Below are 72,089 nucleotides of genomic sequence, written 5' to 3' on the forward strand. Positions count from 1 at the left end.
CTACAATTCAAGATACTAAGTCAGCTGTAAGCATAACTTTACCATTGAATTTCTATGTGGACTGTCGTGGTATTCTTACCCATAAAAAATTATACAACCTATTTGCTGTTGTTGATATTTTTATTTCATCAAGAAAATTTATTGTGAAAATGTATTCAAATATTTGTCAACGAAGGGCATGTGTTTTTTTTGCATGTCCACAATATCAATGTATTCCTAATAAAAAAAAAAAAAAGGTTTGAAATTTAGGCTGGTTCATAATATATTTTATTTTTGGCCTACAAATTATGTCTATTAAAGATGTAATTATGGAGATATGACTCAGCAGTTAAGAGCACTTACTGTTTTCCCAAAGGACCTAAGTTCATTTTCCAGCTCCCATGTCAGGTGGCTCATAAACACCTGACATGAGTTCCAGAGGAACCAACGCCTTCTTCTGACCTCTAACACCTACATACATATATCATGAACTCACTTAGACACACATACACGTAAGTTAAACTATATTTTTAAATTATATGTTGCTTTAATAGCAGCTTCTTTACTTTTTTGGTATATGTACATACATGTGTTTCATAGATATCTGAATGGTAGATCTGTATCATAGTTACATGTAAGACTTACCTCAAAGTATAGTATTTCTTTAGAAGCATCCATTTCTTCTCATTAACCTTTGATTTGGGATAGTTTGAGAGTGTAGTGAACAAATGGAGAAGAAAAAAGCAAGACTAACAAGATAAAAATTATTAACAAATTTCTGGAAATAAGATTCAAATGTAAGGACAGCAAAAGAGAACCATAAATAGAAGATTTAAATAGGAGCAAAACAAATACATCAAATTGAGTCTTCTGCTTTTTGTAGTAATAATTTTATTGAAGTATAATCTGCATACCATAAAACTCACCCTGTTATACTCAGAAGAGTAAAAGCATGAATAATTTCAGAATGCTTACCACATCCCCCATATAAATCCTATAACCATTAGCTGTCACTTCATTCTTTATCTTCACCTATGCTTCCGTGGAAATTGCCATTTTTGAGCATTTCCTGTACATTGGCATTATAGAGTATATTTCCTTTTGTAATTGTTTTACACTTGGTCAAATATATGCAAGATTTATTTATATTATAACATGCATTGTTTTTTATTACTCAACAATATTCCATTGTATGGAATCTCAGTATCCGGAAGATTTGTTCTCAAATACAACAAGGATATCAAAATTCATATATGCCTAAATCTTATACATAAAATGATGTATATGTAGCTCACCACAAACTCTTCTGTGTCTTTTAAATATTTCTAGATAAATTACTTAATATAGGTTGTTGAATTGTTTTGTTTAGAACATAAGAAAAAGTCTTAATGCAGACATTTCCAACATTTTAACATAGTTGATTGTAGAACTTATAGATTAAAATGAACTAGTTCTTGTTTATTTATCCATCAGATGTCCACATTTGGATTATTTTCATCATGGAATACTAAAACTATGGATGCGTACAAGCTTTTCTGTGAACCTAAGTTTTCATTTTCTTGAGTATGTGTAAGTTTTCATTTTCTTGAGTATTTTCTTAGTTGTGTAAGTTCTGAGCCACAGCAGTAACTGTTCAGCATTTTGAGGACCTACCAATTTCTTCTGGCTGAGTTTTATTCTTCCTACTCAAATATAAACAGGTCTTGTCAAGGCCACCAGTAACATTTTTATCTATTCTGGAGTCAACTGTCAGTCTTTAAAACCAGCAAAATTTAATTTAGTGACTCATTTTGTCCTTTAATTGATATTTTCACATATTTTATTAAAGACACAATGCATATAGGTTGTGGAAAATACAGCAATTCACTCCCATTGAGAGTTCACCACAAACCTTAATCTTTTTTGCTTCCCCCCCATATATGCATGTTTTTACATGAATAGTGTCCTTGTGTATGTGTGTATGTACTTTTTTTTTATTTTTGTCTTTTTTTTTTCTATACAGGGATTCTCTGTGTAGCCTTGGCTGCCCTGGAGCTTGCTCTGTAAGCCAAGCTTGCCTCCAACTCACAATGATCCACCTGCCTCTGCCTCCCAAGTGCTGGGATTAAAGGCAGCACCACCACTGCTTGGCTATATCATGTTTTTGATGTGAAGCTTTGTGTTTATTTTTTTGAGACAGGGTATTACTATGTAATTCAGCTCTCAAACTTGAGGTACTTCTGCCTCTGGGTCCCAAATGCTATGCATCTACCACTGTGCTTGAGAATTTTCAGATTTTCAGTAAATTCTAGTGAATATGCCAAACTCAATTCTTTGGCCCTAGTCAAAGAGTATCAGATCTAGGACTGTGCATTTCATCTTGCTTTTAAACCCTATAGTATTTTAATTCAGTATATATTTTGATTTGGTACAAAGATAGACCAATTCTGGCCTTTTTTTCCTTTAAATTATAATACATATTTCACCTCTAGAAGACAATACTTCTGCCTCAGTATATGACTGATTCTCTTTTCTCGCAAATTCCTTCTCTTCCTAATCTAATACTGTATGTGTCCCAGGCCTTAGTTTCTTTGCTTCTTTGCTACTGCCTACTCATTTTCTTGTTGACTTCATTCAAGTTCAAATATCTGTTCACACCAGATAGGAAACTGATGGCAGACCAAAATATGAATACCACTAACGTCCAACTTGATGAAACAATGAATTTTATTGGTGGTATTAGCAAGAATATATATGGGAGATTACTTAGAAGAACAGAAATACCTCAAAGCAGTATCACCGACTCCACCCCATCATGGATGACATCATTAAAACAGGCAAACTTCAGGTAGCCCAATAGGTTATAGATCTTTTCCAGGTAGCTCAGGTAATCCGTGCTTATTCTATGCATCTGGGCTGGGCTCTGCTTCTTCCAAGCTGTTTAGCTGCTCTTTACTTCTGGGCAGCAGAAGAGCTTTCAACTTACTCATGCTAGAGGAGGGAAGGGACTAGTGAGTCAGGTCATTTTCAGGGACTTCTGAAATTATTTTTAATTTATGTTTCAAACTGAGCTTACCCACAGTATGGAAAGTTCACTTCCCTTTAAAACATCTTTGTCCTAAAGTATTTCCCTCAAAGATAGATTCATACTGAGAATAATGCTACACAACAGCCTGACACAATTGTACTATTCTGTATGTTAAATAAATGCAACAAAAATCATGGTAGACCACAGTTTTTCTTCTGTCTTGGTGCCCTCTGTCCTTTTCCCCCCTCCCTAACTCTCCTCACATCAGGTCACCAATCTCATTTTCCTGAGTTCTCCCTCTCCTATCCTGTTTCCTCTGTCACTATTTACCGTTCTCAGTGAGATTCATGCATCCTCCCTTGGGCCCTTGCTACTTAGCGTCTTTGGGTCTGTGAATTGTAGCATGGATATCCTACACTAGATGATTAATATCCACTTATAAGTAAATACATAGCTTGTGTGTCTTTCTGAGTCTGGATTACCACACTTAGGGTGGTCTTTTTTAATTCATCTATGTGTCTGCAAATTTCATGATTTCCTTGTTTTTAATAGCTGAGTAGTATTCCATTGTATAAATCGACCACAGATTTTTAAAAATTCATTTATTAACTATTACAATTTATTTATTTTGTAACCTAGTTGTAGCCCCCTCCCTCATCTCCTTCCAGTCCCAACCTTCCTCCCTCTTCTCTATGCCCCTCCCCTAGCCCACTGATAGGGGAGGTCCTCCTACCCTTTTATCTGACCCTAGCCTATCAGGTCTCATCAGGACTGGCTGCATTGTCTTCCTTTGTGGCCTGGCAAGGCTGCACCCCCTGGGGGGGAGCAAGGACTGTCTCTGAAATGACCATAGATTCTTTATCCATTCTTCGGTTGAGAGACATCTAGGTTTTTCAGATTCTGGCTATGATGAATACAGCTACTATGAACATAATTGAGCAAATGTCTTTGTTGTATGGTTGAGTATCTTTTGGGTATATACCAAGGAGTTGTATAGCTGGATCTTGATGTAGAACTATTCCCAGTTTTCTGAGAAACTTTCAGATTGATTTTTATAGTGATGTAAGTTTTCACTTCTACCAGCAATGAAGGAGTGTCCCCCTTTATCCACATCCTCTACAGCATGTGTTGTTACTTGAATTTTTGATCTTAGCCATTCTGACAGGTGTAAGATGAAATCTTTCATGCAGAGAGAAGAGAAACTGGCCTGAGGGCATCTCTGAGACAGGCTGGGGAGTCCAGAATCAGGAAGATTTCTAGACCAATAGGATCCCATCTCAAAGGAATGAAAGCATTTCTGGGGATCATTCCACGGTTATCTTCTGGACTCCATTCAATGTGTTATACACATTGCCAGCAACAACAAAAATATTCACAGTATTATGTTTCTGGCCTCAAACTACAGCACTCTCAACTGAAATCCTATTAAGATTTCATCATAACACAAAAGCAGTCTAAAGCAGTCCATTTTCAGCAGTGATCGTATTGCTCAATGTGATGGCTATTTAGTCTTCCTCATTTTCTTAACCTATCAGCAATATTTGACACATTCAATCATTTAAAAATTTTAAATTTAAAAAGTATGTTTATTAATCAACAGTGATAGAGTTATTTTATTTTTATTTGGTTATTCACTTTACATCTCAGTCGTTGCCCGCTCCCTCTTCTCACACTCCTTCCCATCTGTTCCTCCCTCATCCCCCCTACCTTCCTCCTCTGCCCCTCAGAAAAGGGGGGAACCCTCTTTCCACAAACCCACCCCAGCATGTCCACTCTCATAAGGACTGTGTTCTTTCTCTTTCACAGTATCCTAGCAAGGCAGCCATGCCAGACAGAAGTGATCAAAAAGCATGCTCAGAGATCATGTCAGATACAGCCCTGATCCTTTTTCTAGGGAATGCACATGGAGGCTATGATCCACATATGAGAGACAGTATGTTTTTGCATTTTTTTGTCTTTCTGACATTTGTGTGACCTTGCTTAATATTATACATTCTAAGTTCATCCATTTTCCTGAAATTTTTGTCATTTCAATGGTTCATTTATAAATAAACACACACACACATATATCATATATCATATATATATATATGAACCAGCTTTTTGTTACCCAGTCATGTGTTGTTAAAAACTAGGATGGTTTCTTCACTGATTTAGTGAATGGAACTGCAATAAATATGGGCCTGGGGAGATTGCACAGAATTCTTTTTTATTTATTCATGATTTTTTTTATGTTTTATATTAATTACAGTTTATTTACTTTCTATCCCAACTGTAGACCCCTCACTCATTCTCTCCCAATCCCACCTTTGCTATCTCATCTCCTATGCCCCTCTCCAAGTCCACTGATAAGGGAGGACCTCCTCTCCTTCCATCTGAGCCTAGCTTATCAGGTCTCATCAGGACTGACTGAATTGTCCTCCTCCATGGCCTGGCAAGGCTGCTTCCCTCTCAGGGGGAGGTGATAAAAGAGCCAGCCACTGAGGTCATGTCAGAGATGGACCCTGTTCCCTTACTAGAGTACTCATTTGGAGACTGAGCTGCTATGGGCTACATCTGAGCAGGGGTTCTAGGTTATTATCATGCATGTTCCTTGGTTGGAGTATCAGTCTCAGAAAACACCCCTGTGCTCAGATTTTTTGGTTTTGTTGCTCTCCTGTGGAGCTCCTGTCCTCTCCAGGTCTTACTATCTCTCCCTTCTTTCCTAAGATTCCCTGCATTCTCTCCAAAGTTTGGTTATGAGTCTCAGCATCTGCTTTGATACACTGCTAGGTAGTTTTTCAGAGGCCCTCTTTGGTAGGCTCCTGTCCTGTTTCCTGTTTTCTACTTCTTTCAATGTCCATCCCATTTGTCTTTCCAAGTGAGGATTGATCATCTTACCCAGGGTTTTCCTTCTTTCTTAGCTTTTTTACGTGTAAAGATTTTAGTATGTTTATCCTATATTATATGTCTAATATACACTTATAAGAGATTATATACCATGTGTGTCTTTCTGTTTCTGGGATAACTCACTCAGGATGATCTTTTCTAGATCCCACCAGTTGCCTGCAAACTTCATGATTTTCTTGTTTTTAATTGCTGAGTACTATTCCATTGTGTAAATGTACCACATTTTCTGTATCCATTCTTCCATTGAGGGACATCTGGGTTGTTTCTAGTTTCTGGCTATTATGAATAAAGCTGCTATGAACATGGTTGAGCAAATGTCCTTGCATTGAAAGACACTGTCAGCTCAAAACCATTTGTAACTCCAGTCCCAGATGATCTCATACCCTCTTCTGGCCTTCTTGGGCATCACCCTTGTGTCTGGCACACAGACATACATGGAGGCAAAAATACCCATACAAATAAAAAATAATTTTTTTAAGTTACAGTTGAAACTGAAACTGATGTTAAAACTGATTTCATAGCCATAACTACCTTCAACTATTCATCCTGTATTTCCTGTTTCTTCAACAAGCAGCTCAGGAGATCATATACCCTCAGATTTGCTTTTTTGTTTAAAAGGGAGTAGGAACAATGGATCTTGTTTTTGGTTTTAATGGAATTGTGTTGAGTTTTGTTTTTTTTTTTTTTTTTTTACCATGTAGGATAATGTTTAATGTCATATATTGCCTTATGCTATTTTGTTCCAAGTACTACTTTCTATAAAACTTTTATCATAAAGCATGTTGGATTTTGTCAAAGGCTTTTTCTGCATCTAAGGAGATAATAGCTGAGTTGTATTTCATTGTGTAAATGGACCACATTTTCTTTATTCATTTATTTATTTCTCTAGTCGAGGGACATATAGGTTGTTTCCAGTTTCTTGATACTAGGAATAAAGCTGCTCTGAACATAGTTCAGCATGTGTCCCTGTCGTATGGTGAAAAATCTTTTGGATATATGCCCAGGAGTGATATAGCTAAGTTTTGAGATAGAACTATTCCCAATTTCGGGAAAATACACCAGATTGATTTCCAAAGTGGTTATACAAGTTTGTACTCCCACCAGCAGTGGAGCAGTGTTCCTCCTGCCTCACCAGCATGTGCTATCACTTGAGTTTTTGATCTTAGCCATTCTGACTGTTGTAAGAAAGAATCTCAGAGTCGTTTTGATTTACATTTCGTCAATGGCTAAGGATGTTGAGCCTTGAAGTGCTTCTTAGCCATTTGAGATTCCTCTCTTGAGAATTCTTGGTTAGCTCTGTACCCCATTTTTAAATTGGATTATTTGGTTTGTTGGTGTTTAATTTCTTGAGTTCTTTATATATTTTGGATATTAAGTTACAGTTGAAACTGAAACTGATGTTAAAACTGATTTCATAGCTGTAACTACCTTCAACTATTCATCCTGTATTTCCTGTTTCTTCAGCAAGCAGCTCAGGAGATCATATACCCTCAGATTTGCTTTTTTGTTTGATGTAGGATTGGTGAAGATCTTTTCCCAAGCTGTAGACTGCCATTTTATTCTATTGACAGTGTCCTTTGCTTTACAGAAGCTTTTCAGTTTCACAAGGTCCCATTTATTTATTGTTGCTCTTAGATCCTGACCTGTTGGTGTTCTGTTCAGGAAATTGTCTTTCCTGTACCAATGAATTCAAAGCTATTCCCCACTTTTTCTTCTGTTAGATTTAGTGTATCCAGTTTTACGTTGTGGTCTTTGATCCACTTGGACTTGAGTTTTGTGTAGTGTGATAAATAGACCAGCACCATTTATTGAATATGCTTTACTCTCAGAGATTGAGTAAATGGCCAAACAATGACTGGCCCAACTTGAGGCCCTTCCCATGGGAGAGAGCCAACCACTGACACTATTAATGATTCTTTGCTATGGTTGCAGACAGGAACCTAACATAACCCAGCAGTGGATTGAAACGGATGCTGAGACCTACGATGAAACATTAGATAGAGCTTGGGAAGTCTTATGGAAGAGTTGGGGGAAGGATAGAGGAACCTGGAGGAGACAGGAACACTACAGGAAGACCAATAGAGTCAACTAACCTTTGTCCATGGGGGTTCAAAGAGACTGAACCATTAACCAAATAGCATGCATGAACTGGACCTACATCCCCTACACATATGTAGCTGATGAGCAGCTTGGTCTTTATAAGGGTAACCTAGCAATTGAAGTGGAGGCTGTCTCTGACATGGATTGTGTTGCTTGATCTTATATCACTTTCTCCTAACTGAGCTACCTTGTCTGGCCTCAGTGGAGGAGGATGCAGTTTGTCCTGATATGACTAGATGTACTGGGCAGCTTGTTACGGAGTATGTGGGTAGAAGAGAGTGGAAGGGTGGTCCTGGGAGGAGTGGAGGGAAGGGGTTGTGATCAGGATATACAGTGAATAAATAAATTAATTAATGGGGGAAAAAAAGAAAGTCTGATAGAATTCTGCTGTGCATTCATCTAGGCCTGGACTTTTAGAGTTGGAGGCGTTTCATATGTTTTATAGGCCTAAGGTTTTGATCTCTTCTTGGTTTAACTTTGATAATTTAAGTGAACCAAGAAATTCATCCATTTATGTTAACTTTCAGTGTAATAGAGAATGGGTCCTTTAAGTATTCCCTGATAAGATTTGAATTTTTTTATGTCTTTTAATATTTGGTGTTGTTTATTTCTGATTCTGTTCATTTGGACCATCTCTTTCTTTCTTTGGTTGATTAAGCCAAGGGTCTGTCAATATTGTTCATCTTTTTCAAGAACCAGCTCTTAGATCTGTTGAATATTGGCATTGTTTTCTTTGTTCCTCTTTCACTGATTTCCGATCAGATTTTTATTATTTCTTTCTGTCCATTGGATTTGGTTTGGGTTTGTTCTTCTTCTTCCAAAATCTTGAGTTTTATCATTAGGTCATTTCTTTGGGTTTTTTCTGATTTTTTTGTTTGTTTGTTTTTTGCTTTTAATGTAGACCCTTGGGGTTATAAAATGTCCCTAAAAGGAATACTTTGAATGTGTTCTAGGTATATTGTTGTATTTGGGTTTGTTTCCATCTAGTTCCATGAATTTTCTATTTATCTCTTCTTTGATCCATTCACCATTTAGTAATGGGTTGTTTAATTACCATGAATTTGTGTACTTACTAGAGATGTGTTTGCCATTGACTTTAATTTTAATTTTTTTAAATTTAATTTATTTTTTTCAAACTTTGTCTTACTTATACAATATATCTCATCTACAGTTTCCTCTCCCTCCACTCCCTGTCTCCTTCCAGTTCCTTTTTTTTTTTTCTTCCATTTCCTCTTCAGAAAAGAGCAAGTCTCCAAGAGACAACAGCCAGACAGGACAAAAAAAGATACAATATGAAAAAGTAAAAATCATCATATCAAGGCCAGACAAGGAAATTTAATAGGATGAAAATAAGTCTTAGGAGTAGGCAAAAGAGTCAGAAATGCACCTACTCCCACTGGTAGGAGTCTCAAAAGGACACTAAGCTAGCAGCTGTAAAGAGGACTTGGAGCACACCAATGCAGGCCTATGCTTGCTGCTTCAGTCTATATGAGCCCTGCAGAATTCAGTGGGCTATGTACTCCTGATGTCTCCTCTGACTCTACATTCTTTTCTTCCCCGGTTCTGCCGAGTTTCCTTATCTCAGAGGGGGAGGGACCCAGTGGAAACCTTCAATTTAGACTCTTTCTCCACATAATGTCTACCTATGTGTCTCTGTACCCACTCCCTTATGCCCCATTTTTAATTGAATTATTTGGTTTGTTGCTGTGTAATTCTTTTAGTTCTTCATATATTTTAGACATTAGCCCTTTGTCAGATGGGTTCTGACAAAACCCATCTGACAAAAGATCTGACAAAAGATCTTTGGTGAAGATCTTTTCCCAATCTGAAGGCTGCTGTTTGTTCTATTTTTTTAATTTTAATTTTATTTTACTTTTAATTACATTTTATTTACTCTGTATTCCCCCTCTAGTTCCCTCCCCCCTCCCCTCCCAGTCCCTCCTTTCCTCCTCATCCTCCTCCACACATACCCCTCCCCCAATCCTCTGGTAGGGGAGGGTTTCTTTTTCTTCCTTCGGATCCTAGTCTGTTAGGTCTTATCAGGAGTGGCTGCATTGTCTTCCTCTGTGGCTTGGTAAGGATGCTCCCTCCTCAGGGGTAGGTGATCAAAGAGCAGGCCAATCAGTTCATGTCAGAAGCAGTCCCTGTTCCCATTACTTTGGAACCCATTTGGACATTGAACTGCCATGGGCAACATCTGTGCAGGAGTTCTAGGTTATATCCATGTATGGTACTTGGATGGAGTATGAGTCTCAGGAAAGACCCCTGTATTCAAATTTTTTGGTTCTGTTGCTCACCTTGTGGACCTTCTGTCCTGTCCAGATCTTACTATTTTCCATTTCTTTCATAAGAGGGACTGCCTCTGACATAATCTGATGGGCCTGCTCTTTGTTCACCTCCCTCTGAGGGGGGAGCAGCCTTACCAGGCCACAGAAGATGACAATTCAGCCACTCCTGATGAGATCTGATAGACTAAAATCAGAAGGAAGGAGAGGAGGACCTCCCCTATCAGTGGACTTGGGGAGGGGCATGCATGAAGAAGGGAGAGAGAGGATGGATTGGGAGGAGAGGAGGGAGAGGCTTATGGGGGAATACAAAGTGAATAAAATGTAATTAATTTTAAAAAGAGTATGAATTAGTGAAAAATAAAAGATTTCCTGCATTCTGCCCAAAGTTTGGCGGTAAGTCTCAACATCTGCTTTGATAGTCTGCAGGGCAGAGCCTTTGAGAGGCCCTCTGTGGGAGGCTCCTAACTTGTTTCCTAACTTGTTTTCTTCTTCAGATGTCCATCCTCTTTGCCTTTCGCAATGGGGATTGAGCATTTTAGCCAGAGTCCTCCCTCTAGATTAGTTTCTTTAGGTATACAGATTGTAGTAGATTTATCCTATATTATATGTCTATATGAGTGAGTATATACCGTGTGTGTCTTTCTGCTTCTGGGATTTTGTTCTATTGACAGTGTCCTTTACCTTACAGACACTTTTCAATTTCTTTCTTTTTACATAAAGTATTTATTTATTTATTTTTAATGTATATTGCTGTTCTGTCTACATGTATGTCTGTGTGAAGGTGTTAGATCTCATGGAACTAGAATTACAGATAGGTGTGAGCTGCCAAATTGCTGGGAATTGAAACTAGAGTCAGAAAGCTGGGGATAACTTTTTTAACATGTCACCACCAAATCTTCTCTCATTAACTTTCTCTCCCTTACCTACACTTTTCTTTCTCAGTCCAAATATTAATTTGGCAGCAGAAAACAAAAACTACTTTCTCTTTTATGAGGACTATTTTTTTCTCTCAACAATTCCTGATAATGCATTGAATCCGCTCTATAGTTAATAGTTTTTTTATAGTTAATTTATATTTTTATCTCCTTTTTTATTTGATCAAGATGATAATAAAAACAAAAATAAATAATAAAAATGTGATTATATGTCATTAATGAGGACACATGCATGTAATCTTAGCCTTTGGGAGGATAAAGTAGGATAATCACTACTGAAGTATAAGGCAGCCTTAGCTACGTACTGAGTTTAAAGCTAAGATAGGCTACATACTAAGTTAGGGCCAACTTTGACAATTTTGAGTTCAAGGCCAGCCTGGACTACAAAATGAGTTCAAGGCGAGTCTGGGCTACACAGTAGGAATGTGTCTTTTTAAAAGGTGATAATGTCTACCAAGATAAGACTTAGAGATGTAATAATGACTGAACTTTTTATGAGTATGTTATGTAAGTACATTTCAGAAAAATCTTGTCAAAATTAACATGTCTGCGTTCTGCTGTGTTCTTATTTTTAAAAAATGATTCAAATGTTCAGCTCCCAATTCTAGGAAAGTAGCACAGCTACAGAACATTGAGTCAGCATTAGGAGGCTCTGGATTTAGTTGTTGCCAACAAAAACAAAGTTTAGCTCTCACTCAAATAAAACAGATAAGGGTGGTAGCTCATAACTGCAAAGACTTAGTAATCATAAACCTTGAGAGATTAGAGAAATCTTTACATGAAGGGAAGAAGTTATTCAAACAAAGGGAACTGTTAAAAATGTAACTGGTCTAATAAAGTCTAATAAAAGTTAATAAACATCATTGTAACAAAATCAGAATATAAGAGTAAAACTGTCAGGAGGTGAAGTCTGAGGTTAAGAATGGTACATTTTTTGTAGGATGTGACAGGTAAAGTATCTGAATTTTATTTTCAAAACAAGTTAATGAAGAGTTTCATTTATAAAAATGTGTGATTAGATTTATGCTTTAGAGATATAATTTGAGCTTCTGTGTAGGAAATAGTGAAGATGTGGCCATTTATGGCTACTAAGACTACAAAATAAATGGACTATTGAAAGAATGTGGCAAGGACTGAGATATATGATGTTGGTAATAGTTGGTAGTTGAATCCTTATAGCTTCATGACAGGTTATTTGGAGTGAAGAACAAAATAAAGGTAAGAACAAAGCTCAGGTACTAGGTAGAAAAACTCAACAGGTGACAGCACCACTAAGAGTTTGAACAAAGAAGAGGAATACCTGTCTCTTCTTTGTATGCCTCAGAAAATGCAACAGATATTTTCCCTATAGAACCCCACTAAAATAACCAATTTTTTAAAGTCAGGTGAGAGATCCTACAGAAAATTAGCAAAAGAAAAACCATTTTTTTCTATTCTTATGAGTTCTGTACGTTAAGTAGTATGTATTATATATGTTCTAATTTTCTACTTTATAGTTATATAAACAAGTATACAATCTTCTTTTCTTGACACAACAAACATGAGGAGATGGTTAGCTATCTCTCATATGGCCAACAGCTATCTCAGCTTCCTAGTAGTCATAACCTTTTGCAATCTTCTCCTGAATGGAAATTGAACTTTTGAACCAGATCTAAGAATAACTGTTGGTAGCACTTCTGGTTGAGCTATACAAGTTCTGTGGCTTCTATTTTTGGATGTTACATCTCATTTTATGTCTTAACTGCCTCATTATTCAGGAACTATCCATGTAAACATTTGGGGGGGGGGCATGATATGAGGCATGTTACAACCATATGAGAATATGACAGTGGATTCCTTTTCCACTGAGACTTGAGATGACTAAAGACATGGCTGACCACTTAAGCACCATAAGCCCATCAGATAATAAATGTTTGTCCTGAGTAAACATAGTGACATATACTTGTAATTTTAATATTCAGAAGGTAGAAGCAGGATGATCATGAGTTTAGTTCCAATTTGGGCTATTTAGCAAGTTCCAAGACTTGGGCTACATAGCAAATTCCTCTCTTTAAATCAATCAGTAAGTAAAACAAATGTATATAGGTCCTTAGCTACTACATGTTGAACTAATTTGTTAACACAGAAATAGCTATCTAATATATTTGGCTTTCTAACAAATATCAGAATTGAGTCAATGGTTTGATGAATAGTCATAAACTATTGTTTATTCACAGACTAAAATAGTACATTAAAAGAACCTTATTTGATAGTGAAATAACAACATAAACATGAAAATATCAGAAATGTGTCAAAGGCTTGATGAATAGTCATAAACTATTTTGTTTATTCACAAATTAAAATAGTACATTAAAAGAACCTTAATAGTGAAATAAAAAAACATGAATATGATTATTAGCTAACACACTGGAGCTATTAGTACTTCTGGGTTCTACGACTATGTTAAGTTTTAAGACTGGCTGAATAAGGATAGGAATAATTAATTAGTCTTTGATAGATGGATGGATGGATGGATTGATGATTGGATGTAACAAAGTCAATAAGACATTTTAACAAAAAATTGAAATATTTCCCTTCGATGAAATATCACTGTATCATTCCTATTACCAAGGCCTGTGTTCGAAAGAAAACAGGGTATGTCAATTATCCAATGAGTCTGACTCTTGAATTTTCTTCATCTTGTCTCCTATGTGAAAATAGCATGATTTGAGGCTAAGGGTTGATTTGACAATTGTTAACAATATAACATTTAAACTTGTACCTATCTTTTGAGAACTCACAGCTAACCTCAGGGGCTGGGCCAATACTCTGATCTCAGGTCACTGGTACTGCAGATTTTCTTTGTCCCTCGTGTTAAAACACACACACACACACACACACACACACGTAGGTTTCACTATCTTTAAGGGATATTGTTACTGCTATCAGTTGGTGAATGACTGTCTTCTGCTTGAGATGGGAAGTGTGTGAAAACTATTCTCTTCTCTAGATGTGTATAAAACAGAGACCCAATCAAGGAAGACATAAGAGGAAGCCAAAATGCCAGTCAGGCAGGTAATTGTTTAGGGCCTCATGCTATGGGTGCTTTGGATTTTCAGAGTGAAATACGTCTCTTAAGCAGACAGCAGTTGCAGGTCACAGCCCTAAGGCCTGACTGGTTTTGTCAATCTGGCAATTCAGTGTCAATGCAAAGGACATCCCCAGCACCTGAGAAGAGAATTGAGAAAATGTGAAGTCTTCGTATGAGAAAACATTTCTCCCACATTTCCGGAGATTGGTAACACAGAAAAGCAAGATTTCCATCATATTGTGACAGTCTCTAAGCATCATTCCCACCTAAGGAATGTCTCTCTTTAAGCTTAAGGATAGCATTAGAGAGGAAATAGGGATAATAATAATATAAAAGAAAATTAGAAGCTCTTAAAAATGTTTTTATATTCTTAAGTCACAGACACTTAGTTAATGTAGTCATGTTGTCCTTATTGAACAGTATAAGAAAAAGAAGTCAACTCTACCCAAGCCTTTTGTTTCCTTTGCTTTCTTCTTCCTTTTATTTTTTGACTAACTCTTAAGTAATGTATAATATGCCCAATACTTGGGTAGAAAATAGTATGAATATCACAGCCACATATAAGCACAAAGCAAAAATAATTATAATTTTCATCATCCTTCCCTTATTAACATAAAAGCTCAATTTTTCAAGTGAACTGTCTTATCATTACTTCCAGACCACCTAAGTTAGTGACTAAAGTGGGATTCTGCTTAACACTTTTAATTTAACTGTTACTCATTCATATCTCTAAGGGATGTGTTGATGATATATATTCCTATAACATTTTCTGGGTGCTTTAAATTGAATTATTAATATAATCCTTTTTTCCTTGGCTAGACAAACAAATGAATAGTATAACATTTATTGCCTCATTCTACTTCCCTAGTACTGTTCTAAGACTGCAAGATTTAACACATTTAATTCTTACAAGGATCCTGGGATCAAGGTCTTACCTGTATCACACATACACAGATGGTAATGATTCCAATATATAAGAAGTTGGTGTGAAACCATGATTTTGCTTTATTATAGCAACCCTAGGGGAAAAAACATAGGCATGAATGACACAATTTATTTTGTAAACTTTATCAAGAAGGTTATCTAGGATGGTAATTTGTATTTATTTAAAACAGTGACTTATATCAGATATTATGTTTTAATTTCCATTGCATGTTTAAAGAAACAGGCATAAAATAGAGAATATTAAATCAGAGACATTTCTACTAATATTATCAGTATACTGGCATGTAAGACAGAAGTCTTAGCTCCTGAGTTAAACTAGCTCCCAAGAGGTAAGTCAGAAACACATGTCCTTATGTTCTGTGTTATGTTCAGCAACACTCAGTGCTGATCTAAGAGTAACATATGGAACTATAGGTGTTGGAATCTTTGGATCAAGTTACATATCAGTATCTGCTCCAATAATCACTATTATAAACCCTATAAAATTCCAGAGTTGTTGACTGGTGGTTGCCATGGTTTCTTTTTTTCCCCTGTGGACCTCATATCTCTGTAAACTTCCAAACTCAGGAAAAGGTAACATGGGGTCAAGATCTTAGTGTACTTAGTTTATTTGTTTTACTGGAAGATAATTCTTTTCTTCATGAAAAGTAAAGAGTGAGACACAAAATTAAGAGTGAAGGTGGCTTCTAAAAACTTTTTCTCAAGCTCTCATTCCTCTGCTTATGTTTAACACATCCCATAAAGGGAACAGATCCGCCATTTCCAAGAAGAGAAGACAAGCAGTTACCTAAAAAAGCCAATCTACCTTAATCCTGTAAATTATACTTTAAACACAAGGACTACCTTCTGTTCAAGATAGATATATCTCTGAGCTATTTTTTACACAAACTACCACACACACATACACACACACACATGCACACTCAGTTAATAGTGTAACAAATGTTCTTCAGTCTCTTAGCTAGATTAGCCTACTTAAAGATTTTGGAAGTTTAAATTGGGGGTTGTTTCCCTCTCTTTGTTGTTGTTGATGATAGTGTCCAAAATTTGCTGTTTCTTGGTGGAAGGTTGAAGTTCTTTCTGGCATTGTTTCTGAAATAATTAAAAGTTTGAACAAGAAAGCCAAGCAGGAAAATTGCCAACAAAATTACCTGAATGTCTGCACCTGGTGGACAGGAAGATGGTGGACCATTGATCCAGTCACTTGAGCCATTTACACCACAACAGTGCAGCTGAAAGCCAAGTCCCCACAAACATAATGATTAGAAATTCAACAGAAAAACGAAATAGAAACTGGACATTATATAAAAGGGTATGCCTGTCATTCAAATATAACTCCAGAGAAGAAAAATCAGAATTGGTCTACAGCTACAGACTCTTTGGAATTAAATGTCCACAAGAATGTTATACCATTTATTCACAGGAGACTTCTACAAAGTATAGAGTACATGTTTGATTTATATATTTTACCTATCAAGTACTTCCTGCCTAGAGACCTTGTAACATAGAACTAAGTCTAACCACATTGACTCTTGATATTGTTGAAAACAAGATAATTAGATACCTGCCTAGATGAGAAAACAGAAAGTAGCAGCTATTATTGTTTTAAATATAGAAGAAACTTATGATCCAGCTATCCCATTCTTGGACATACAGCCAAAGGTCTCTATATCCTATGAAAGAAATAGTTTCTCATCCATATTTTTTTTTGCTACACTATTCACAGTAGCCAGAAAATGGAAATAGCAAAAATACCCATCAACTGATGAATAGATATTGAAAATGTAGTATACTTATACAATGGAATATCATTTAGTTCTTAAGAAAAGTTAAATTAAGAAATTTGCAGGTAAATGAATGGAGGTACAAACAATCATCTAGAGTAAAGTAACCTAGACTCATTAAAAACAAACATCACATATTTTCTCTTATACATGAATGCCAGTTTTGAATGTTTATATTATTTGTTTAAATCGAAGTATTGATAGAGGCCAGGAAATTAATAAAAGGGAATAGAGATACTCTCAGGAGATAAATGGAATGGAGATATTTAAGTGGAGTTGGAGATAGGAGAACAGGATAAGTAACATAATAATGGTAGGGCTAACTAACACTAAAGAGCTTTTAAAAGAGCCATATAGAAACATACTACCATAAAAATTTCCTTATATACACACACAAATGTAAATGGACTTATACTCTACCTGGACAATAATGCCCCTACTAGACCCCACAAACTAACAAATAAGCCTTTGTTGGAGTTGTTGGCCACTGAGTTCCTATAGCCACATAAATATTACAAGCTATTGCTAATGACCTTGGTTACCCTCCAAAACATGTGGCAATAACACCCTATTGCTGGAGCCACCACATATGTGAATCATGAAATAATGGAGAGATCAAGCTGTATTGATTTGGAAGCCTGATCCTTACTGGATAGATTTTATAGTGCTGGAAGAGTCTGTGCAAGTTACAGAAGAGAAAAGTAATCATAAATATTACAGAGTTGCGAGCCCTGAGAGCAATAATAATGAACATTCTAGCAAGATATTACTACTAGAGCTATCATGATACAAATGTCAATGGTATAACCAATAACTTTCTGCATAGATTTAAAGCATATTATTTAAAGGAGAAACTTGGCATCATTTTGGGGGGGGGCAATGATCTGTGACTAGGTGGTTATAGGTCTTTGGGGAGAACCTACTAGTATAATTTTGCTAAATGGACATAATATTGAATCAATTTCTAGTGATTTATTACTATACCTATAGATGAGTTACTGAATCATCATCAAGGAGGCTTCTATTTTTAGTAGATGGTGAGTAATACAGAGACCCACAACTGGTCAATATGCAAAGAATAAGAAAGTATGGGGTAATCAGCCCCAGAGTGGATATATGTGGAAGAATGAACAGAAAGAGGCAGAGGTGGTGGATGACTGGAAACTCACAGTCAGCAAAACCAGAACAAGCAGGAAGGGTAGATTGGGCAGAAGGCCCCATCCCTAGCTGTGGTTATTGGCAACTGATTGTTGCTGGAAGAAGGAAACCAGTTTTCCCTGAGTGTATAACCACTGGCAGGTAAACTACACCACAGGGCATGCCCCCACCCAAACATCTATAGGCAGCACTAACTGAACTCAGTGGGTTTATAAATAAAATGAGGACACAAATTTGGTTGAGTAGGGAATTGGGGGTATATCTGGGAAGAATTGAGGGATGAATATGATCAGAATACATTGTATGACATTCTTAACAGAATATTATTTTAAAAAAGAGAGAGGATAAAGTTAGACTTCATCAGCTTTCTAGATTCACAGTACTGGGAAACAGGGTTCTTGACATCAAAATACCCATGGGAATAAACCAGATAGATACAGAAAGTGGTGGAATCTATAGGACAATAATTTTTGTATCACAATAGCAATAATTTTTGTTCACATACATATAACATAAAAAGTGGGATACCATTACAGAGTAAAGGAAATTTTGAGACATCTTTTTCAGGTCTTGATTTGTTCAAATCAGTTGAAAATGTTTGAGAAAATTAGAATAATTGGAATATAGACCATTAATGACATTTGATGATTTATTTATTTATTTGTGTGTGTGTGTGTGTGTGTGTGTGTGTGTGTGTGTGTGTGTGTATGTATGTATGTGAGAAACTATGTTCCCTACATTTATGCAATAACATGTAGAAGCCATAAAAAGGCTTCAGATTTTTTGGAATTGCAGCTCCGGGAAGTTGTGGGCAGCCATGTATATTCTATAGCAAAACTCAGATCCTCTGGCAAAGCAAAAAATGCTGTTAACCCCTGAGCCAGCCTCTGTAGTGATATTTAGTGGGTGAGATGATATAAGGTTCAGTATTTTATTTGCTTTAGAATATTCCAGAAAAAATGTTTAGGGGATTAAATGAAGTGACAGTGACAAAGATCAATATGAAGTTGATGACTTATATCAAGAGATTTATTTTCCTTTGTTTTGTTTTTCACTTTGTTGTGTGTCTGAACGTTAAACAGGACGTCTAATCTAAATTTAAACAAACAAGTAATTTGAAATCTAGAGATGTTTTGACTTTGCATGAAACAAGTCCTCCCATTCTTGTTTTTATGTTATAATTTCCTATGTTATTGGATACTCCATATTAATCCATCATGGGTAATGATGATACTTTTTGAGACCTACGTCAGGCCTTTGCAAGGTTCTCTAGCCCATATTTGTCCCCTAACCTTTTTTTTTTCTTTTGTTTTTTTCAAGGCAGAGTTTCTCTGTGTAACCTTGGCTGTCCTGGACTCGCTATCCTGGACTTTGTAGACCAGACTGACCTTGAACGCATGGAGATCAACCTGTCTCAGATTCCGCTAGTGCTAGTGTTCCCTAACTTTCTAAGGCAAGAATGAGAGTTGATACATGTTCATGGATAGAGAAGAAGCATAGAAAATGTGACATTAGAGCACTAGGTAAAAAAATATAAGAATTTTTGTGACTTGGGAATTTAAAAGAGGTTTATTTTACTGCTATTTTAATAAAAATTTGAAAAATATGTTGACTAATCCAATATGATTCATTTGGATCTTCTTTTCATCTTATTGGGCCTAAAGTAATGATCTCATATGAGTTGGTAGAGAATGAAATAGAATATAGGAAAATTTGTACCAATTGGATTAACTCTTAAACTCCCCAGCCTGTGAGAGCAAAGACAATACTTTTGACTTCAGAACTGAAGATCTTTGAGTCTGAAGTCTTTAGGAAAGGGACACTGGTTTCTGAGGACAAAGTCTGGGAGTTCAGTCTGACTCATCTGAGCAAGAATTTTTATATACTTACATTTGACTGGATGAAGTCCCATGCCTTCATGGTGCTGTTGTCTGTGTGATAATGTTGAATGCTGTCATTCAGTCCCTCAGCTACATACGTGTTCAGCTGGGAAAATCATATTTCATCAAAGAAGACATAGGAAAAACAAATGGATTCAAGAAATAAGAGATTTCTAGTGGACCATATAGATTCCCCCCTCTCAAGTAATCAAACCTAGGAAAGTAAGGTAAGAGAGGCTATATAAGAAGACAAGCTGAAGGTTTTATAATATCGAAGGAAGATATAAATAAATGGACTTTTATCTTTCCAGGATTAGTTTCACAAAGAAAATAAAAAGTACAACCAAAGCCAAGGTCATATCTTACTGAGAAGACTGCCAGCTGCACAGAGAAAAGTAGGCGGGAAAAAGACAAACTTCCTTCATTTTCTCTCCATTTACCTTTCAAGGCATCATTCAAATACAATATTAATAACTATTTTTCTCAACTACAATTAATCTCTCATCCTCCCATTTCATTTGCATAACTTAATACTAATTTTGTTTTACTAACTTTTTATCCACTGTGTGTTCTCCATCTCAACAATAAGAGAACAGGCCATGTTCTTTATAACTTACCTTTTGTTCATACACAAAGAGCAGGATGGCTATGATCACCTCGGCAAGGAGAATAATCAGCAGCAGAACAAAGAACTGTGACAAAGCAGAGAAATGATCAAAACATTGATTCCATTTCTGATCTACCTCTCTCTCTCTCTCTCTCTCTCTCTCTCTCTCTCTCTCTCTCTCTCTGTGTGTGTGTGTGTGTGTGTATGTCTGTATGTCTTGGGAGCAAACATGTCTATACATGTGTGCATATGCACTTACACACATTCTCACCCATACTCATGTTTCTGCCTCCTCACAGCTTCCTAAGTCCTCTCTTGTTTTATGAGGGATATATGTTCGTTTACTACAGCAAGACTCTAACAGGAAAATAAGCTATGCTCTAACTTTTCTCTACATTGTTGAGTCAATGTTTTAGCATCATCCTAGCAAAACAGTTGAGCAAAATGAAAACAGGAAACTAATGCATGAGTCCAATGAGTTCAGGTCCTGGTCCCATATGTCAGATGAAGTCTAGCTCAAGATGGAGGGTAGATAATGAGTGAAGCTTGGGAGAACATCTGTACAGAAGAAGGAAAGAAGGACCCTAATCATAGTTCTAAGTCATTTTTTTCCTCTGAATTTGAAATTTTAATCCCTGCATGACATTTATATGCATAAAACTTTCACAATTACATTTGTTCTTCAATTTTTTAATAAACTTAAACAGCAATTTTGACAGCTTAAATCATTTATCCTGTCTCTGATATCTCTTGTTGTTTGCTATCTACCTGAGAACGATTTTATACTAAAAACATTATTATTATTATTATTATTATTATTATTATTATTGACTTAAGTGTTGATCTACAAGAGAAGATTGATTATATGACTTAAGAGAAAACCAGGATGGTTTCACATAAGAATAGAAGCATTGTTATACCCACCTCTGCCCTTACTACACGAGGAAAGGTGCATCATTTTTACTCCTATAGCATGAGGCAAAATCTAAGCCTGACAGTACTCCTCAGGCTGGTTATTTGACAGAGAACTGCTGCAAATCTCTTCCATTTTTAGTATTCAAAGACTTCAGACAAGGTTCTTACCAAAATTGGACCACTCCTACTATGAAGGCTACTTTGTGCATGAATTAAGAATGAATTCTATATCATTAGGGAAGGTCACTATGTTTGGAAGAACCTACTGATTTTTTTTTATCAGTTAATTACTATGTGTCAGATCCTGAAGTGTGTTCTTACATGAGAATTTAGGCAGAAAGATAACTAATTTCAACCAGACATCAAGGAAAAATACATGCTGTGAAAGGACATGGCAATGACAAGAGTCATTACTGATAGTGTAAAATGGATATAACAGATAAATAATGTCTTCTGCATAGCCTTGGGATCCCAGTGAGAAACAAACTAATATCGGTTTATAAAATCTAGGCTGTTAAGAGATGCTATTATGGTTAGCTTTAATTATCAACTTAACAATCTAGAATCAACCAGCAATTTCTCAGTGAACTGAGGAACTATCTAGGTTGCTCTGTGTGCATGTCTGTGTGGTACTGTTTTAATTGGTAATAAAAGTGAGAAGATTAATCCATTAGCACCATTTCATGACCTGGACCCTGAACTGTGTAAAAGTAAAGAATACTACCTGAGAACACACAGCAAGTAATCAAGTAGTCATGCATTTGTTCTCTACTCTTAAGTGAAGATGTAATGCTTTTAATTCCTGTTTTAACACTCATGCAATAATGAACTGCACTCCTTGTACTATTGAAGTCAAAAAAATACCTTTCTCTTCTAAGTATCTTTTTCCAGGTATTTTATCACAGCAACAGAAAGAAAACAAAATCAGAAATTGGCATGAAGGAAGTGGGACTGTTGCTGTGATGAACCTGGTGATGTTATTTTTTATTTTTTTGAGGAATAAGGAAGATGTTGAATCTTTGATCTGGAAAGTCCCATGGAGTGATATAGGTAGAGCTTAGTGGGATATTCTTATGGATTGTTGAAAGGGTACTAAGAGTGGAGTTTCAGATCATGGACTTAGTCATTAACTGGACTAGAGAATATTCATGTGACATTTGGGCTAAGAATCTATGTGTGGTGTTCATGCTGGAGCAGAAGAAAGCTGATTTATTGGAGGTTGTCACAATTAAAGTAAGCCTTCCGTGTTTCACTGGGTTGATACACTAAAGACAGGGGCCTTTTTCTTCAATGTGATAGTTTGCCATTTGTACTGTGTATACCATTCAATGTGTACAGTTCATTCAGGGACTGAAAGAGCAGCTATGATTGTCAAAGAGATCAGTGCCACTGAAGTGAACTCCTTGTGTTTCATAGGAGTCAATTACACAGAAGCCAATACACTATGGACCAATGAGAAAAGCTACATCTTGAGCTTGCAGGAGAACCTGGAAATGTAACAGTCATCCCTGTGGCACTAGTTTTGAAAGCATGAAGCACTTATAAAGAGCAACTGAATATTGGAACTTTGTGGTAGGGTCAGATTTTCTACAGAGAGGCCCTAAGAGGCCACTAGTGTACTTGATACCTCGGTTACAATGGAGAACCCAGACACTGCAAATGCAAACATTTACCAAGGAAAAGCTACAACTGTAGAGTTGAGCTGGCTTGCTTCCAGGAGAAAATCTGTATTGCTACCAGCAACGTAACTGTAAGGGTGGAACTATCCAAATTGTTTGGAGCCCAGAATACAAGGCCCAGCTTCTAGACACTGGAGCTTCAAAATTTGGTATATACAGTACTGACTTTTTTTATTTTTCTGTTGGTTCCTGAGATTGTACTAAAATTACATCATTTCCCCTTCCATTTTTTTTCTCCAAACTCCCTCATACCTCTTCTTAGTCTTTTTAAAATTCATAGTTTTTTTTTAATAATTGTTTTTTTCAGTTTATTTTAGTTATTATTGTTTATATTAATTACAGTCTATTTACTTTGTATCCCAGCTGTAGCCCCTCCTTCATTCCCTCCCAATCCCACCCCCTCCCTCATCTCCTTCCTGCCCCTAAGTCCACTGATGGGGGAGGTCCTCCTCCCCTTCCATCTGATCCTAGCTTATCAGGTCTCTTCAGGGCTGGCTACAATATCCTCTTCTGTGGCCTGAGGGAGGAGGCTTCTCCTCCCTTGAAGAGGGGAGGAGGTCAAAGAGCCAGCCATTGAGTTCATATCTGAGACAGTCCTTGTTCCCCTAACTAAGGAACCCACTTGGATACTGAGCTGCAATGGGCTATATCTGGGCAGGAGTTCTAGGTTATATCCATGCATTGTCCTTGGTTGGAGAATCATTCTCAGAAAAGAACCCTGTGCCTAGATATATTTGGTCCTTGTGGAGCTCCTGTCCTCTCCAGGTCATACTAAGTCCCTCTTCTTTCATTTGATTCCCTGCACTCTGCCCAAGGTTTGGTTATGAGTCACAGCATCTGTTTTGATACACTGCTAGGTATAATCTTTCAGGGGCCCTCTGTGGTAGGCTCCTGTCCTATTACTTGCTTTCTCCTATAATTGTTGATATATTCCTAAATAAAATCTGATGGTTTTTATTTGTTTATTTGTTTTGGCATAGTTGTTTTTACCCATGTTTCTTCTCTCTCAGAAGAACAATGTTTATATATGTAACTTTTTTATTCTACAAAAGCTTACAGTTAAAAGACCTTGAACTTCGAAGTCTTGAAAAGTTTGTAATACTGGAATTGGACTATATTTTATATTCTGATATTAACATGAGGCATCTGTGACAAGGGATAGAAAGTTATATCTCAAAGTCGTGTGTGTGTTAAATGATGGGATGGACTGTGTTAGTTTTTATTATAAACTTAACACAACCTAAAATCAACTGGAAAAAAGTTACTTGGGAAATTATCTAGGTCACCTTGGCCTGTGGGGATATCTGGCAGGGGTTGTATGAGAGGTCCCAACCCATTGTGAGTGCATTATTTTATAGGCTGCCATCTGAGTTGCAAAGAGTGAAGAAAAGAAGTAAATAAGCAAGCCAGAAATCTGTGTTTATTGTTCCTTTTATTTTCAAGACAGAGTTTTAACATTGGTTGTCCTATAACTTGCTCTGTAGACCAGGATGGCCTTAGACTCAGAGATCTGCCTGCCTCTGCTTCCTGAATGGTAGGACTAAAGGTGTGTGCCACCACTACCTACCTATCTCTCTATGCTCTTAATTGTGGATATGACCCAAAAGTAATCTACCATGAAGCATATTGCTCTGAAATTGACCCAACATTGACCTCAACTCAGAAGATCACAGCTACTGCAAGGACTCACCGACATAAGCAGACACTTATTCTCCTTGATTGAGCCCATGCAGCCCAAGAAGGCAACTACCATGATAATGGAGCCCACGATGACAAGAACATTGCCAAGTGTCAGGAAGGGGAGGTTACGGAACAGAACTCCATAGGTGTTTTGGACCAGGAGGTAAATACCAAATCCCAAAATGCAACAGCCACAGACCTAGAAGGAAGAATTTCAGAGCATTCTAAGGTTAATGTTGTTCCTAAGTATTTCCACATTTATATTCTAATCTTCTTGACATCAGAATCACCTGTTTTTGTTGACTCAAGACTCACAAGGTCACCTCTTTATTCAGTTCCCCACTATCATAATAGAAAGGAAATATCAGCTTCTTTATATGCAGTCACATAACAGTTTTTACTATACATTTCCAGATACCAAGGAAAGGTCATCTTTATGAGGGACTTAATACCTTCACTGTACAGAAGCTTAACTTAATACTTCAGATGTTCTATCTCTTTTCTGCTCAGTTGTCTACACATGTCCTTTCCTTTGGAGAGTATGACCATGTAGAGGAGTTGCTCTGTTTGAAGAAAGGCATCTTCATCAGAAGACTATGAAACAAACTAAACTCATAAAAATATTCTTATGAACAAGTACCGATTCATCTTATATGTGAAAATCAGTTGCTAAATTCAATACAGTGAAATCTCCTTGGACATCTCTTTTGTTGTTGTTCTTCTTGATGACAGGGTTTCTCTTTCTCACTTTGTCTGTCCTGGACCCACTTTGTAGACCAAGCTAACCTCAAACTCACAAAGATCCTCATGCCTCTGCCTCCCCAAGTGCTGGGATTGGGGACACGACACCCACCTGGACATCTCTTTTTTGTGTTAAACTACCAACCATGTGGATATGTGTGCCTGTAAACTTTACATTTTTATTAATCTGTATTAATTATACAAAATGTTTCATTGTGTATTTCTACACATAGAACATGTAAGGTACTTTGATACTATTCACTGCTCTACTAATCTTTCTTATCTGCTTTTTTCTTTTAATTTTCCTCCTTTTCAGTCATAATAGTCCTTTTAGTTAAACACTTTTCTTATTTTTCTTAGTTTCCACATAATCAGGAGATTTAATAGTTTTCTATGTGGGGCTGACTTATTTCACTCAAAGTAACCTTAACTTTCATATACTTTTTGAGTAATTTCATTCTTTCTTATGGCTATGGAAAAAAGCTCTATTCTGTACATATAACACATTCCTTTATACATTCATCTATGTATGGATATGTAGTCTGCATAAACAATATAGGTGTTAATTGTGTTGTGAAAGCATGGATATGTAACTATTTTGGAGTAAGTTGATTATGATTCTTTTGGAAACAAAATGAAAAATAAAATGGATAGATCATATGGAAGTCCAAAAAAAGAAAACCAACGAAGAATAAAAGAACAACAACAAAAAAATCTAATCAGGAAACAACCTGGGAACCTGCCACAGAGGGCCTCTGAAAGCCTCTGCAGTATAGACTGTCAAAGCAGATGCTGAGCCTGATGGCCAACTGATGGGAAGATTGAATGGAATTTTATGTAAGAAGTGGGAAATAGTAAGAGCTGGAGGGGATGGGTACTCCACAAGGAGAGCAACAGAACAAGATAATTTGAACACAGGGAACTTCCCAGAGACTCATACTCCAACCAAGGACTATTCATGGAGATAACCTAGAACCCCTGCACAGTTGTAGCCCATGGCAGCTCAGTGTCCAAGTGGGTTACATAGTAATGGGAAGAGGGACTGCCTCTGACATAATCTGATTGGCCTGCTCATTGATCACCTCCCTCTGAGGGGGGAGCAGCTTTACCAGGCCACAGTAGAGGACTGATAGACTAAGATCAGAAAGGAGAGGAGTACCTCCCCTATCAGTGGACTTGGGGAGTGGCATGCATGCAGAAAGGAGAGGGAGGGTGGGATCAGGAGGGAAGGAGGGAAGGGCTTATGCGGGGATACAAAATGAATAAAGTGTAATTAATAAAAAAAATTAAAAAAATCCAATCAACAAATGAACAATGGAAACGAGCAGACTGTTTTAAAAGAATGAAGTGGAATCAATCAAGAAAATTGTCCATTTCATTTAGATTTTCAAATTTTGTGGCATATAGGCTTTTGAAGTAAGACCTAATGATTGTTTGGATTTCCTCAGTGTCTGTTGTTATGTCCCCCTTTCATTTCTTATTTTGTTGACCGACTGTTGGATCAATGGAATCGAATAGAAGATTCTGAAATAAACCCACACATTTATAAACACCTGATCTTTGACAAAGATGCCAAAACCATACAATGGAAAAAAAAAAGATAGCATCTTCAACAAATGGTGCTAGACTAACTGGATGTGTAAATGGAGAAAAATGCAAATAGATCCATACTTATCACAAAATAAAGTCCAAGTGGATCAAAGACCTTGATGTAAAACCAAACAGACTAAACCTGTTAGAAGAAAAATTGGGGAAGAGCCTGGAACTCATTGGCACAGGAGACAACTTCCTGAACATAACACCAACAGCACAGGCTCTAAGATCAACAATCCATAAATGGGACCTCATGAAACTGAAAAGCTTCTGTAAAGCAAAGGACACTGTTGTTAGAACAAAACGGCAACCTACAGACTGGGAAAGGATCTTCCCCAAACCTACATTTGACAGAGGACTAATATCCAACATATACAAAGAACTGAAGAAGTTAAACAGCAACAAATCAAGTAACCCAATTAAAAAATGGAGTGCATAGCTAAACATAGAATTCTCAATAGAGGAATATTGAATGGCAGAGAAACACTTACAGAAATGATCAACATCCTTAGTCATCAGGGAAATGCAAATCAAAATGATCCTGATATTTCACCTTACACCTATCAAAATAGCTAAGATCAAAGATCACGTGACAACACGTGCTGGAGAGGTTGTGGAGAAAGGGGAACCCTCCACTGCTGATGGGAATGTAAACTTGTACAAGCACTTTGGAAATCAATCTGGCACTTTCTCAGACAATTAGGAATAGCACTTCCTCAAGATCCAGCTATCCCACTCCTAGGCATATATCCAAAATATGCTCAAGTACACAAGGACATTTGCTCAACCATGTTTGTAGCAGCTTTATTCATAATATCCAGAAGCTGGAAACAACCCAGATGCCCCTCATTTGAGGAATGGATACAGAAATTGTGGTACATTTACACAGTGGAATACTACTCAGCAATTTAAAAAGGGAAATCATGAAATTTTCACGCAAATGGTGGAAACTGGAAAAGACCATCTTGAGTGAGGTATCCCAGAAACACAGGGTATGTACTCATTCATAAGTGTATATTAGACATAATATAGGGTAAACATACTGAAATCTGTACACCTAAAGAAACTAATCAAGATGGAGGACTCTGGGTAATATGCTCAGTCCTCATCCAGAAAGGCAAAGAAGATGGATATCAGAAGAGGGAGAAAACAGGAAACAGGACAGGAGCTTACCACAGAGGGCCTCTGAAAGTTTCTACCCTGCAGGGTATCAAAGCAGATGTTGAGACTCATAGCCAAACTTTGGGCAGAGTGCAAGGAATCTTGTGAAAGAAGTAGAAAATAGTAAGACCTGGAAAGGAAAGGAATTCCACAAGGAGAGCAAAAGAACCAAAACATCTGGGCACAGGGATCTTTTCTGAGACTGATACCCCAACCAAGGACTATTCATGTATATAACCTAGAAACCCTGCCCAGATGTTGCCCATGGCAGTTCAGTGTCCAACTGGGTTCCATAGTAATGGGAATAGGGACTGACTCTGACATGAACTGATTGGCCTGTTCTTTGATCACCACCCCTCAGGGGGATGTAGCCTTACCAGGCCACAGAGGAATATAATGCAACAACTCCTCATGAGACCTGATAGACTGAGATCAGAAGAAAGGGGAGGAAGACTTCCCCTATTGGTAGGCTGGGGGAGGGGTATGGGTGGGTTGGCAGAAGGAAGGGAGTTGGTTTGGGAGGAGATGAGGGAGGAAGCTACAGGTGGGATACAAAGTAAATAAACTAATTAATAAGAAAAAGGAAAAAAAAGAATGAAGTGAAAATGGTCAATAGATATATGAAAAAAAGTATTCGACATCTCTAGCTACATCAAAACTACATGGAGAGTCCATTTAATCTCATCAGAATGACTGTTCAAAAAAATAAACAATCAACAACAAATGCTGACTAAGATGACAGAAGAATGGACCCTTTAACATTGTTGGTGATAGTCTGAATTACCCTACATACAGCAGAAATCAGCATGGAAGTACTTTTTAAAAATAAGAAATTGAACTTCCATATGAGTTCTATGGTCAATGTTCTTCAATGCAGTTGGGAACAAGAAGAGGACTACCCAAACTGTAGCCCATTCCTGACTAACAGATGCCATCTATTTGGGCTACCCTAAAGACCCCCAGAGAATTGGTATCATTAACTGTAATGATAGCTTATGATTTTATAGGCTTATAGTATGACAGAATGGCAATAAGGGAAGAAATTATTACTCATTTGTACCTAGGTGAAATGTTCTGGATATTACCTAATCTTGCACAGTTCACATTTGAGAAGAAAAAACAACTTACCTGTAATAGAGGGGTGTTATTTCAGATATGTTCAAAGGAGCTACTTACCCAAAAGAGCAAATTAAAGATAAAGAGAACATATTTCAGCAGTTTCAAGCTGCTCATGCCCATGCTGGGATAATATGCCTTAAAAAACAAAAGGAAGAAATAATTTTTTAAAAAGGATTTGACATTGTAAGGTAGCACCACAGACTCTAAAATGCAAGTGTTTAGGGCTGAAGGATCATCATCACCACCATTTGTTTAAACTACATCTGTTCTCTGGAAATCCCTGCCTTCATTTTTTAAAATTAAAGCCAGGGTTGAAAAACCATTATCTGCAACTCTGAATGTTACTCCAACTCAGTAAGCAATGTTTGGTATTAGAGAAAGCCCCATGACCCAATAATAAAGCCATTCTAAAAAGAAAATGAGTGAATCACAGTGGCACAGACTAGGCCAGTGCTTTTTGGTCCTATGTGACATTAGTGACTAATGTCTGGTTGCTCAAGAAAACAACCTTTGAGACCAAGATTGGCAACAATATGCAGACTAGAAGGCCAGTGACTTGATCAGCCAATTCTTTAACTGTCTGGAGATTCATTACGTACTAAATTTGTTGTTGTTTTGTTGGTTGGTTGGTTTTGCCACTGTATTTTAATTACAATGTTTCTGTCTTTCCTTTCCTCCCTCCAAATCTTCTCATATACTCTTCCCCACTCTCCTTTAAAATCATAGCCTCTTTTTTCATCATTTGTTATTGAATTGTCTGGAAGACCTCTCCATATGAAAGGGGGAGGGAATATACATATGCCTTATTTGTCCTTTATGTACAATCATATATACTTCTAGATATGACCATGACTAAGTATTAGACATCTTTCAGTTGATGTCAATGTTGTAGCAGAAATGAAGCATACAAATATGTAATGAGGAAGTTAAAAAAGACCACAATATGAGCACAGTCTTTTAAATGTTTTAGCTATTCACACCAACTCAAGCAGCAGGGAAGCCTTCCTAGCCTTTGTAAATTTTGTAAACTCTCAAGGCAGAAAAATGGCCAGCCCTCTATCTGAGGAGCTATGGCCAGGCCCTGCCACCAGACTTCCCTAATGGCCATAACCTTCAATGGCTATAATGTCATTCCCAGCCACAAGGCAGGAGAGTGACCAGGCCCCACCCTCAAGAAGAATCCCACCAATCCCTGAACAGAGAAACCCACTAATCCCTGAGCTTGCCACAGAAACCAATGAACAGGAAAACCCACCAACCCTTGAACAGGAAAACCTGTCAATACCTAAGCCCATCCCCCTTGCTGTCCCAAGGTCATGACTTGAAATCCCACCAATCCTCACCCTGGAAATCCTCACCCTGGAAATCCTCACCCTGGAAAGTTCTGCCCCCTGCCCAAGAAACCCTATATGATGCCTATGTCTGCTCAGTTCCTTGCTGTTTCTCATCTGAGCAGAAGCAGCCATCCTCCTCAATTTCCCTCCTAATAAATCTCTTCCATGAGGTTCATTGTGTGGTGTGACTTTGTGGTATTCCTGATTGTGTATGATATATGTAAGCGGTATATGCATATATGTATGTGTGAAAATGAGAGGAGTATGTTAGTTGTCCAGCTCCATCATACTCTGATTTATGTCCTTAGGATGATAAACACATGGATGGTGAAGAGGGAAAGAAACAGAAAGGAGAGGGATATAGAGAGAGAAAGAGTGAGTGGGAAAGAGAATGGGAAGGAAGAGAAAGGGGGAGGAAAAGGAGAAAGAAAAACGAATTATATCTAGACAATGTCCATCTAGATAAACTAGGGTAATCTCTCATTTGAAGACAAGAATATGATGGCACATGCCTGTAACCCCAGTGCTAGGGATGCTTAGGCAGAAGGATTACAATTATGAGGTCATCCAACGTTTCATAATGAGTTTATGCATATGTGTGCAAACTAGGCTGCTAAAGATAAAACTGCATTGTCAGAAATAAAAATAAATGGGGATGTATTATTAATGAAAATGTAGATATTACATAGGAAAAATTAATAAATTTAAGATAGCAAGAAAAATATCAAAAAAGGACAGAGAACAAAAGATTTAAAAATAGAGCATTTCCAAATGAAGGAGCAATGTTGAGGATCATAATTCCTATGTAATGGAGTTCCCAAAGAAGGAAAGAGAGAGAAATACTTGAAGAATTAATATCTGTAATTAATTCTTAACTATATTAAAATAATTTACTTATGTGACAAAGAAGCTCAATTAAATACAAATATAAGAAAATTATATTTTAACAAAACCAAGAGAAGGGAAGCGCACACACACTACACACAAACACACACTCTATCACCAACAATATTAAAATAAAAGGAATAACAATCATTGGTCATTGGTCAACATTAATGGAATCAATTCCCAAATAAAAAGACACAGGTTAACGGAATGGATGCATCCATTCTGTTGAACAGACCATCATTCTGTTGAATACAACAAACACACCTCAGCAACAAACATAGACATTATCTCTGAGCAAAGTTATAGAAAAGGTTTTCCAAGCAAACATACCTAAGAAGTAGGCTGAGATAGCCATTCTAGTATCTAATAAAATAGGCTTTCACCCAAAATTAACCAAAAAAGATGGGGAATGACACCTCAGTCTCATCAAAGAAAAAATCCACCAAGAGGACATCATAATCCTGAACACCTATGCCCCCAAAAAAGGCCACCTGCATTCACAAGGGAAACATTATTAAAGCTTAAATCACACATTGATGCTAATACATTAATAGTGGGAGACTTCAACAGCCCACTCTTATGAATGGAAAGATTATTGAGACAGAAACAAAATGGAGAAATAATGAAACTAACAGACATCATCAACCAAATGAACGTAACAGGTATCTACAGAACATTTTGCCTGAACACAAAAGAATGTACATTTTTCTCAGAACCTCATGGAACATTCTACAAAATTGATCATATGTTCAGTCACAAAGCAAACCTCAACAGATACAAGAAAACTGAAATAACTGTATCTTATCAGTCCACCAAGGATTAAAACTAGATTTCAACAAGAAAGAAAGAAGGAAAGGAAGGAAGGAAGGAAGGAAGGAAGGAAGGAAGGAAGGAAGGAAGGAAGGAAGGAAGGAAGGAAGAGAGAGAGAAAGGAAAGCAAGAAAAGAAAAGAAACAAGAGAAAAACCTACAAACTCATGGAAACTTAACAATTCTTTACTTAATGACCATTGGGGTAGGAAAGAAATAAAGAAAGACATTAAAGACTTTGTGAAATTCAATGGAAATGAAGGTGCAAAATACCCAAACAATGGGAAACATTGAAAGTTGTGCTAAGAAGAAAGTTCATAGCACTAGGTGCCTTCATAATAAAATTGAAGCAATTTAAAAGCATGCCTAAAAGCTCTAGAACAAAAAGAAGCAAACATGTTCCAGAGGAGTAGATGTTGATAATTCTCTGTTTATCTCTATACCCATTTTTTAATTGGATTATTTATTTGTTGCTGTTTAACTTCTTGAGATCTTTATATATTCTAGATATTGGCCCTCTGTCAGATATAGGGTTGGGAAGATCCTTTCCTAGTCTGTAGGCTGTCATTTTGTTCTGATGACAGTGTCCTTTTCTTTACAGAAACTTTATAGTTTGGGGAGGTCCCATTTATGGATTGTTGATCTTTGAGCCTGTGCTGTTGGTGTTCTGTTCAGGAAGTTGTCTCCTGTGCCAATAAGTTCAAGGTTCTTCCCCACTTTTTCTTCTAACAGATTTAGTGTGTCTGGTTTTATGTTGAGGTCTTTGATCCACTTGAACTTTACTTTAGTGCAGGATGATAAATATGAATCTATTTGAATTTTTCTACATAGAGACATCCAGTTAGACCAGCACCATTTGTTGAAGATACTATTTTTTTTCCATTGTAAGGTTTTGGCTTCTTTGTCAAAAATCAAGTAGCTGTAGGTGTATGGGTTTATTTCTGGGTCTGAAAGATGTGCCACCATACAACAAGGACATTTGCTCAACTATGTTCAGAGCAGCTTTATTCATAATAGCCAGAATCTGGAAACAACCTAGATGTCCCTCAACCAAGGAATGGATACATAAAGTGTGGTACATTTACATAATGAAATACTACTCAGCAATTAAAAACAAAACAAAAAATCATGAGATTTGCAGGCAAATGGATGGAACTAGAAAAGATCATCCTGAGTGAGGTAACCCAGAATCAGAAAGACACACATGGTATATATTTGCTTATAAGTGGATATTAGCCATATAACATAGGATAAACATACAAAAATCTATAGTTCTAAAGAAGCTAAACAAGGAGGACCCTAGGGAAGAGGCTGAAACCTCACTCAGAAAGACAAACAGAATAGACATCAGAAGGAAAAGAAGACAGGGAACAGGAAAGGAGCCTTCCACAGGGGGTCTCTGAAAGACTCAACCCATCAGGGTATGAAAGGAGATATGGAGACACATAGCTAAACTTTGGGCAGAGTGCAGGGAACCTTATGGAAGAAGGGGGATATAGAAAGACCTGGAGGAGACAGGAGCTCCACAAGAAGACCAACAGAGCCAAAAAAAAAATCTATGCCCAGGCAGCCATGAAGAGACCTATACTCCAACCAAGGACCATTCATGGAAAGGACCTAGACCCCTGCTCAGAGGAAACCCATAGACTGCTCAGTTTCCAAGTGGGTTCCCTAGAAAGGGGATCAGGGGCTGTCTCTGATATGAACTCAGTGGCCTGCACTTAAGCTCCTCTCTTAGGTCCATCCTTCCAGATAAGTACACTTCCACTCACACTCCTGTGCTTGCACATGTGCCCGTGATCTTCCTCCCTTAGCTGCATCTGAAATACTAACACCCACTCTCAAACTGGTGGACCTCTTTCATCTTCCTGAAGAATATGTCAGACTCCAGAGACAGATGGACCCATCCTGCAATACAGATTCCAAGAACAAACAGTGAAGGCCACAGCTCATCAGATGTCTAGTGGCCAGCATAAGAACACATCCAACAAAAATCAGGACATTATGGCTTCACCAGCAACCTCCAAAATCAATGGATATTTTAAATTCATTGGAAATACAGGAAAATGACTTTAAAGCTATGCTTATCCAGTTATTAGAGGCACATAAAGATGAAATGAACAAAGCTCTCATAGAAATACAGGTAAATATAATCACACAAATAGAGGCACATACATAGGAAACAAACAAAAAAATTAGATGTCATGGAAAGACAAGAATCCACATTCAAACAGATGGAGGAAATGGTGCAAGAAATGAAAGCAGAATTAGAATCAATAAAGAAAACATAAACAGAGAAAACCCTGGAGCTGGAGAACTTAGAGAAAAGATCAGGAACCACAAAGGTAAGCATTACCAACAGAATACAAGAGATAGAGACTCTAAAAGTCAGAAGGACTTGGGCAGATGTGTTGCAGACTCTTAAGAGACCATAGATACTAACCCAGACTACTATACCTACAAAAACTTCCAATCACCATAGATGGATAAGATATTCTACAATACAATTTTAAACTACACACAAATGCACATGACAACACACATATGCATGTACACACACACACACACACACACACACACACAAAACCCAGCTTTACAGAAGGTGCTAGTGAAAAAACTCAAACCTAAGAAGGTTAACTACATGCATGAAAACACAGGAAATACTCAACATAAAAATATTGCAAATTACACACAGAGAACAACAACAAAACAGCAGGAATCAATAATCATTACTCACTGATATCTTTCAGTATCAATGACCTCAATTCCCCAATAAAAAAGACACAGACTAACAGAATGGATGCTAAATCAGGATCCATCCTTTTGTTGAATTCAGGAAACACATCTTGACATCAAGGATAGACAACACCTCAGAGTGAAGGGTTGAAAAAAAAAGAGATACCAAAAAATGGACCTAAAATGCAAGCTGGTGTAGCTATTTTAATATCTAGCAAAATAAACTTTAAACAAAATCTAACCAAAAGAGAAAGAAAAGGAAGCTACCTATTCATCAAAGGAAAAATCCACCAAGATGGCATTACAATTCTTAACATCCGTGCCCTAAACACGAGGGTACCCAAGTTTGTAAAAGAAACACTACTACCACTTAAGTCACATACTGACCCTCATACATTGATAGTGGGAAACTTCAGGACTCTTTTCTCAACAATGGACAGGACATCCAGACAAAAACTAAACAGAGAAATACTGGAGCTTAAATACATCATGGAACCATCACATACTTACAGAGCATTTCATCTGAACACAAAAGAATATAACTTCTCTGCATCTCATGAAATTTTCTCCAAAATTGACCACATTCCAACACAAAGCAAGTCTCAACATATACAAGAAAATTGAAATAACTTCCTGTGTCCTATTAGAAAACCACAGATTAAAGCTAGATATCATCAACAACAAAAACAACATAAAGCTTACAAACTCATGGAAACTGAACAATACTATACTGAATAAAAAAATGTGTTGAGACAGAAATATCTAAATACACAGCATCAGAAATGAAAAAAGAGGCAGAACAAGAGACACCAAGGAAATCTAGAGAATCATACGGATATTCTTTAAAAACCCGTACCTCATCCAATTAGAAATCTTCATATTAATAAAAGGATAATTGACTGGGTGTTGGTGGCACATGACTTTAATCCTAGCACTAGAGGCAGAGGCAGACAGATCTTTATGAATTTGAGACCATCCTGCTCTACAATTGAGTTCTAAGACAACCAGGGCTGTTACACAAGAAAACAAAAATTTAATTAAATGAAAGAGGATAATTTTCTCAATAGATACCAGTTACAAAATCAAGACCAAAAATAATTTTAGCAGACCCATAACAACTAATGAAAACAGGAAACAGGGCTAGAGCCACCATAGAGGGCCTCTGAAAGACTCTACTCAACAGGATATTGAAGCAGATGCTGAGACTCATATCCAAACTTTGGGCAGAGTGCAGGGAATCTTATGAAAGAAAGGGGAGATGAAAGAGCTGGAAGGGACATGAGCTCCAGAAAGAAAACAGAACCAAAGGGGGGAAAAAAACTAGGCACAGGGTGTTTTCTGAGACTGATAGTCCAATCAAGGATCATGCATGGAGATAACCTAGAACTCCTGTACAGATGTAGCCCATGGCAGCTCAATCTCCAAGTGGGTTCCTTCGTTTGGGGAATGGGGGCTGTCTCTTTGATCAACACCCCCTGAGGGGGAAGCAGCCTAATCTACATGTCTCTTAACAGAAGACTAGAAAAAGAAAAAGTGGTACACTTATAAAATGTATTGTTAAAAATTATATAATGAAATTGACAGCTGTTTTTAAAAATGATGTCATGAATTTTACAGGCAAATGGATGAAACTAAACAAAAAATATCCTGAACGAGTTAGCCCAGCCCCAGAAATATAAATTTGGTATATATTCAGGTATATGTAGATGTTAGCTCTTATGTAAATAATAACCTAACTACAAGTCATAGACCCAGAGAGGTTATATAAAGAGGAGACTTGGGGGAGTAGGGGGTGGTGGTGAATGGATCTCCCTGGGAGGGAAAATAGAATAGATTTTACTTTCAGACTGGTGGTGAGGGGACAGGATGAAGGAATCAGGTTGCAGGAAAGATAGGGTAGAGGGAAAAAGTGCAGGGGTAGAAAGGTGGAATTATAGGGTTTTAAGGGGTAGTACGAAAACAGTACAGTGGAAACTTTTTGAAATATATGAAAGTGATCCTAATGAGTACTCCCAGTAATGAGAAATATAATGCCTCAACTGGCCATCTCTTGTTACCAGGCAATGATTCCAGTGGTGAGACTTGGTTACATTAAATTGAGTTATTGGCCAAAGTGGTCCATTGAAATATTCAAACAACCCAGGTGATTAATAATATAGAGTTGCTCTTTGTAAACGTACAGTGTGACCCCATTGCTGAGGTAACAACCTCATATTTTTTTGAGAATAGTCTAGCTGGAGTCTGCATGGAGTTTTCACAACTACTTTCTAGTCTCTTTAATTAAGAAGGTATTCTTCAGGCTACCAAAAGAGAAATGTGAACACCAGCACAGCCATAAAAACCCTCACTTAAAATCTGTCCTACCTGCAAAATATGCTAGGGCAATGGTGGCACAGAACTTGTGCGAATAGCCAACCAACAGTCTTATTTGACTTAAGTCCTACTCCATAAGAGGGAATCCATAATTGTCACTGCTTGGGTAACCAAGAACCAGAGACTAGATAGCCCAGAGACCTATGGTCAAAGCAAACACTACTAGACTAAAAATATATAAATAAAATAACTCCTAATGATTTTGTGCTATTTTGGTAGATCAGTGCCTTATTCTATCATCATAGATTGGCTACCTCCAGCACTGGATGGGAACAGATGCAGAGACACACAATCAGACATTATACACAGAAAGAGTCTAAATGGTAGGTCTACAACAAATTTATCCCCTCAGAATTCAGGGAATCGCCTGTCCTGTTTCTTGTTTTCTCCTTCTTCCAATGTCCATCCAATTTGTCTTTCTAAGTGAGGAAGGAATGAGAAGGGGGCTGCAGCTGGTATACAAAGTAAATAAATGTAATTAATATACAAATAAAAATTTAGTTTAAAAAATCCATAATTAAAAAAAAAAGAATTCAGGGAATCTCATGGAAGAGGAAGCAAAACGATAGTAAAAGCCAGAGGGGATGAAGACACCAGGAGAACAAGTCCCTGTACATATAAGCTCACAGAGACTAAAGAAGCAAGCACAGGGCATCCATTGGTCTAACACCAGGTCCTCCATGTACATGTGGTAGCTATCGGTTTTTTTATGGGACTCCTAAATGTGAGAACAACTGGGTCTCTGTCTCTTGTGCCTGCTCTTAGGACTTTTCTTCCTGTTGGGTTGCCATGTCCAACATCAATGTAATAGTTTTTGTTTCATCTTTTATTTTATGTTGTCATGTTTGGTTGTTATCACTTAAAAGCCTGCTCTTTTCTAATGAGAATAAGAGGGGAAGTGGGTAGAGAGGAACTGGAAGGAGTAGAGGGACAGAAATCTATAATCAGAATATATTATATGAGGAAAGAATTTCTTTTTAATAAAAGGTAAAACATGAAAATTGTATTAATATTTTTATATACAGGCAATGATAAAAAAAACTTTTGAGTTTCTTATAAAGAATAGTATCAACTATAAAAAACATAGGGATAAGTATAGCAAATGTTATGAAATATTTGTATAATGAAAACAAAAACAATCTGTACTTGAAAAAATAAATGAAAAATTGAAAGGTATACCATGTCCATGGATCTATTTTAATTATTGTTAAAATATTGTTCTTCATATATGTTAAATATAAGTTCCTTATAATTTTAATTCATAATCTCATGGCATATTTATGAGTAGACAGTAAAAACAAATTCTAAAAATTCTTTAGGAATTCAAAGTGTTTAAAATAATAAAATGAATTTTATAAAGAACAAAGTTAGAGACCAAATATTGTCTAGCTACTTTGCTTTAAATAAAGCTACAACATTAAAAATGATCTAGTCTTAGTGTTAAGCAAAATAATTAAACTAAATAGAATTAATATATTTGTTGCAAACTGATTTACAACCAATGTGTAAAGTCATACAGTAAATATTGAAGGATATTCTTTCAACAAACAACACTGGAAAAATTGAATGTCAGTTTTATTTTGGCTATAAAGTTTTCCTTTTGAATTTTTTATTTTAGTTTTCATTAATTACATTTTATTCACTTTGTATCCTCCTATAAACCCCTCCCTTCTCCTCTCCCAGTCCCACCCTCCCTTCCCTTTCTCCATATATCCCCCTCCCCTAGTCTACTGATAAGGGAGGTCTTCCTCTCCTTCCTTCTGATCCTAGTCTATCAGGTCTCATCAGGAGTGGCTGCATTGTCTTCCTCTGTGGCCTGGTAAGGCTACTCCCCCCTCAGGGGGAGGTAGTCAAAGAGCAGGCCAATTAGTTCATGTCAGAGACAGTCCCTGTTCCCGTTACTATGGAACCCACTTGGACACTGAACTGTCATGGGCTACATCTGTGCAGGGGTTCTAGGTTATCTCCATTGATGATCCTTGGTTAGAGTATCAGTCTCAAAAAGGACCCCTGTGCCCAGAATTTTTTGATTCTGTTGCTCTCCTTGTGGAACTCCTGTCCTTTCCATGACTTACTATTTCCCATTTCTTTCAGAAGACTCCCTGCACTCTGAAAAGTTCTTATTATATCAAAAGTATTTGTAAATTGATACTGTATCTAGATGTAAAAGCCTAAAAGCATAAAACTCCCAAAACAATGTAAGAGATGATTTGCCAATGTGGTTAGTCAAATAGTTCTCAGAAAAAAAACATCAAATGCACAGTCCAAGTAATTGATGAGTTGGACCTCATCTGAAAACACTGTTGGGAGAAGAAAAAGGCAGATCACAGATGGAGAGAGAACATTTACAAATCACATATGAAATAAATTTTTGTTTAAGGACCCCTATAGTTCCTATTATTCAAGAGGTAAGAAGCTGGGGCAAGAATATCTCTTCACTCCAAGAGTTCAGTGTTAGTCTCAAGCAGTTATTCTCAACCTTCCTAATGCTGTGACCCATTAATACACTTCCTTGTGTTGTGTAACCCAACCACAAAATTACTTTTGTTTCTACTTAAAAACTGCAATTTTGCTACCTTATGAATCATAATATAAATACCTATGCTTTCTAATGGCTTTAGGCAAGCCCTGTGAAGTGTTGTTCAACTCCCCAAAGGGGTCACAACTCCTAGGTTGAGAACCACTGTTCTAGATGATACAGTGAAACTTTGTATTGAACAAATAAGGTAAATGTTTTTACCCATAGTATAGAAAGTGCTTTTAAGACTCAACAGTAAAAATATAAAAACCCAATTTAATAATGGGCAAATATTTAATAGATATTTTACTCTAAAAATATGTGTGGCAAATGAAATCAATTATTTATTCCTCTTGTCAGTAGGGAAATGAAAATTAAAATGATAATATTATACTATATACCTCTTCATAATGCTAATATATACTTTTAGCAAGTAAGCACACCAAGTCTTAGTGATAATATAGGACCATAGTTCTTACATGCTACTAGTGAGGATGTACAATTGTGTGTTCATATTAACGCAGTGTTGGTTATATAAAATGTTAAACATTTATGATCCAGCAATTCTTCTGCTTCTAAGCATTTTCTCAAAATAAAATGAAAGTATATTCTCATACAAAGAATTATACACTGATACTCCAAACAAGGACTAGGCAGGGAGATAACATAAGATGCCTGCACAGATGTAGCCCATGGCAGTTCAGTATCCAAGTGGGTTCCATTGTAATAGTAACAGGGACTGCCTCTGACATGAACTGATTGGCCTGATCTTTAATTACCTCCCCCTGAGGGGGAAGCAACATTACCAGGCCACAGAAGAAGACAATGCAGCCACTCCTGATGAGACCTAATTGACTAGGATCAGAAGGAAGGAGAAGTCCTCTCCTATCAGTGGACTTGGGGAGGGGCATGCAGGCAGAGGGTGGAGGAAGGGCGGGATTAGGACAGGAGGAGGGAGGGAACCACAGGAGGGATACAAAGTGAATAAAGTGTAATTAATAAAGAATAAATGAAAAAAAAAAGAATTATGCAGGAATGTTTCCAGGAGCTTGGTTTGTAATAATCCCAAACTGGAAGGAAATGTCCTTCGACATATTGATGCACAAATGAACTGTACTATGACTAGATACTAGAATACTTCTCAGCAATGAAGTAGAATGAACTATCCGTGATATGCTACAGAATTGGAATGGTGATGTATAGTAGAGGAGTATAGAAAGGAATAAGTAACACTAAAGACTTCAGAAACTATGGAAACATATACTATAGATATGTATACTGAGAGAGTAAAAATGATAGGGCAAAATGCCCTACTAGATACCAAAGACTAATAAAAAGTGAAGTATCATGTAGGAGTTACTTTTCGAGTGTTTGTTAGCCACTGATGTCAAATAGACCCTCCAATTATACAGTCTATTGCTGTTGTTCTTAGTTACCCCCAGGACTTGACAGCAAGACCCTACTGCTGAAAACACCACATGCTTGAGTCACGGAACATAGAGAAATCAAGTGGTTATGAATCTCAAAAAGTCACCTCTACTTGTTAACTTTCATAGTGCTGAAAGGTTCTAGTTACTATAGGAGAAAAGCAGTTGTTAACCATACACAGCTATAAACCCTGATTGCTAAAGAATGATTGGCTCAAGAAGATGCAATTATAGTACAATGGACATCATGTGAGTAACCAACCACTTCCTGACTGAATTTAAGTCACGTTCCACAAGATAAAACCCATACCTGCACCATTACCAAGCTAAGAATCTATGTCTAGACAATTCATCCTAGAGAGAAATCTACTGATAAATATTTATATTATTAAACTGACTCCTAACGACTTACCATTATGACCATAAATCAGTGCATCTCTCAAAATGCATTTAGAAGATTCTGTTTGCAGTAGGGAGTAATTAACACAGTGACCCACAATTGCCCAAAGTACAAATAATAAGAAATTGAAGAATGTGCATCCCTAAAGAGAGAACTGCCTCCATCCCACAGCTCGTGGATCATCTCAGAAGAGAGGACATAAAGAAATAAAGAGCGTGAGGTGATGGAAGACTACGAGAGAATATCTTCTAGACACAGCAGGGCTACTGCACATATGAATCCACAGTGGTTTTGACAGCATGTACAAAACCAATACCTATGCAAGCCTAACCCAAACCAAATATCAACAGGGGGGATTGAATTGAGCACACTGTCCTACTCTAATCAGTGGCATTATTGGCAACTGTTAGCTGCTGTGAACAACAGTTTACTCTAAGAGTATAGGCCCTGTTAAGTCAACTGCTCTCCAGTGGAAGACTACACATCCAAGAATATTGGGGCAGCACAAATTGGTTTTAATAATGGAAAGTTAGGTAGGTAGAAAGGGAGGTGAATCATGGAAGAGTTGAGGGAAGTATTGACTATATTAACATATGATGTATGAAACTTTCAAAGAAATAATTAAAATATAAAAGAATAAGCATGGTGAATAATAAAAGATACATATAAAAGTATATACCACATGATTCCAAGTATATAACATTTCAGAAAAAAAATAGAGAAATAGAAATCAAACCAGAGATTACATGAGGTAAGCATGACATAGAGTACAGAGTTGAGTACAATGAAAAATGTCTGAATGGGATTACAAAAGACAGTGAGGAATTTATAACATTGTGGCATATGTTATTCTCTTGACTGAGGCAATGCATTTATGCAGGGATGTATATGTAAAGGCCCATCTTGATTTATTACTGTCTACAACTTCAAACTCATATCTACTTATTTATATAAAAATTAAGCAATCAGCCTTGAGTACTTGTTCCAAAATGTCCTTCCTTTCTTTTGCTCATGTGGTTCCTTGCTAAACTCTGTCCTTTTCTGTTCTTCTCAACACACATTCTTATCAGTTACTAACCATTCTTTCACTCAGTTTGTATCATTTTTCTACAAAGCCTTCCTGAAAGAGTACTCATATTTTATACCCACCCCTCACTCATGTAAGAAGTTACTGCACTTTGTGAATATCTTCCCTCGTACAAAATCTCTTCCTTCACTAGAATATAATTTTTTTGAGTAGGCATACATCATTCATCTTTGAATCACTGGTGCCCAGCATGAAAATACATTAAAATTAAATAAGACTGTTAAACAAATTGTTGGAAATTCATTATTAATGTTTACGATTAATCACATATCAGTATTACAGCTGTAACCTGCTACCATAGCAATAAAAGACACAGACACCTGTTAGATTTTTTTTAACATGCCAGTACACTGGAGCTGGGCAGAAACGAGTGCCCGAGGCTATCCTTTACCTCCCAGCCCCACATCCCATGCCAATTGCTCTAATAATTCCCAGCTGGGCTACTTCCCACCCAATAGCACATAAATACTCGCACATATATCTCATCTGGGCTGCTTCTCTCCCTCACCAATCATCAAAGCAGGCTCCTCCTGGCAACGTGGTTCTTTTTTACACTAACACATGGTGGTCTCTGCCTCTTCTATTTTGTATTTATCTCTCTCTTTCCCACGAGCCTTTTGTCTTCTAAGCCTAACTTTAGCTCTGCCTACCTCACTTCTTCCTTGTCCAGGTGTCCTGTTCATGCTGTAACAACAAATAGTTTGACCACATTTATTAGCTCCAAATAGTCTAATAGAGTGGAATGGAAAAGATACTACAGAGTCAGGAGTCTTGGTAGTAGTACTAGTAACAGTTATTATTTTTAAATGATGATTTAAGCATAGGAAAAATAAGTTCTTCATCAACTAACAGAACGTAATCAAGTGATCTGCTTCCGAGAGTCACATAAGTCCCAGCATTCTTGAGTCCTATCAGAGCTTTTTGCACAGAGCATCAACGGCCCAGGTGCCCACAAACTTGGATGTGTCACCACTAACTCTTTCCTTCACAAAAAACACAAGGATATCTACTTCTTCCATTTCTGAATTTCTCTTTGCTCAGACTCATGTCAAATTGAAGGATAAAATCTGCCCAGTTTGTGAATAGGGCCACCACATTTGCAAAATGCTACAATGACCTTATTTTCATATAAACCCAGACAAAATTTCTCCTACTCTTTCTTCGCCATTACTGGCCAGTTTCTGAACCTTTTTCTGTCTAACATTTAGAGGAACTGACACACCTACCTAACAGTTAAAATCTGCCACTTCCTCCCCCATGACTCACAGCATTTTCATAGGGTTCTTTTTATGAAGAAAGATCCTGATGTCAATTTCCAGTAAACCTCAAAGACTATAACCCACAATGATCTGGGGCCACACCCCAGGACTCACTGTGAGAGCCAGAGATGAACAGTATTTAATTACTCCACGAAAAGAAGTTGGGTAGTGAACTATTGTGGGTTCCTAACTTGATCTCTCTCCCCCACTTCTCCTTCTGTAATTGCAACACCGTCTACTTTTGCCTCGATGAGATCGAGTTTAGAGGTGTTTGTGGTTAGACAGAAACTTCAAAATACCCTGCCAGTTCATTAGCTCTGCCTTTATCCAATTCAGTCTTAGAGAACAATCTGTAACTGTTGAAAGGACCTTTGCTTTTACATGAGCATTTATGAGATACTAACAAGTTCTTCTCAAACAACAACAAAAAAAGGCAATAAGGAATGCAAGAATGCATGCCATGGTCAGAACATTTTGAAAGTAAATTATATCAATTTAGGTGCTAAGTGAGGATCCAAAGGATAGAAGCAACCAACATTCCTACACAGATATGATGCCTATGAACCACAACAATGACTAGCATGGCACAATAACCCTAAGAATGCAGTAATAGCATGCATCATAACTTGGCAGTAACTAACAGGTCTCAAATTGTACTCAGTTCTCACTCAGAAAGACAAACAGGATGGACACTGGAAGAAGGAGAAAACAGGAAATAGGACAGGAGCCTACCACAGAGGGCCTTTGAAAGACTACCAGCAATATATTAAAGCAGATGCTGAGACTCATAACCAATCTTTGGGCAGAGTGCAGGGAATCTTAGGAAAGAAGGGGGAGATAGTAAAACCTGGAGAGGACAGAAACTCCACAAGGAGAGCAACAGAACAAAAAAAAAATCTGGGCACAGGGGTCTTTTCTGAGATTGATACTCTAAACAAGGAACATTCATGGATATAACCTAGAACCCCTGTTCAAAAGTAGCTCATGGCAGCTCAGTCTCCAAGTGGATTTCCTAGTAAGGGGAAAAGGGACTGTCTCTGATATGAACTCAGTAGCGGGCTCTTTGACCACCCCTCCTCTGAGGGGGTAGCAGCCTGGCCAGGACAGAAAGGAGGACAACGCAACCAGTCCTGATGAGACCTGATAAGCTAGGGTCAGAAGGAAGGGGAGGAGGTCCTCCCCTATAAGTGGACTTGGAGAGAGGCATGGGAGGAAATGAAGGTTTGGGAGGGAATGAGGGAGGGGACTACAGCTGGGATACAAAGTTAATAAACTGTAATTAATATAAAAATTAAAATTTAATTTAAAAAGACCCACTCAAGAAGAAGTAAATACCAGAAACCTAGTGAACTACCCAATGCTAGTGTTTTTTTGAATCGTGGTGTAAAACCAACAACTGCCACTTTATTAAACAAGCACAATTCCTAACTACATTTTTAATATTTACCCTTATGCCCACAGATGAGTGTAGTCCTCCCCCAACATTAAGGAAACTTTTATTGGTAATAAACAAAAACCACAATCAATCACAATGAAGAGTTCTTGAACTCAGGCCCAATGAATATATCTATGAAACGACTCACCAACATTACTGCTAAAACATGAGCTGAACAAGGACAACAGTAATATAGACACTCTAGTGTGGACTGGGGTAAAGCCCATAAGGCCTCAACCTGAGACAAAGACAGGCAACTAAAGAACGATGAGAGTAGGAGAAATCATCTTCCCCAGGGAAGAGCGCACCAACTGATTATCCAATACCAAATCATCAGTTCAAAAAAAAATACATATATGTAACATTATACAGACTGAACAGGCTTTATGTACGAAGGGGTATGTGTATGTGTTTATTTATGTGTGTGTGTGTGTGTGTGTGTGTGTGTGTGTGACAACAATTAATGACAAAAGAGTCCATGAATTTGAAAAATAAATGAGGGGTAAAAGGGAAGGATTGGGGAAAGGAAACAGAAAGGGGAAATGGTGTGATTCTAATATGATTTCAAAGGTAAAAAAAAATTTTAAAGCAAAACTGAAGGTTTTCTATGCACACCTTTTCATAAACTTGCAAGCTAATGTTCATTGTAGGTTGTAAGAGAAAGGTATACTTTAAAAGCTACATGATTTTCATTCCTATTCAAATCCCTGTGTCATTGCATTGAGGTCTATTTAGTCTGGGATTATGAACAGGCCAGCACAAATCAACACAAGACAGGTGGAACTTGGTGAGAGAGCATACATACATTTTGTTGATATGCTCCACAGATACATTAAGAGTTGTGCCTTTTTGTCAGCCTACTATCAGCTTCAATAAAGCATAAAGCTTTGGTGGATTTGCTGCTCTGCAAGTAGGATCAAGTGGAATCAGATTGCAAGTAATAACTGACATACTGTCTTCCAGGTGTTAAAAAAAACTAGATGTGAGCAGTGTAACTCCATGAAGATGACCCACTGAGTTCCAAGAGTACAGATTGTGGTTTATTTTAATTTTTATTATTAGTTACAATTTATTAACTCTGTATCCCAGCTGTATCCTGCTCCCTCATTCCCTCCTAATCTCACCCTCCCTCCCTCATCTCTTCCCTGCCGCTTTCCAAGTCCACTGATTGGGGAGGACCTCCTCCCCTTTTATCTGACCCTGTTTTATCAGGTATCTTCAGGACTGGCTACAAAGTCCTCCTCTGTGGCCTAGCAGGACTGCTCCTCCTTTGGGGTGTGGGGAGGTCAAAGAGCCTGCAATTGAATTCCCGTCAAAAATAGTCCCTGTTCCCCTTACTAGGGACAATTGGTTACTGAGATACCACAGGGTGTGGTGGTGTACACTGGTAGGATTTGCTGAAGGAGGCAGAGGCAGGAAGATCATGAGTTTGAGGCCAGCCTGGGCTACACAGATTGTGTTTTGATAAAAACTCTGGAGTCAGGTTTACTTTAAGTTCCAGCACTGCCACTTAAGTACAGCCTTGAAAAACTTCCTTGAGCTGTTAAGCTTCCAGTTTCCTCATCTTTAAACAGGGCTAATAATACCGCCTCTATAGGAAATATTATAAAATTTCCTGACTAGCTCAGCACCAGAGATTCAGTGAGTGCCAAGTAAGGAGCAAGTTGTTCTTTTTTATTTATTACAATTTATTCACTTTGTATCCCAATGTAGGCCCCTCCCTTACCCCTTCACAATCCCTCCCTTCCTCCCACCTTTTCTCCTTCCATGCCCTTCCCCAGTTCACTGATAGGGGACTTCCTCCTCCCCTTCCATCTGACCCTAGTCTATCAGGTCTCATCAGGAATGACTGCATTGTCTTTTTCTATGCCCTGGTAAGGCTGCTCCCCCCTGAGGGGGAGGTGATCAAGGAGCAGGCCACTGAGTTCATGTCAGAGACAGTCCCTGTTCCCATTACTATGGAACCCACTTGGACACTGAACTGCCATGGGCAACATCTGTGCAGGGGTTCTAGGTTATCTCCATGCATGGTACTTGGTTGGATTATAAATCTCAGGAAAGATCCCTGTGCTCAGATTTTTTTGGTTCTGTTGCTCTCCTTATGGAGTTCCTGTTCTCTCCAGATCTTACTATTTCCCACTTCTTTCATAAGATTCCCTGCACTCTACCCAAAGGTTGGCCATAAGTTTCAGCATCTGGTTTGATAATGTGCAGTGCAGAGCCTTTCAGAGGCCCTCTGTGGCGGGCTCCTGACTTGTTCCCTCTTTTCTCCTTCTTCTGATGTCCATCCTCTTTGCCTTTCTGGATAGTGATTGAGCATTTTAACAAGAGTTCTCCCTCTTGATTAGTTTACCTACAGATTTTAGTAGGTTTATCCTGTATTATGTATCTATATGAGTGAGTATATACTGTGTGTGTCTTTTTCATATGGAATAACAAGAACCCCAGAATTGCCAAACAATCTTCTACAATAAAAGATCTTCTGGAGGTATCTCCATCCCTGATCTGAAGCTTTACTATAGAGCAACAATACTAAAAACTGCATGGTATTGGCATAGAAACTAACTGGTGGATCAATGGAATCTAATAGAAGACCCTGAAATAAACCCACACACATATGGACACCTGATCTTTGACAAAGATACCAAAACCATACAATGGAAAAAAGATAGCATCTTCAACAAATGGTGCTGGACTAACTGGATGTCTACATGGAGAAAAATGCAAATAGATCCATACTTATCACCCTGCACAATACTAGAGTCCAAGTGGATCAAAGACCTCAATATAAAACCAGACACACTAAACCTATTAAAAGAAAAATTGGGGAAGAGCCTGAAACTCATTGGCACAGGAGACAACTTCCTGAACATAACACCAACAGCACAGGCTCTAAGATCAACAATCTATAAATGGGACCTCATGAAACTGAAAAGCTTCTATAAAGCAAAGGACACTGTCATCAGAATAAAACTACTATCTACAGATTGGGAAAGGATCTTCACCAACCCTATATCTGACAGAGGCAAATATCCAGTATATACAAAGAACTAAAGATGCTTTGCCCTTTTTAAGGAAGAGAAAAAGAAAATGAAAAAAAGTAGGGAAAGATAACTCCAAATGATAGGGGCTTATTTCCTCCCATGTGGGAGCTCAGCAAGATATACCAGCAGCTAGCATGGGATAGAAATATTTATAATAAGATTATTGCTTAAAATAGGGGCAGTTATCCAGCATGCCCACACAGTCCGCCCAGTTGACACCATATCCTTTTTGTCATCCCCAAAACCAAGAACTTTGCAGTAAATGCCACTACCTTTCTACTTGGTGAAAATGAACAATCAATTAAGAAGATTTGCCTTTATATCGAAACATAGAGATTAATGGCTTACCTTGTGAGCTCTTAGGCTTTAGAAGTCTATATTTTCCTTGTTCTTAAAACTTTTCCTCCCAACCTGATTAGTCAACCTCCATCTTGCCCAACAGCCACTACTCTGGATGCCAGATCTGGACAGGTATCTGGTTACTATAGATTCTTTTATATCAACATCTACACCAGAAGTGGTAGCTAGTCCTGAGGCCATCCTGAGAGCAAGTACCTAGTCCACAGAACAACCTGCACACCGTGGTGCTTGTTGGGTTATAAAGAAGTGCTGTGGGCTATGAACACAAGCCAAACCACTATAACTAAACCAACATACTAGTTGTTGGATGGAAAATGAATGAAAGAGAATAGCTATAATGTCACAAAAATGTTTTACACTTCCTTCTGATCACGTGAAACACCTGGATTAAAGAGAAAGAAACTTGCCTCTGTGTCCTAACTCAAAGGAACATTCTATCAAAGTTGTTGTGTCTGTCTCAGGCACCATTTGGCACTGAGATAGACCCGGACGTGTCTGTTCGGTAAACTTGCTATGTACTTTCAGTTGCCTAGTAGGAGAAAGGGCTTGGTGTTTCCTGTGGTCATATGACTAGTCTCTCTTGCTAAATTTTATTTCTATCATGCCTGTCAAAAAGAGTGGGGAAGTAATACTTCTTTGAGTACATATGCAGTGTCTTGTAACTGGAAATGTTAATATCTCCAGTCTCTATAATAAATTAATAGCAGAGTCCTCTCTCAGGGAGTCTTTAGAAAACTGTATTTTGTTCACATTCTCTCTACTTTATACAAAAGAGCAGATTCTATTGTGTTCTGTGTGTCCTTATATCTGTCCTTCATGGTAGTCTTTTGGGGGATTGACAACCATATCAGTTAACTTTGTGTTTTCAGTATCTGAGCACAATGCCTGGCCATCACAGGATAGGAAAGAACGAGGAAGGAAAGCAGTGGTAGTTTGAGGGCTTTGGGGCACTCAGCATAAGGGAAAAAACAACAGTTTTTTCTTAATATCTTTGCCTCTTGTTAACAAACAAAACTGAAATCCTTTGAGTGGTAGTAAGTTAGCTGCATTGGCCTGGGCTTCAGATCACTTCTTGTGGGCATACGGGTAAGAAAACATCCTATCTAAAAGCAAAATAATCTTAACTGACCCACACAGGAAACCACATTTCAGCTCAGCATTTGCTCCTAATGTAATTTCAAAACAGTGAACATTCTGTTCAAGATTTAGAAAGCAAAACTTTGCTCACCCAGCAGTTAAGATTATTTTTTGACTCAGTCTTCTAATATGTATAATTGCCCAGAAGAGTTCCTCAAGGACAGAACTATTACTGGAAAAATTCTCCCTTCTTCCGAATTCCTCCTCCTTATCAACTGTACCAGCCAAAGCAGTGCCAGATATCAAGGGCTGTGTAACTCCTCGTTTTTAACTTAGTTCACTAAAAACTGGTCATTATTTCTGAACATAAGATTTAGTAGCCTCTGATGGAGACTTTTGTTAAGCTACAGCAATCTCCCCTGAATTTTAAGTGAGGAAATGTAGTCACAGGGGACTTTCCTCTCTCCCATTTAGATCATAATCAAATGAGCTTCTCATAGTTCTTGGACCAATGAAGACATTTTGAATTGACAAGGGACAATCATGTTAGTTTCAAAAAGCCAGGACCAAAGCTTGGCTATCACTTTGCTGAATACTTGCAGCCCCAAATTAATTATGGTACAAGAGTTGAAAACTACCGTTGCATCAAGTTATGCAAGTTTCTGCTCACGTACACATTTTATATGAGACTTGTTAATGTCCATGTTTCATATATCACAGATAATTTAATGCAAAAAAGAAGCCCTTCAGATCACAATGTTTGTCTTGCTCTTTGAAAGCCCCACACTAAACATCCTTAATTCGTATCTAGGAATAAAATAATAAAATACAGTTATAGGACACATACTGTATTGCAGGGTTTTGTTTGCTTGTTTTTTTTTTTGTTTGTTTTTTACTCATCTTATCCAAAGCATGATAGTCAGAGCACTAACTTTCTTTTTAAACGTTTTCAGATGAAGATAATACATCTCCTGGCTGCTGTTCTAAATCACTCTGGCTATGACTTTCCTTTCTACTTTAAAATCAGACCTTAAGTTTTCTAAAGAACAAGTAACATGGAAGATTTCCTCAATTTTAACTTATCTCACACAAAAACTCCAAGCATCAGAAACCACCATATATAGTAAACAATCCAAGTGCTATACTACTGTATGCTCATGGATGCTCTGGCCTGAGAAATCAGCTAACAAAACCCAATTAAATCAAAGTATTTATAACCTGATTGCCTGATGGAGCTGCTAATCTAAATATTTGTAAAACCAGAAAATTTAAAGTTTACTAGAAAGATGTATCGAGACTCCTAAAATACTGTGTCCCGCATTAGCTGGATTGGAGCTGTTAAAAGTCATAAGTCTTACCTTTCCTAGGCAGTGTTCCTCAGTACTTCAAGTAGAATTTGTTGGTTATCTTTAAGGTGGCCAGAGCAGGCTGGTAACACAGAAGTCTGTGTCTATTTGTGTAAAAGGAGAAGTGAAGAGAGAAAAAAAAAAACATAATCATGCTGTGACGACAGGAAACCCAAGCAAGAAGAGTGAGGAAGTGAGACTGAGTGTTCTCTATTAGGCTCAGATAGTCAACTGTTCCCCAGTGAGTTTTTAGAGGTTTCCACCCATAGCCCACTCTAAGCTGGTCCTGAGAACAGAAGAAGACATGACACACAAACCTGAGTCCTGGTGAACTCCACAGGGATTTGGGGGATAGTTTCTGCTTATAGAACAGTATTTCTCAATTAAAATGGCACATAGAAATTACCTGTGGATCTGTTTCTGTGTACCTGGCTCAATCACCTGACCAAAAACTATACTACTAACCCACATTGACAATAACAGCATCGTACTGGAACAAATACAGACTTGTAGACCAATAGAATATAATAGAGGACACATAAATAAACTGTACAGGTATAGATATGTACCTTTGGACAAAGACATATAAATAAATAAATAGGAAAAATATAATGTATTGAATAAAAGGTGCTGGCAAAATTAGATAGCTACTAACAGAAGAATTAAGATAACTCTGTAGGTTTTACCCAGCACAAAAAAAATTAAATGCAGATCAAAGATCTTACTTTAAAACTGAAAATGCTGAAAGTACTAGTGGAAACACTTCAAAAATATCAGTATAGGCAAAATTTTTTGGAATAGAAACCCAATAGCACAGAAAATACTCCCAGGAATTGAAAAATGGGATTATAGAAAATCAAGACCCCTCTACACAGCAAAGAACCTATTAGAAAGTGAACAGATAGCCTACAGAATGGAAGAATACCTTTGCCAGCTAGGTGTCAGACAGAAGTTTGATATTTAGAAATATAAAGGACTGTGCAAATTAAGCATAAAAAAGGCATAACTTTCAAACCTTCCTATTGAAAAATAAGCCAAAGAACTTAACAGACAGTCCTCCAAAGAAGAAATACAAATTTCATGATTTCCTTATTTTTCATTGCTGAGTAATACTCCATTGTATAGATGTACCACAGTTTCTGCATCCATTCTTCAGTTGAGGGGCATCTGGACTGTTTCCAGCTTCTGGCTATTACAAATAAAGCTGCTCAAACATGGTTGAGCAAATGTCCTTTTTGTGTACTTGAGCCTCTTTTGGGTATATGCCTAGGAGTGGTACGGCTGGATCTTGAGGAAGCGCTATTCCTAGTTGTCTGAGAAAGTGCCAGATTGATTTCCAGAGTGGTTGTACAAGTTTACATTCCCACCAGCAGTGGAGAAGGGTTCCCCTCTCTCCACAACCTCTCCAGCATGTGTTGTCCCTTGAGTTTTTCATCTTGGCCATTCTGATGGGTGTAAGGTGAAATCTAAGGGTTGTTTTGATTTGCATTTCCCTAATGGCTAACGGGGTTGAGCATTTCTTTAAGCGCTTCTCTGCCATTCGATATTCCTCTACAGAGAATTCTTTCTTTAGCTCTGTTCCCCATTTTTTATTTGGATTACTTGGTTGTTATAATGGGAATTACAGCTTGTTTAGTTCTTTATATATACTGGATATGCGTCCTCTGTCAGATAAAGGGTTGGTGATGATTCTTTCCCAATCTGTAGGCAGTCGCTTTGTTTTGATGATGGTGTCCTTTGCTTTACAGAAGCTTTTCAATTTCATGAGGTCCCATTTATTGATTGTTGCTCTTAGAACCTGTGCTGTTGGTGTTCTGTTCAGGAAGTTTTCTCCTGTACCAATGAGTTCTCGGGTATTCCCCACGTTTTTTTTCTAGCCGATTTAATGTGTCTGGTTTTATGTTGAGGTCTTTGATCCACTTGGACTTCAGTTTTGTGCAGGGTGATAAGTATGGATCTATTTTCATTTTTCTACATATAAACATCCAGTTGGACCAGCACCATTTGTTGAAGATGCTATCTTTTTTCCATTGTATGGTTTTGGCATCTTTGTCAAAAATCAGGTGTCCATAAGTGGGTGGGTTTATTTCTGGGTCTCCTGTTCTATTCCCTTGATCCACCATTCTGTTTCTATGCCAGTACCATGCAGTTTTTATTACTGTTGCTCTATCGTACAGCTTGAGATCCGGGATGGAGATACCTCCAGAAGATCTTTTATTGTAGATGATTGTTTTAGCAATTCTGGGTTTCTTGTTATTCCATATGAAGTTGAGAATTTTTCTTTCCAAGTCTGTAAAGAATTATGTTGGCAATTTGATGGGAATTGCATTAAATCTGTAGATTGCTTTTGGTAAAATGGCCATTTTTACTATGTTAATCCTGCCAAGCCATGAGCATGGGAGATCTTTCCATCTTCTCATATCTTCCTCTAATTCTTTCTTCAGAGGCTTGAAATTTTTTTCATACAAGTCTTTGACTTGCTTGGTTAGGGTTACACCAAGGTACTTTATATCATTTGTGGCTATTGTGAATGGTGTTGTTTCTCTAATTTCTTTCTCAGCCCTTTTGTCTTGGTAAATGTTGGGACCTGGAAAGGATCATCCTGAGTGAGCTGTCCCAGAAGCAAAAAGACACGCATGGTATATACTCACTCATATAAACATACAACATAGAATAAACCCACTAAAATCTGTACATCTAAACAAACTAAGCAAAAGAGAGGACCCTAACTAAAATGTTCAAGCCCCATCCTGAAAGGCAAAGAGGATGGACATCAGAAGAAAAAGAAAACAGGAAACAAGCTAGGAACCTGCCACAGAGGGCCTCTGAAAGCCTCTGCAGTATAGACTGTCAAAGGAGATGCTGAGCCTGATGGACAACTGATGGGCAGAGTGAATGGAATTTTATGGAAGAAGTGAGAAATAGTAAGAGCTGGAGGAGAGAGCAACAGAACAAGATAATTTGAACACAGGGAACTTCCCAGAAAATCATACTCCAAACAAGGACTATTCGTGGAGATGACCTGGAACCCCTGCACAGATGTAGCCCATGGCAGTTCAGTGTCCAAGTGGGTTACATAGTAATGGGAAGAGGGACTGCCTCTGACATAATTTGATTGGCCTGCTCGTTGATCACCTCCCTCTGAGGGGGGAGCAGCCTTACCAGGCCACAGTAGAGGACAATGCAGCCACTTTTGATGAGAACTGATAGACTAAGATCAGAAAGGAGAAGAGAACCTCCCCTATCAGTGGACTTGGGGAGTGGCATGCATGCAGAAAGGGGAGGGAGGGCGGGATCGATAGGGGAGGAGGGAGGGACTTATGGGGGGATACAAAATGAATAAAGTGTAATTAACAAATAATTTAAAAAATAAATATATTTTTATGTATAAATCTCCCTATCAAAAAAAGAAGAAATACAAATGTGCAGATGACCAACAAATATTTTTTTTTAATTATTTCAACCTACTTAGCCAGCATAGAAATGCAAAATAAAACTACTTTTAAATCCCGGTCCTCTGGCTTTTACCATCTTTCAATCCCATTTTTTTATGTTTTCTGTTCCTTAGGTGTAGAAGATATAGCTTCTGAAGATGAGCACCCCATGAGTAGATGTTTTCTCCGTTTTGTTGTAGCTTTCTGTAATGGTCTCTGATTGCTGCAAAGAGAAGCCTTTTTTTCTTGTTGTTGTTGTTTTGGTTTTTTTTTGTTTTTTGTTTTTTTGTTTTTTTATTATTATTATTATTTTACACTTTATTCATTTTGTATCCCCCATAAGCCCCTCCCTCCTCTCCTCCCTCCTCCCCTCCCGATCCCACCCTCCCTCCCCCTTCTTCGTGCATGCCCCTCCCCAAGTCCACTGATAGGGGAGGTCCTCCTCTACTTCCATCTGATCTTAGTCTATCAGATCACATCTGGAGTGGCTGCATTGTCATCTTCTTTGGCCTGGTAAGACTGCTTTCCCCTCAGGGGGAGATGATCAAAGAGCAAGCCTATCAGATTATGTCGGAGGCAGTCCCTCTTCCCATTACTATGTAACCCACTTAGACACTAAACTGCAGATTACATCTGCTCAGGGGTTCTAGGTTATCTCCATGCCTGGTACTTGGTTGGAGTATGAGTCTCTGGGAAGACCCCTGTGTTCAAATCTTCTAGTTCTGTTGCTCTCCTTGTGGGGTTCCTGTCCTCTCCATAACCTACTATTTCCCACTTCTTACATAAGATTCTATGCACTCTGCCCAACAGTTGGCCATAAAGTCTCAGCGTTTGCTTTGATAGTCTCAGGGCAGAGCCTTTCAGAGGCCCTCTGTGGCAGGTTCCTAGTTGTTTCCTGCTTTTTTCTTCTTCTGATGTCCATCCTCTTTGCCTTTCAGGATGTCTTTTTAAATGAGTGTTAATAACTATACTTACCTATGGATATAAGGATAAATATTTAGAATACAATGGAAGCTATGTTGTTATGGTAAAGTGGAAGTGGTAGATTCTCCTCTAACATCCATGACTTCACTAGCCCATGATAGTTGGCTAGTTTTTCAGGACCAAGCATGATTGAACAAGCGTTGAGTCCAATTTGACCACCAAGATATGATTGTCACTATTGAACCTTTAGGGATATCTTGTCATGCTGGTCATTGCTTTGGTTCATATGTAACACAACTGTGTAGGACTATTGGTTGTGTCCTTTCCTTGGCAGATTGTATAGAATCTTCTGAAACTACGAAAGCTAGTTTTCAAAGAGTTGGCTTTCAGATCAAACCCAGCTCAAATCTACCAATTCCTGTGTCTTAAGGGCATTATGTCTTCAATAATAGGATATTAACCTAAAATTTTGGGAGGCAACTTTTCTGGTTAGTTTTATGTCAACTTGACACAAGATAGAGTGATTGGGGAAAATGGAATATCAACTGAAAAAAATGTCTGCACAAAATTGGCCTGGGGGCAAGCCTGTGATTGATTATCAATCTGGGCCTCAATAACTGTGGGTGGTACCAGTCCTGGTCTGGTGGTCCTGGGTGCTGTTAAGAAGCAAGCTGTAGGGGACTGGAGAGATGGCTCAGTGGTTAAGAGCACTGTCTGCTCTTCCCAGGGACCCAGGTTCAGTTCCCAGCACCCACATGGCAGCTCACAGCTGTCTGTGACCTCAGTTCCAAGGGATCTGACACTTTCACACTAATGCACATAAAATAAAATTAAATAAATTATTTTAAAAAAGAAGCAAGCTGTAGGAGCAAGCCAGTAAGCAGTCCTCCACCATGGCCTCTGTATCAGTTTCTGCCTCCAGGTTCCTCCCGTGATTAAATTCCTGACCTGATTTCCCTCAGCAATGTGACCTAAGAGTAGTAAATAATTGCTTTCCTCCCTTTGGTAATGGTGGTTTTTATCACAGCAGTAAACCCTAACTGAGACAGAAATTGGTATCAGGTCATGGAGTATTCCTATAACAGACTTGACCATGTATTTTGGAGCATGACATTTGAACTTTGGGATGGAAATGCTGTTCAATATTCAGTGCTCAGTTGATTATTCTGTGAGTTCTTGGAAGATAAGACTTTTGAGTGTGATGCAGAAGACAGAGACCTGGTTTTTAAGTTTCAGAGGGAAGGTTTGAGAGTCCCTTAAAGATGCTATTATATTCTTCTAATTCTTTCTTCAGAGACTTGAAATTTTTTTCATACAAGTCTTTGACTTGCTTAGTTAGGGTTACACCAAGGTATTTTATGTCATTTGTGGCTATAGTGAAGGGTGTTGTTTCCCTAATTTCTTTCTCAGCCCTTTTGTCTTTTGTATACAGGAGTGCTACTGATTTTTTTGAGTTAATTTTGTATCCGGCCACTTTGCTGAAGGTGTTTATCAGCTGTTAGAGTTCCCTGGTAGAATTTTTGGGGTCATTCAGGTATACTATCATATCATCTTCAAATAGTGATAATTTGACTTCTTCCTTTCCAATTTGTATCCCCTTGATCTCCTTCAACTGTCTTATTGCTCTAGCAAGGACTTCCAGCACTATGTTGAAGAGAAATGGAGAGAGTGGACAGCCTTGCCTTGTCCCTGATTTCAGTGGGATTTCTTTAAGTTTCTCTCCGTTAAGTTTGATGTTGGCTATAGGCTTGCTGTATATCACCTTTACTATGTTTAGATATGTGCCTTGTATTCCTGATCTCTCCAAGACTTTAAACATAAATGGATGTTGGATTTTGTCAAATGCTTTTTCAGCATCTAGGGAGATTATCATGCGTTTTTTTTTTTTTTCTTTCAGTTTGTTAATATGGTGGATCACATTGATGGATTTCTATATATTGAACCACCCTTGCATACCTGGGATGATGCCTATTTGGTCATAGTGGATGATATCTTTGATGTGATCTTGTATTTGGTTTGCAAGTATATTGTTGAGTATTTTTGCATCAGTGTTCATAAGGGAGATTAGCCTGAAATTCTCTTTCTTTGTTGAGTCTTTGTGAGGTTTAAGTACCAAGTTGACTGTGGCTTCATAGAATGAGTTTGGTAGTGTTGCTTCTGTTTCTATTTTGTGGAATAGTTTAAAGAGAATTGGAGTTAGCTATTCTTTGAAGGGCTGGTAGAATTCTGCGCTGAAACCATCTGGTCTTGGGCTTTTTTTTTTTTTTTTGGATGGGAGACTTTCAGTGACTGCTTCTATTTCCTTGGGGGATATAGGACTATTTAATTGATTTACCTGGCCTTGATTCAGTTTTGGTAAGTGGAATAGATCAAGAAAATTGTCCATTTCATTTAGATTGTTTGTATGAAAAAAAATTCAACTCGCTGAAGAAAGAATTAGAAGAAAATATCAGAAGATGGAAAGATCTCCCATGCTCATGGCTTGGCCAGCTTAACATAGTAAAAATGGCCATCTTTCCAAAAGCAATCTACAGATTCAATGCAATTCTCATCAAATTACCAACACAATTCTTTACAGACCTGGAAAGAAAAATTCTCAACTTCATATGGAATAACAAGAAACCCAGAATTGCTAAAATAATCCTCTACAATAAAAGATCTTTTGGAGGTATCTCCATCCCTGATCTTAAGCTGTACTATAGAGCAACAGTAATAAAAACTGCATGGTACTGGCATAGAAACAGAATGGTGGATCAATGGAATCGAACAGAAGACCCAGAAATAAACCCACACACTTATGGACACCTGATTTTTGACAAAGATGCCAAAAGCATAAAATGGAAAAAAGATAGCATCTTCAACAAATGGTGCTGGTCTAACTGGATGTCTATGTGTAGAAAAATGCAAATAGATCCATACTTATGACCCTGCACAAAACTGAAGTCCAAGTGGCTTAAAGACCTCAACATAAAACCAGACACATTAAATCAGTTAGAAGAAAAAGTGGAGAAGACCCTAGAACTCATTGGTACAGGAGACAACTTCCTGAATAGAACACCAACAACACAGGCTCTAAGAGCAACAGTCAATAAATGGGACCTCATGTAACTGAAAAGCTTCTGTATAGCAAAGGATACTGTCATCAAAACAAAATGACCGCCTACAGATTGGGAAAGAATCTTTACCAACCTTTTATCTGACAGAGGGCTAATATCCAGTATATATAAAGAACTAAAGAAGCTGAAAAGCAGCAAACCAAGTAATCCAAATAAAAAATGGGGAACAGAGCTAAACAGAGAATTCTCTGTAGAGTAATATAGAATGGCAGAGAAACACTTACAGAAATGTTCAATGTCATTAGCCATCAGGGAAATGCAAATCAAAACTACCCTGAGATTTCACCTTACACCCATCAGAATTGCCAAGATGAAAAACTCGAGTGACAACACATGCTGGAGAGGCTGTGGAGAAAGGGGAACCCTCCTCCACTGCTGGTGGGAATGTAAACTTGTATAACTACTCTGGAAATCAACCTAATGCTTTCTCAGACAACTAGGAATAGTGCTTCCACAAGATCAAGCCATACCACTCCTAGGCATATATCCAAAAGGAGATCAAGTACACGATAAGGACATTTGCTCAACCATGTTTGTAGCAGCTTTATTTGTAATAGCCAGAAGCTGGAAATAGCCCAGATGCCCCTCAACTGAAGAATGGATGCAGAAACTGTGGTACATCTACACAATGGAATATTACTCAGCAATGAAAAATAAGGAAATCATGAAATTTGCAGGTAAATGGTGAGACCTGGAAAGGATCATTCTGAGTGAGCTGTCCCAGAAGCAGAAAGACACACACAGTATATACTCACTCATATGTATGTAATATAGGATAAACCTACTAAAATCTGTACATCTAAAGAAACTAATCAAGAGAGAGGACCCTGACTACAATGTTCAATCCCCATCCTGAAAGGCAAAGAGGTTGGACATCAGAAAAGAAGAAAACAGGAAAAAAGCTAGAAACCCACCACGGAGAGCCTCTGAAAGGCTCTGTTCTGCAGACTATCAACAAAAATGCTGAGACTTATGGCCAACTGTTGGGCAATGTTCCTGGAATCTTATGTAAGAAGTGGGAAATAGTAAGATCTGGAGAGGACAGGAGCTCCACAAGGAGAGCAACAGAACCAGAAAATTTGAACACAGGGGTCTTTCCAGAGGCTCATACTCCAACCAAGTATCATGCATGGAGATAACCTAGAACCCTGCACAGATGAAGCCCATGGCAGTTTAATGTCCAAGTGGGTTCCATAGTAATGGGAAGAGGGACTGCCTCTGACATAATCTGATTGACCTGCTCTTTATTCACCTCCCCCTGAGGGGGGAGCAGTCTTACCAGGCCACAGAAGATGACAATGCAGCCACTCCTGATGAGATCTGATAGACTAAGATCACGAGGAAGTTGAGGAGGACCTCCCCCATCAGTGGATTTAGGGAGGGGCATGCATGAAGAAGGGGGAGGGAGGGTGGGATCGGGAGGGAAGGAGGGAGGAGCTTATGGGGGGATACAAAGTGAATAAAGTGTAATTAATAAAAATAAAAATATATTAAATTAAAAAAGAGAACATTAAAAAAAGATGTTAATATGGTTTCTGGTCAGCTGGAGCTGAAGAATTAGCAGTACTTAATAAGAGACCAGTGCCAGTGAAGAAAAATCTTTGCATTACTGGGACAATTGATCCCAGTTAGCTGGAGCTGAGATGTTAGCATTAATATCTATAAGAGATATTAATGAAAGAAGATACCAGCAGCTGAGGAAGAGGAGGCGGGCAGATCTCTGTGAGTTCGAGGCCAGCATGGTCTGGCGTGAGTCCATGACAGCCAAGGTTACACAGAGAAACCCTGTCTTGAAAAACTGAGAGAGAGAGAGAGAGAGAAAGAGAGAGAGAGAGAGAGAGAGAGAGAGAGAGAGAGCAAAAATCATTGATGTTTCTAAACATGGGACTGCTTTATCAGGGTCAGCACACAAAAACTGTGGTCCAGCAGAGGCCAAGGCTCAACATCATTCTAAAGTGAACTTGGTGATGTAGGTAGGAGTCACCCAAGTGATAACTGTTTTTGAAGGCATGAAAGGTTAATGGGCAGGATCTGAGGCTTGACACTGTGTGGCAGAATAAGAATCTGAAGTTAGGACAAGAAAGACCGTTGATGAAATTTCAGCCTCATTTACATTAGAAGTCTGAGAGTTTAAGGGGTTGTGGGTAAAGTTGAGGGTTGGGATTATATGACAGGGGCAATGTCCTGAAGAGAGCCCTAGAGAGGATATTGGTGAAAGCACAACCCAGTTACAGCAGGAGACCCCAGCACCATGAGATGATCATCAAGCGAATGCCAACTAAAAAAATTGTGTCCAACAGATTGGCCTGTGAGAAAGCCTATGGCGCATTTAATTAGCTGATGATTAATATGGGTCTAGCACATTGTGGCGTGGTGGTCCCAGGTACTGTAAGAAAACAGACTGAACAATTCATGAGGAGCAATCCAGTTACCAGTATTCTGCCGTGGCCTCCTCTGTATTAGTTTTATTTTCAGGTTTCTGCCCTGCTAGAGTTTCTTCCCTGGCTTCCCTTAACCATCAAGTATGACCTGAGACTTGTAAACTGAAATAAACCCTTTCCTCCAAAGTCGCTTTTGTTTTATTTAGCAAAGCAATAGAACTCAAATAGGCTATATTGTTTTGGGCGTCTCTTAGTTTTCCCCAACAAGCAACTCAAAGGAAAGATTCTCATATCTGTTATTGGGAGTTGTTTTTAGGTAGGTTATGGATCTTATGGAGAATATTATCACCAACTGTAGCACCTCTATGCTTATAATCAAAGGGCTATGTGTGTATGCATATATTTGTATTATATGTGAGTATATATTCATATATATACACATATACGTATATGTCCTGCCCCAGAAATGCTTGTACATCCATGATTATCATTTCTCCCTAACAATAGTAAATAAGTGGTTAGCTTAAATTCCCATCAACTGAAGAATGGATAGTGAAAGTATAGTACACAGAGGTAATGAAATTTAATTCAGCTATGAAGTAAACTGCAAATTTAATGAAGACAGATGAAATTGAAAAATACATTGAATTAGAGTATTTTAATGGTAATGAGTGTGCCTAGAGGTCTTGAAACTAGAAAAGGTCCCATGAGAGAAGAAAAAAGAAACTTTAAGGAGTAAGATAAATAAGACAATTGAATACATGTGGCATGAAAGTAGAAAGAGGAATGTTAGGAATTGGATGGTACAGGTCAAAAAGATTAACAAATTGGAAGAGAGAAACAGAGTAGAGGGTAGAGCAGTAGTTTTCAACTTTCCTAATGCTGTGACCCTTTAATACAGTTCCTCGTGTTGTGGTGACCCCCAATCATAAAATTATTTTCACTGCTATTTAAAAACTCTTTTTCTACTGTTATGAATTGTAATGTAATTATCTTTTTTTGATTGTCTTAGGTGAAATTTGACTTCCCAAAGGGACCTGGACACACAAGTTGGGAGCCTCTATGATAAAGAATCAGCCTAAACTAAGTATTAGGAAAATGCCATACAGAATTTTGCATGTTAACTTTAGATGTTTTTAAATAACTGTGTGGCACATTAAATTAAATAAGTTACTAGATTTTATTTTAATGCTGTTTCGCCATCAATGTCAACAATTTAGGGAAAGAGAACAAAACTACAAAAGGTACAACACAATTTCAGGATATTCTATGTTGTTGAACAATACAGAATAATATTAAAACACAGAAAATCCTTAAAATAGAAAAGAGATCCTACAGATATTCAGGCTCATGATTTTGTCTTGTTGATGCATAATATATTAATCAACTCTCATGGGTAAAAATAATGTGCCAAACTGTGTGCCAAACTAAAACTGGAAGCATATATAATGCCTGTGATACAAGATGGGTATTCAATTTAGACCCTGGAAGTGATGAGTTCTCAAAAACATATACACAATTTATTTTTCTATCATTATTATTATTAAACAATTTATTTGCTTTGTATCCCAGATATAGCCCCCTCCCTTATCTCCTTCCAGTCCCACACTCCCTCCCTCTTTTTCCCCTATCCCTCTCCTCTAGTCCACAGGTAGGGAAAGTCCTTCTCCCCTACTGCCTGAATCTATCTTAGCAGGTCCCATAAGGACTGCCTGGATCCTCTTTTCTGTGGACTGGCTATATCACCCCACCAGAGATATGATCAAGGAGCAGGCAATTGAGTTCATGTCAGAGACTGTCTCTTTTCCCCTTACTAGGGAACTCACATGGAGACTGAGCTATCTGTGGAATACATCTGAGCAAGAGGTCTAGGTCCTCTCTATACATGGTCTTTGGTTGGTGCATCAGTCTCTGCAGTACCTCCTGGGCCAAGCTTTTTTCTTTTTTTTTTGGCTTTGTTGGTTTTCTGTAAGGCTCTCCAACAGGTCCTTCTATATTCCCCTTCTTCCATAAGATTCTCTGGACTCTGTCCAAAGTTTGGCTGTGAGTCTCTGTATCTGCTTCGATCCCCTGCTAGGTGGAGTATCTTAAAGGACATCTATGATAGGTTCACTTCCTGTTCCCTCTCTTCCACCGATTCCAATGTCTATCCTGTTTGCCATTCTGAATGAGAATTAAGTATCTTCCATAGGGTCCTCCTTGTTATTTAGCTTCTTTAGGTCTGTAGATTTTAGTATGTTTATCCTATATAATATGACTAATATCCACTTATAAGTGAGTATATATCACGTGTGTCTTTCTGCTTCTGAGATACCTCACTCAGGATGATCTCTTCTAGTTCTATCCATTTGCCTCCAAATTTCATGATGTCTTTGTTTTGAATAGCTGAGTAGTATTCCATTGTGTAAATGTACCACAATTTCTATATCCATTCTTTGGCTAAAGGACATCTAGGTTGTTTCCAGAGTTTAGCTATTATGAATAAAGCTGCTATGAACATAGTTGAGCAAATGTCCTTGTATGGTGGAGCATTTTTCGGATATATGCCCAGGAGCGGTACAGCTGAATCTTGAGGTAGCACTATTCCCAGCTTTCTGAGAAAGCACCAGACTGATTTCCAAAGTGGTTGTACAAGTTTGCACTCTCACCAGCAATGGAGGAGTGTTCCCCTTTCTCCACATCCTCTCTAGCATGTGTTGTCATTTGAGTTTTTGACCTTAGGCATTCTAATGGGTATGAAATAGAATCTCAGAGCAATTTTGATCTCCATTTCTCTGATGACTAAGGACATTGAGCATTTCTTTAAGTGTTTCTCTGCTATTCAATATTCCACTGTTGAGAATTCTGTTTAGCTCTGTACCCTATTTTTAATTGAATTATTTGGATTTTTGATGTTTAAATTTCTTGAGTTCTGTATATATTCTGGATATTAGCTCTCTGTCAGATGAAACTGAAAATTTTCTGTAAAGGAAAGCACATACTCAACAGAACAAAATGACAGCCTACAGACTGGAAAAAAATCACCATATACCTACCCAGTTTACAGCTTTCAGATTTTAATTCACTTATCACGATAAATGGTGTTTGAAAATTCCATATATATTCAGATAATATAAACCAAACCTTAGAATTTTAAGCACTTATATTTTATAACTAACCAATCGTAAGCGTGATCAATTTGTATGAGGAGGAAATGAATTATGGAATGTTAGACATGGGGATATGCTGCATAGAAATAACATAGTGTTGGGAAACAGAAAATAGCCACAGAAATAGTTTAGAAAGTCATTGTCCTAACTGGGGTTACTATTGCTGTGATGAAACATCGCAACTAAGAGAAACTTGGGGAGGAAACTATTTATTTTGCTCACAGTTCTATATAACAGTTCATCATCCAAAGCAGTGAAGACAGGAACTTTCATATAGAGCAGGAACCTGGAAGCAGAAGCTGATGCAGAGGCCATTGCTGCTAACTGGCCTGTTCCACATGATGTGCTCAGTCTGCTTTCTTATAGAGCCCATGGATGGCACAAACCTCAATAGGTTAGGTCCTCATTAATAAAGAAAATGCCTTACAGACTTGTCTACAGACCAATCTTATGAAGCCATTTCCTTTATTGACGTTCCCTCCTCTCAGATGACTTTATCTTGTGTCAAGTTGACATAAAACTATTTAGCACAATTACTTAGCATCTTTGAGCCTTGATGAAGTTTCATGTACCATGGGAGTCATTTCTGCTTCTGAGACAAATGAGGAGTATAGAAAAGATTTTATGAAATTGTAAGTATAATGTTAGTTATTATTCTCAATATAGTTCTTAGATAACACCTAGACAGTCTTCCCGATTTATGTCAGAGCCTAAGATGTAAAACAGGTATGAGATTGGTTCTAGACCTCAGCTATGTAGGACAAAAGCAAGTATCATAATTTTGTACTCTTGTTCCTTAGGAAGACAGGCAGGGCCCAGAATGTACAAGAAGTCATCCCTTTGTTCTATAGACTCTTTATTTCAACAGGATAATGTGACTCTCTATTAAATTTCCATCTTCTTTGAGCTCAAATACATGAGATGGGAATATATCCCAGACTTCTCTTGCATAAACTCAGAAAAAGAGGAGTGCTGGGGCTGTCAAACAGATAATTAATCCCTGTGATGACAGCCATGGGTATAATATGTACTTCCTGCCCGTTAACCCCAGATCAACCTTGACTATACAACTAAACTTTGGCTCATCCATCACCAAAGGACTACACAACACTGGAACCACAATCAAGAACGTATAGAACATAAGACAGCATCTTGTCTCCTGTCATGAGAAAGAATCTGCCTATAAATGGCAATGGGCTTTGTTTGTGGTCCCTTTATGACAGGCTCTAAAGGTTTTTGCCAATTACTACTCTCATTTTGAGAATAAAATTGATATGGACTTTTAGAAGCTTAAAAGTTTATAGTTTTGATTGTACATGCCTTGGCTATTATGACTAGTGTTACAATAAACACATATGTACAAATCTCTTCTTGATGTAAAGACATTATTCCCCTTTAGTTTTATACCCAGAAATGAGATGATTAGATCAAATATAATGTAGTTCTGCTTTCAGTTCTTTAAGGAACTACCACATTATATCTTTTACATAGTGGCTGTACTCATTTACATTTTTCACCAACAGTTGATCAGTTCCTGTTTGTCTGCATCCTCTTAAAATGTTATTTATTTTTATTTTTTCTAAATTTAATCATTCTGGCTACAGTAAAATTATACCAAACCAAGGTTTTAGTTTTATTTCCTTGATTTGTTTTATATACTTTTCCATTTCTATGTCTTCTTTTTACAAATAGCTTTTCAGATTGTTTGCCCATTTTTCATATTCTTTAAGTTATTGTTTTGTTTTGCTTTGTTTTTATTTTACTCATTTTTAAAAAATTGCCGTCAATATTTTTTCATTTTTAATTAAATGTTTAATTTTTAAATTAATTACATTTTATTCGCTTTGCATCCCAGCTGTAGCTCCCTCCCTCATTTCCTCCAAATTCCACCCTCCCTCCTTCATCTCCTCCCATGACCCTCTCCAAGTCCACTGATAGGGGAGATCCTCCTCCTCTTCTATCTGACACTAGTTTATCAGGATATAACCTAGAACCTCTGTTCGGATGTAGCCCATGGCAGCTTAGTCTCCAAGTGGGTTCCCTAGTAAGGGGAACAGGGACTGTCTCTGACATGAACTCAGTGGCTGGCTCTTTAACCACCCCCAACCCTGAGGGAGGAGCAGCTTTGTCAGGCCACAGAGGAGGACATTGCAGCCAGTCCTAATGAGACCTGATAAACTATATAAAAATAAACATATTTTTTTATCTTAAACTGTTACACTATGGAATAGGGAATACAGGATTCTAGTTGCTGGTATTTAATGACAGTGAAAGAGTGTGACATTAAGTCTTTCCACTATTTCATTAAAGAAATCTTTTAAAGAAAAATTTTTAAAGGAAATTCTAGTATTCTTTCAACATAACCTAAAGGTCACTGACAATACCCCACCTACAGATGTTGAAGTGAGACAGTTAAACTGAATACAAGGAAGCATGGTAAGCACTTAAAAGAACCAGTTGTTTCCAAGACAACATTGTTTACTAAATAACAGTGTTTATTAATGCTTTGAACTAAATAAATATAACATTCTGTGTTATTTCTTAGATGTGACTTGAAAAATACACCTGCATACTATCTTTGAGAATGGAATAAAGAACTGATTGTCAATCATTAATATTTGCTGGTTTACTTTCTCAATGAAGAAAGAACTTCTTTTATAATAGGTAATATTAGAGGTGGAGGCCCAGAAGACACTGGATTCCTTGGAACTGGAATCACAAATAATTATGAGCTCACTGATATGAGTGCTTGGAACTGAGTCTGGGAATTCTACAAATATAGGAAGTCTTCTTAACTACTGAGCCAACCTTTTTAGCTCCCTTTGGTGGCTTTTGAAATTTTGTTGTTTCAAGAGTCTCTGAGGAGTGGTTATTTTCATTATTTTATATTTTTGTAAATGAGATCATAAGGTATTCCCTGAGGAGCACTGGATAAGACTAAAGAAATCTTGATGCCAAAACTCTAAAGTCACAACAGTCCAAAGAATCCTTTTTATTTTTTATTTGTTAATTTTTTTATTTATTACAATTTATTCACTTTGTATCCCAGCTATAGCCTCCTCCCTCATTCCCTCACAATCCTGACCTTCCTCCCTCTTCTCCTCCCATGCTCCTTCCAACTGACCCTAGCCTATCAGGTCTCATCAGGACTGTTTGCATGGTCTTCCTCTGTGGCCTGGAAAGTCCCCCCACCCCATTCAAGGAGAGGTTATCAAAGAGCCAGCCACTGAGTTCATGTCAGAGACAGGCTCTGTTCCCTTTACTAGGTTACATACCTGGAGACTGGGCTGCCATGGGCTACATCTGTGCAGGGGTTCTAGGTTATCTACATGAATAGTCCTTAGTTTGAATATCAGTCTCAGAAAAGAGCCCTGGGCCCAGATTTTTTTTTGGTTCTGTTGCTCTACTTGTGGAGCTCCAATTCCCTCCAGATCTTTTCATCTCCTCCTTTTTTCATAAGATTCCCTGCACTCTGCCCAAAGTTTGGATATGAGTCTCAGCATCTGCTTTAATACCTTGCTTGATAGAGTTTTTGAGCGGCCCTCTGTGGTAGGCTCCTGTCTTGTTCTTTGTTTTCACCTTCTGATGTCTATCCCATTTGACTTTCTGGATGAGGACTGAGGGTCCTCCTTCTTGTTTATCTTTTTTAGGTATACAGATTTTAGTATGATTATCCTATATTATATGTCTAATATCCACTTATAAGTGAGTATTTACTGTGTGTGTCTTTCTGCTTCTGGGATACCTCACTCAGGATAATCTTTTCTAGACCCCACCATTTGCCTGCAATTTGCATGATTTCCTTGTTTTTAATAGCTGAGTAGTATTCCATTTGTAAATGTATCACAGTTTCTGTATCCATTCCTCCATTGAGGGACATTTGGGTTGTTTCCAGATTCTGGCTATTATGAATAGAGCTGCTATGAACATGGATGAACAAATGTCCTTTTCGTATACTTGAGCATATTTTGGATATATGAGCATATTTTGGATATATATTTAAGAGTGGTATAGCTGGGTCTTGAAGTAACACTTTCGCTAATTGTCTGAGAAAGTGCCAGATTGACTTCCAAAGTGGTTATACAAGTGTACATTCTCACCAGCTAACAAATGGGACCTCATGAAACTGAAAAGTTTCTGTAAAGCAAAGGGCACTGTCATCAGAACAAAAAGACACCCTACAAACTGGGAAAGAATCTTCACCAACCCTATATCTGTCAGAGGGCTAATATCCAGAATATATTAAGAACTCAAGAAGTAAAACAGCAATAAATCAAGTAATCCAAATAAAAAAAGGTGGTAGAGAGCTAAACAGAGAATTCTGAAGAGGAATATCAAATGACAGAGAAACACTTAAAGAAATGCTCAGTGTCCTTGGTCTTCCAGGAAATGCAAATCAAAACGAGCCTGAGATTTCACCTTACACCCATCAGAATGGCCAAGATCAAAAACTTGAGTGACAACACATGTGGAGAAAAGGAAACCCTTCTCCATTGTTGGAATCCTTGTTTTTGACACAAACCCTTACCATGTGATCCTGGATAGCACAGAGCTTTCTATTTACCTTGGATTGTCCTCAAAATTTGACCAATTATATTGCCCTTACCTTCAGAATTCTTCAGAATGATTATCATGTGCCGCCATGCCTAGCTTTGTTGTCAATGGTTTATTTTAAATTTTCATTGTGTATTTTAGATAATAATACTGCATATATGTAAAGTTACTCTCTTGACTGCTTCCTTTGCTCTTTGGAAGCTTCTTATTTTGATATAATTCTTCTCTTCTGTTTTTGTTTTATCGCCTGGGCATTTAGGGTTTTATTTAAAATAATCATTGTCTATACTAATGACTTGAAGTATTTCTACAGTATTTTCTTCTAGTGTTTTCACAGTTTTCTTGCATCTAGGTCTTTGATATAATTAAGCTGTCTCTTAATAAGATGAGAAATATCTAGTTGTTGTTTGTTTATGAATACCCAGTTTTTTCAGCATCCAATCATGTGAAATGTCTATGAATGTGTTTAAATTCATAGACTGATGAATTTATTTAAAAAGAACATGGTATACTTTAAATGGGCTGGAAGTCAGCCATAAAATCAATGAAATCCTGTTATTTGTAGCAACATGGATGAAATTAGAGACTAGTATAAACTAAATTAAATAAAGCAGGCAGAGAAAGGTAAATAGTGTGCATTACTACTCAGAGAGAAGCTAAAATTATTGCTATCACAAAGGACTGTGGGATAATGATAACGGCAGTCTAGGAAGAATGGGAAGGTGTATTAGTTCCCTTTCTGTTGCGTTGGTAAAGCACCATGACCAAAAACAATTTATGGAAGATAGAGTTTATTTTGACTTATTCCAGGGGAGCATTGTAGCAAGTGGCAGGCCTAACAGCAGGATCAGGAAACTGAGAGATTATATTTTCAAACACAAGCACAAAGCAGAGAGCAGAGGAGAATAAACTGGAAGTATTTGGAGGATTTCAATATCAAATCCTGCCCACAGTGACATACTTCCTCCAGCAAGGATGCAATACTGAAACCTCCCTAAACACTGCAACCAACAAGAATGAAGTGTTCAAATACCAAGACAGTCGGAGACAGTCTCATTCAAAGTTGCACAAGAGGAATATAAAACTGTATAGAGTACTAAAATACATTTTTTCATGTTTAATTTTTTTTTGAATTTTATTTTTTTCTTATCAGTTACATTTTATTAACTCTGTATCCCAGCCGTGTCCCGATCCCTCATTCCCTCCCAGTCCCTCCCTCCCTCCCTTATCTCCACTGTGCCCCTTTCCAAGTCCACTGATAGGGGGGACCTCCTCCCCATTCAACTGATCCTGTTTTATCAGGTATCTTCAGGACTGGCTGCAAAGCTCTCCTCTGTGGCCTAACAGGACTGCTCCTCCCTTGGGGAATGGGGAGGCCAAAGAGCCAGTCATTGAGTTCCTGTTAGATATAGTCCTTGTTCCCCTCACTATGGGAAACCAATTGGTTACTGAGCTACCACAGGCTACATCTGAGCAGAGGTTCTAGGTTATATCCATACATGGTCCTTGGTTGAATGTCAGTCTCAGAAAAGACCCTGTGCCCAGATATATTTGGTCTTTTGGAGCTCCTATCCTTCCTCATCAGACTAACTTCCCTTCTTTCTTATGACTAAAATACATTTTTAAAAGGGAAAAGAATTATAGAATTCTGTGTAAAGATGAGGACTTTAATTTTCAACAATGTATAGGTATAGGTTTTTGTAAGCTTCCAATACAAAGGCATGATAAATATGTAAAATATGTAACAAGATGGGAGATGGACATGCTAATTATTCTGATTTGATCATATTCATTGTATACAAATTGTGACATTATCACATAAATACATATAATTATAATGTATTAATTGCAAGCATTATGTTTAAATTGCAGCATGGGTGGCTGTGATTTACTTGATACACAGAAGCTTGTATTCTGAACAGTAGCTCTCTCTAAATACTCTCTTGCACTCCTCTAATCCAGATCAAACCATTTGTCCCCAATCTTACTGGATTTAAATTAAGCCAAATATTTTCCCACAGCTTTTATGTATTTTAATAACAAAAAAAATAAGGGAGTATAAAGAAAGTAAAGTTCTAGCAAAAAATAAACATATATGTGCATGTCTTTTTATGGGAGTAGAGTGTACATTCAAATTAAGTTTTAAATGAACCAAACATAAATAAGCTAAAGAAAAACAACCTCTCAGAGAACACGCAGGTGGGCCTCAAAGACTGCTTATCCTCCTTCTTGTTTTTTTGATTGGCTTGGGCACGTTTCCCCAACTCTAAGGCTAGAAATCCATTGGTTTAGGTCAGCGGTTCTCAACCTTCCTAATACTGCAACTCTTCAATACAGATTCTCGTGTTGTGGTGACCCTTAACCGTAAAATTATTTTTATTACTTCATAAATGTAATTTTTGTACTGCTATGAATTTAACACAAATATTTTTGAAGATAAATGTTTACCAAAGGGATTACAACGGAGAGGCTGAGAATCAGTAGTCATATATCTTGGTTCTTAGCAAACTTTCAGTATTTATTTCCTGTTGTGGAGCCAGGAATGGACTAGCTCTGATCCTTTAGACCCCACAAACTTGGAAAGAGTTTCACACTTCATGTTTCATTTATTGTCTTAATAGAAATGGGAAGCCAGTTTTAAACAAACATCTTCCCTTCTCTGTATGAGAAGTCAAGGTCTGTGGTTTCCTACAGAAGGAATACTAAGGAAGTGTTTCCCCGAATGACAGTGGTTTACTAACCACAAAAAAACCTTGAAGCTTTATGAACTGGTTTCATCCAGGCTGGGGCCTTGTAGGAGGAGTACTGTAGGCTGGAGGAACTGTCTGACGATACTACATCCCCATTGACACATGTGGTCTCAGATACAGTGGCCGTAAAATTAGAAGTTACTTATGTGCTCTTCTGC

The 72,089-nt window shown here is 37.7% G+C and overlaps 2 protein-coding genes across 3 annotated transcripts in view; one reads left to right on the forward strand and one right to left on the reverse strand.

Annotated features, from left to right (window-relative positions):
- Positions 1-241, forward strand: part of Lrif1 (ligand dependent nuclear receptor interacting factor 1) — a 13,628-nt gene extending 13,387 nt beyond the window's left edge. For both annotated transcript variants that reach the window (XM_055618148.1, XM_055618149.1), the window contains one exon: positions 1-241. This exon is cut by the window's left edge and continues 1,086 nt beyond it. The gene's annotated coding sequence lies outside the window, so the exon portion shown is untranslated.
- A 13,247-nt stretch (positions 242-13,488) lies between these two features.
- On the reverse strand, positions 13,489-51,714 carry Cd53 (CD53 molecule). The gene is made up of 8 exons (XM_055618150.1): positions 51,636-51,714; positions 29,588-29,665; positions 24,927-25,115; positions 20,653-20,727; positions 20,046-20,141; positions 16,365-16,445; positions 15,204-15,287; positions 13,489-14,405 (listed from the first exon to the last, which is right to left on the reverse strand). The coding sequence occupies exons 2-8, from the start codon at positions 29,648-29,650 to the stop codon at positions 14,334-14,336; spliced, it is 660 nt and encodes a 219-aa protein (XP_055474125.1). The 5' UTR covers positions 29,651-29,665; positions 51,636-51,714; the 3' UTR covers positions 13,489-14,333.
- Between the last annotated feature and the right edge of the window lie 20,375 nt (positions 51,715-72,089).

This window comes from Psammomys obesus, unplaced genomic scaffold (assembly GCF_907164565.1).
Source record: "Psammomys obesus unplaced genomic scaffold, mPsaObe1.curated_primary_1811, whole genome shotgun sequence".
Classification (NCBI taxonomy): Eukaryota; Metazoa; Chordata; class Mammalia; order Rodentia; family Muridae; genus Psammomys; species Psammomys obesus.

Excerpts from the sequence above, each read along its gene's own strand:
- Cd53 (XM_055618150.1), bottom strand. The coding sequence starts at position 29,650 with ATGGGCATGAGCAGCTTGAAACTGCTGAAATATGTTCTCTTTATCTTT. Across the intron at positions 20,728-24,926 it reads ATAAGTGTCTGCTTATGTCG|TTCTTTGTTCTGCTGCTGAT; the intron begins GTGAGTCCTTGC and ends GCTTTGTCACAG. Across the intron at positions 16,446-20,045 it reads GGGACTTCATCCAGTCAAAT|CTGCACTGTTGTGGTGTAAA; the intron begins GTAAGTATATAA and ends CTTGGCTTTCAG.